Source organism: Triticum urartu, chromosome 7 (assembly GCF_003073215.2).
Source record: "Triticum urartu cultivar G1812 chromosome 7, Tu2.1, whole genome shotgun sequence".
NCBI classification, from domain to species: domain Eukaryota; kingdom Viridiplantae; phylum Streptophyta; class Magnoliopsida; order Poales; family Poaceae; genus Triticum; species Triticum urartu.
In genome coordinates, this window is record NC_053028.1 from 246,512,912 (window position 1) to 246,585,000 (window position 72,089).

The window sequence follows — 72,089 nt, forward strand, 5'->3', positions numbered from 1 at the left end:
TAATATGCAAATCAAATTCTTGTAGAAGGAGAACCCATCTAATAAGTCTAGGTTTAGCATCTTTATTTTCCATAAGATATTTAATAGCAACATGATCAGTGTGAATAGTTACTTTAGAATCAACAATATAAGGTCTGAACTTATCACAAGAAAATACAACTGCTAAGAAATCCTTTTCAGTAGTAGCATAATTTCTCTGGGCATTGTCTAGAGTTTTACTAGCATATTGAATAACATTTAATTTTATATCAACTCTTTGTCCTAGAACAGCACCTACAACATAGTCACTAGCATCACACATGATTTCAAAGGGTAAATTTCAATCAGGTGGCTGAACAATAGGTGCAGAAATCAAGGCTTTCTTAAGTATTTCAAATGCTTCTACACAATCATCATCAAAGACAAAAGGAATATCTTTTTGTAATAGGTTAGTCAAAGTCCGGGAAATTTTTGAGAAGTCCTTAATGAACCTCCTATAAAAACCGGCATGACCAAGGAAACTTCGTATACCTTTGATGTCCTTGGGACACGACATCTTTTCAATAGCATAAACTTTAACTTTGTCAACTTCAATATCTCTTTCAGAAATTTTATGCCCCGAGAAAATACCTTCATTAACCACAAAGTGGCACTTCTCCCAATTCAAGACAAGGTTAGTTTCTTCACATCTCTGCAAAACTCGATCAAGCTTGCTCAAGCAATCATCAAAAGAGGATCCATAAACAGAGAAATCATCCATGAAAACTTCACAAATATTTTCACAAAAGTCAGAGAATATAGCCATCATGCATCTTTGAAAGGTAGCAGGTGCATTACATAAACCAAAAGGCATACGTCTATAAGCAAAGGTACCGAAAGGGCAAGTAAAAGTAGTCTTTTCTTGATCATCAGCTGACACAGATATTTGAGGGAAACCAAAGTAACCATCTAGAAAGCAAAAATGTGTATGTTTGGATAATCTTTCTAGCATTTGATCAATGAAAGGCAAAGGGTAATGATCTTTTTTAGTAGCTTTATTTAATTTGTGGAAATCAATCACCATCCTATAACCTGTAATAATTCTTTGTGGAATCAATTCATCTTTATCATTAGGAACGACAGTAATACCTCCCTTCTTAGGGACACAATGGACCGGACTTACCCACTGACTATCAACAATGTGATAAATTATACCTGCTTCAAGGAGCTTTAATATTTCCTTTCTTACCACTTATTTCATCTTAGGATTTAGCCATCGTTGGTGATCAATAACTGGTTTGGTGTCTTTCTCCAAATTTATTTTGTGTTGACATAGAGTGGGACTAATGCCCTTAAGATCATCAAGAGTATATCCAATAGCAGCATGGTGCTTCTTCAGAGTTTTCAATAATTTCTCTTCTTCATGCTCTGAAAGGTTAGCACTAATAATAACAGGATATATCTTCTTTTCATCAAGATAAGCATATTTAAGAGTATCAAGCAACGGTTTAAGCTCAAACACGGGATCACCCTTGGGTGGAGGAGGATCCCCTAGGATTTCAACAGGCAAGTTGTGTTTCAGAATAGGTCCCTGTTTAAAGAATACTTCATCTATTTCCCTTCTTTCATTCATATACGTATCATTTTCATGGTCTAGCAAATATTGTTCTAAAGGATCACTAGGAGGCACGGCAATAGAAGCAAGACCAATAATTTCATCTTTACTAGGCAATTCCTCATCACAGGGTTGTCTACTAAATTTAGAAAAATTAAACTCATGAGACATATCACCCAAACCAATAGTAACAACATCCTTTTCGCAGTCTATCCTAGCATTAACCGTGTTCAAGAAGGGTCTACCAAATATAATGGGACAAAAGCTATCTTGTGGGGAACCAAGAACAAGAAATTAGCAGGATATTTAACCTTCCCACACAAGACTTCAACATCTCTAACAATCCCAACCAGTGAAATAGTATCTCTATTGGCAAGTTTAATGGTAACATCGATATCTTCTATCTCGGCAGGTGCAATATCATGCATAATTTCTTCATATAAGGAATGAGGCATTGCACTTGCACTAGCACCCATATCACATAAGCCATGATAACAATGATCTCCTATTTTAATGGAAATAATAGGCATGCCTACAACAGGTCTATGTTTATTTCTAGCATCAGGTCTAGCAATTCTAGCAGCTTCATTGCAGAAGTAAATAACATGCCCATCAATATTATCGGCCAAGAGATCTTTAACCACAGCAATTTTAGGTTCAACTTTAACTTGCTCGGGGGGTTTGTGTGTCCTAATATTACTTTTGTTGACTACAGTTGAAGCTTTAGGATGATCCTTTATTCTAACAGGTAAAGGTGGCTTCTCAATATAAGCAGCAGGAACAACAGGATCATCATAAGTGATAGTCTTTTCTTCAACTTTAATAGGAGAAACTAATTTTATCTTAGTGGGAGGATTATATTTAAACCACTTATCCTTTGGGAGATCAACATGAGTTGCAAAGGATTCACAAAAAGAAGCTACTATCTCAGAGTCAAGTCCATATTTAGAGCTAAATTCACAGAAAACATTGGTATCCATAAAAGATTTAACACAATCAAACTTAGGTGTTATACCTGACTCCTTACCTTCGTCGAGGTCCCAATCTTCAGAGTTGCGTTTAATTCTTTCCAATAAATCCCATTTGATTCAATAGTCTTCATCATAAAAGATCCAGTACAAGAAGTATCGAGCATGGAGCGATTATTGAGAGGAAGCCGAGCATAAAATTTTTGAATAATCATTTCTCTTGAGAGATCATGATTGGGGCATGAATATAACATTGACTTAAGCCTCCCCCAATCTTGAGCGATGCTTTCTCCTTCGCGAGGCCCAAAATTATATATATAATTATGATCACGATGAACAAGATGCATAGGATAAAACTTCTGATGAAATTCCAATTTCAATCGTTTGTAGTTCCATGATCCCATATCATCACATAGCCTATACCATGTCAATGCCTCTCCCTTCAAAGATAAAGGGAAGACCTTATTCTTGATAACATCATCGGGCATACCTGCAAGCTTAAATAATCCACAAACTTCACCCACATAGATTAAGTGTAAATCGGGATGCAATGTTCCATCTCCTGCAAAAGGATTAGCTAGCAGTTTCTCTATCATACCCGAAGGAATTTCAAAGTAAACATTTTCAGTAGGTTCAGTAGGTTGAGGAGCAACTCTTTGCTCTACTGGTCGGGGTGAAGATATCCCGAACAAGCCTCTCAAAGGATTATGTTCCATAGTAACAAGTGACAGTAAATTTCAGCACACTATATAAAATTTTCCTTACCAAATTCCACCTACCAAAGGCGCTTCACTCCCCGGCAACGGCGCCAAAAAAGAGTCTTAATGACCCAAATGTAGGGGATCTATTGTAGCCTTTTCGATAAGTAAGAGTGTCGAACCCAACGAGGAGCAGAAGGAAATGATAAGCAGTTTTTAGTAAGGTATTCTCTGCAAGCACTGAAATTATCGGTAACAGATAGTTTTGTGATAAGGGAATTTGTAACTAGTAGCAAGTAATAAAAGTAAATAAGGTGCATCAAGATGGCCCAATCCTTTTTGTAGCAAAGGACAAGCCTGGACAACCTCTTATATGAAGGAAAGCGCTCTCGAGGATACATGAGAATTATCGTCAAGCTAGTTTTCATCACGTTCATATGATTCGTGTTTGGTACTTTGATAATTTGATATGTGGGTGGACCGGTGCTTGGGTACTGTCCTTATTTGGACAAGAATCCGACTTATGATTAACCCCCGTTGCAAGCATCTGCAACTACAACAGAAGTATTAAGGTAAACCTAACCATAGCATGAAACATATGGATCCAAATCAGCCCCTTACGAAGCAATGCATAAACTAGGGTTTAAGCTTCTGTCACTCTAGAAACCCATCATCTACTTATTACTTCCCAATGCCTCCCTCTAGGCTCAAACAATGGTGAAGTGTCATGTAGTCGACGTTCACATGACACCACTAGAGGGATGACAACATACATCTCATCAAAATATCGAACGAATACCAAATTCACATGACTACTTATAGCAAGACTTCTCCCATGTCCTCAGGAACAAACGTAACTACTCACAAAGCATATTCATGTTCATAATCAGAGGGGTATTAATATGCATAATGGATCTAAACATATGATCTTCCACCAAGTAAACCAACTAGCATCAACTACAAGGAGTAATCAACACTACTAGCAACCCACATGTACCAATCCGAGGTTTGGATACAAAGATTGGATACAAGAGATGAACTAGGGTTTGAGATGAGATGGTGCTGGTGAAGATGTTGATGGAGATTGCCCCCCTCCCGATGAGAGGATCGTTGGTGATGACGATGGTGATGATTTCCCCCTCCCAGAGGGAAGTTTCCCCGGCAGAACAGCTCTGCCGGAGCCCTAGATTGGTTCCGCCAAGGTTCCGCCTCGTGGCGGCGGAGTTTCTTCCCGAAAGCTTGCTTATGATTTTTCCTCGGACGAAAGACTTCATATAGCAGAAGATGGGCATCGGAGGCCTACCAAGGGGCCCACGAGGCAGGGGGCGCGCCTAGGGGGGTAGGGCGCGCCCCCCACCCTCGTGCCCAGGGTGTGGGCCCCCTCTGGTGGATTCTTTCGCCAGTATTTTTTATTAATTCCAAAAATAACTTCCGTGAAGTTTCAGGACTTTTGGAGCTGTGTAGAATAGGTCTCTAATATTTGCTCCTTTTCCAGCCCAGAATTCCAACTGTCGGCATTCTCCCTCTTCATGTAAACCTTGTAAAATAAGAGAGAATAGGCATAAGTACTGTGACATAACGTGTAATGACAGCCCATAATGCAATAAATATTGATATAAAAGCATGATGCAAAATGGACGTATCAGTCAGGAAACTTAACCATCTTTGGTTAACGAGCTAGTCTAGTAGAGGCATACTAGGGACACTTTGTTTTGTCTATGTATTCACACATGTATCAAGTTTTCGGTTAATACAATTCTAGGATGAATAATAAACATTTATCATGATATAAGGAAATATAAAATAACAACTTTATTATTGCCTCTAGGGCATATTTCCTTCAAAGGCGTGTTCCATGACGTCGGCGAGGGGCAGTGCGGAGGCCTGGCGAGTGACGAGCCTGTGCTCGCCGGGCCGACGGTCGCTACCGAGAAACTCGTCGGACGGCAAATCCCAAGAATGAGGAGGGTGTGCGCTTTGTTGAAGATGTCCTCCTTCTCGTCGACATCAGCCATGCGTCGCACTGCCTGCAACGCAGCGCGCTCGGTGGCGAACTTGGCCGCGGCATTCTTGCCCTTGGTGGCTTCCCTCTGGTTCCTCCTCTTGGCCGTTTCCGCGTCCAACTTTGCGAGCTCAGTCAACGTGAGTTCCGACTGCGGCTTCTTTGCACCCTTGGCCTTCTTGTTCTTCACCTTTCCGGGTGGGTGGACGACCTAGCTGCTGGAATTCGGCGGGGCATCGGCCATGGGCGGGAGGCTGGTGGGCGGGACTGGTGGAAATATGCCCTAGAGGCAATAATAAAATGGTTATTATTATATTTCCTAAATCATGATAATGGTTTATTATTCATGCTAGAATTGTATTGACCGGAAACTTAAATACATGTGTGGATACATAAACAAATACCGTGTCCCTAGTAAGCCTCTACTAGACTAGCTCGTTGATCAAAGATGGTTAAGGTTTCCTAACCATAGACATGTGTTGTCATTTTATAACCGAATCACATCATTAGGATAATGATGTGATGGACAAGACCCATCCGTTAGCTTAGCATATTGATCGTTCAGTTTATTGCTATTGCTTTCTGAATGACAAATTCATATTCCTTTGACTATGAGATCATGCAACTCCTAGATACCGGAGGAATACCTTGTGTGCTATCAAAAGTCACAACGTAACTGGGTGATCATAAAGATTCTCTACAGGTATCTCCGAATGTGTCTGTTGATTTGGCATGGATCGAGATTAGGATTTGTCACTCCGAATATTGGAGAGGTATCTCTGGGCCCTCTCGGTAATACACATCATAAGAAGCCTTGCAAGCAAAGTGACTAATGAGTTAGTTGTAGGATGATGTATTATGGAACAAGTAAAGAGACTTGCCGATACCAAGATTGAACTAGGTATGAAGATACCGACGATCGAATCTCGGGCAAGTAACATACCGATGGACGAAGGGAATTACGTATGTTGTCATAACGGTTCGACAGATAAAGATCTTCGTAGAATATGTAGGAGCCAATGTGGGCATCCATGTTCCGCTATTGGTTATTGACCGAAGAGGTGTCTTGGTCATGTCTACATAATTCTCGAACCCGTAGGGTTCGCACGCTTAACGTTCGTTGATGATATAATGTTATATGAGTTATATGATTTGGTGACTGAATGTAGTTCGGAGTCCCGGATGAGATCACGAACATGACGAGGAGTCTCAAGATGGTCGAGAGGTAAAGATTGATATATAGGACGATGGTATTCAGACACCAGAAGTCGGAATGCATTGGGTAGCCATCGAGTCACCGGAAGGGGTTCCGGGGGGGGGGGGTGTCATCCAACGCTTGCGCTCAAACTTTATTTGGTCTAACAATGCACACATAGCAATAGGAAACCATCATGGTCAAACCCTTCTCGTTGTTGGGTCAAAGGGATAGATTGTGTGGGGCCCCCTCATTATCGGTAAAGGATAATATATATATACCTTGGGGAGCCCACAGATATGTGCAGCGTCTATAAACCGGACAAGGGAGACATGCTCGATCAGAACACCCTACCACCTATACCCTCCATGTGACCTGAAAAGGTTTATATAATCGCCATGACAGGTCACTATAGAGTCAATCATTCTTTTATTTTTTAGAGCAAAAAATAACCAATAAAAACATTGTTCACAAATGAGCAAAACAAAGATCCCAAGGTTTATATAATCGCCATGACAGACCACTATAGTGCTATTTATCTCTTTATCTCTATAATGACCGTGTCATACCATAGAAATGAAGCTTGAGATATGCAACTTCCCACTGGGTCACCCATCCTTGGACTACTCCAGCCGGAGCACGTTTAACTTCTGCGTTCTATTCGACTAGGCTAGCCGATGGGAAGTCACACCTTGCTGATAGGAATTGCCTCCTTGCCTTTAAGGCATTTCACGCGGGTCACCCTATGGGACCTACTTATTCCTATCACACATATTTGTGCTTTTAGAAACTATGTGCGATTTTTACATGGCCGGTGTGTTGCCGCCTAGCCTTCAATGAGCACTAACACTGGTAGCGGGAAAACGATGGGAGAAGAGGTGGGAACCGATGAGAGGAGTGGTGGTAAACAGTAGCCTGTTTGGATACATAACAACATTAATATAGAAAACTTAGTAGAGAAGGAAGCATGAGCTAGGACGATGCATGCGCATAGTGCTTACCCGTGTACTGCATGTGCTGTCGAAAGGGCTGAGGATTGTCGTTCGATCTGGGAGCATCCAACGGTGCAGACGTATGATCCGTGGGGTTTGGGCTCTGGCCAATCTGAACGCACGACTCAGATCGCGCACGCAGCAGGGGGGAGGGGGCATCGGCCACGGTTTGGTAGGCACATGGCTTTCGTGAGTGAATCGTGTGCTATTTCAAAACATTTCGTGAGAAGAATCTCGGTTTTTAAATCCCCATAAATCCAAAACTCACCCGAAAATCATGAAACTTGGCATGGTGTCACGACATGGCACATATATGTTGAGGATTTTTTTGCCCATTTTGGCGCAAGTTTTATTAGAAGCCTCTTACAAACCGGAGCTTCTCTCAAAGAAGCCTCGTGGTTCTGATAGGGAAACATGTCCCCCTCGTGGGCGCAACGATAATCATTGCCTCGTTTCGCCTTGTATTTTCTTCTACGGGCAACATGGAACGACAGGATATCCGTGCTGAAATTTGAACTTACTCGGGTTTTTTTGGCCTTTTTATACACGAATTGAGTTTCCTAGGCATTTAATGTCCATAATTCAAATCTGAACTGCAAATACATGCTCCAGTTCACCAAAATGGCTAGAAAAATTATACATGTGTCCTTGGGTGCATGTTTAGGTCCCATGCCAGGAATGGGAACAAATTACAACCGTACTGGCGTCCTGACTCGTCCTCAAACATTTGTAATCTTGGTTTTTAAATACCCATAAATCCAAAACTCACCAAAAAGTCATGAAAGTTTGCATGGTGTCACGTCATAGCACATATATGTTGTGGTAAAAACATTGTCCAATTTGGGCCATGCTTTATTATAAACCTCTACAAAGCGAAGCTTCTCTCAAAGAAGCCTTGTGGTTCCCGTAGGGAAACATGTTCCTCTTGTGGGCGAAATGTAATCACTGGCTCTTTTCACCTAGTATTTTCTTCTATGGGCAACATGGAACGACCGGATATCTGTCCTGAAATTTAAACTTATTCAGGGTTTGTTTGGCTTTTTTATACACTAATTGAGTTTCCGAGGCATTTAATGTCCATAATTCAAATTTAAACTACAAATACATGCTCCAATTCACCAAAATGTCTAGAAAAATTGTACATGTGACCTTGGGTGCATGCTTAGGTCCCATGCCAGGAATGTGAATGAACTACAACCGCACCGGCGTCCTGGCTCATCCTCAAACATTTTTAATCTCGGTTTTTAAATCCCCATACATCCAAAACTCACCAGAAAGTCATGAAAGGTGGCATGGTGTCACGTCATGGCACATATATGTCGTGGTAAAAACATTGTCCAATTTGGGACAAACTTTATTACAAACCGAAGCTTGTCGCAAGAACCTCGTGGTTTCAATAGGGAAACGTGTCCCCTTGTGGGCGAATCGATAATTGCTCCCTCTTTGTAACACCCCAGATATGATTTACCCAATTTGGAATCCAACTCTTGCCGTTTCCGGCCTTAAGTTATTTTATTTTCTCGGGTTCGGGTTCTTTGTCTCCTTGTGTTGTTATCGTTGTCATGCATCTCATATCATGTCATCATGTGCATTGCATTTGCATACGTGTTCATCTCATGCATTCGAGCTTTTTCCCCGTTGTCCGTTTTGCATTCCGGCGCTTCGTTCTCCTCCGGTGGCCATTTCTACCTTTCTTTCGTGTTTGGGGTTTAAACATTTCCGGATTGGACCGAGACTTGCCAAGCGGCCTTGGTTTACTACCGGTAGACCGCCTGTCAAGTTTCGTACCATTTGGACTTCGTTTGATGCTCCAACGGTTAACCGAGGGACCGAAAAGGCCTCGTGTGTGTTGCAGCCCAGCACCCCTCCAATTTGGCCCAAAACCCACCAAAACCCTCTCCATCATCTAGAGTGTTTGATCACGATCGCGTGGCCGAAAACCGCACCTCATTTGGACTCTCCTAGCTCCCTCTATGCCTATTTAAAGACACCCCCGAAAATCTCCTTCTCCTTCCCCCGAAACCCTAAAAATTGCCTCGCGCCGTGCCGGACATGTCCGTATCCGGCCGGACACTTCACGCCGCCGCCCCGGTCCACTAGCTGCGCGCCACGTGTCGCCTCGCCGCCGCCACCCGTCGCGGCCTGGAGAGCCCGCGTCCGGCCCCCGGGCCCGTTGCCCTCCGCGCCTGCCCTTCCCCGCCCGAGCCGGCAGTCTCCTTCGACGCCGGATCGCCGCGCCGGCCTCCCGTCCGGTGAGCTCCGCCACCGGAGCCGCACCGCCGCCGCCGCGCCTCCCCAGCCTCGTCGCCGGCCGCGCCCACACCGCCCCCCGCCTCCCCGTCGTGCTCCGGCGAGCTTCCTCCCCGCCGGTGAACAGTACTCCGGCGAGCCGCATCGGGAACCGTGCAGATCTCAGATCTAGATTCAAACTCGGGTTGACTTTCTCCCGAAACCCTAGTTCATGTTGCCCTGTTCATCGTGCTATAACTTTGCATCCGTAGCTCCATTTTGGGCATATAGCATATCAATTTGTTCGTCTCAGAGAGCACATCATTTCATTCCATTGCATCATTTTCATTTGAGTTCATATTGATGCCCGAAATGCTATTAGAAGAGTGCTACTTGAGATAATTGTCAGATCTGCTACTGCATTTAGATATTTGTCATTTTTGCCATGATTATTGTGTGCATGATATGCCCCTGAGTTCTACATATGTTTTGTTAAGGGTTTTGCCATCTTTCCAGAGGTGCAACCCATGTATTTTTGTGATGTGTGTGATGAGTAGCACATGCTTGCAAAGTGAGGCACTTGGTAATGATGATTTCAGGGACTTAGCATTTCCACTAAGTCCTTGACCTGTTTATCTCATATGGCCATATGTTCATGTTGTTTCCTAGTGATCCGTGCCTCTTTCGAGGATGATCAGTAAGGATGTTTTGTTAATCTTGTAGTGCTCTATCCATCCATCTCTTTGTTTTCAATTATGGAGAACCCTATCTTGAGTCAATCGAGCTCTACTTTTTCTACTTCGTGAATCTAGGCAGATTGTCTACTTGTTAGCGATTTTGCCGAGGATGTTGTAGTTGATCCGTGCATGCTATGCTATTGTTCTTGCCATGTCTAGCTTACATTTTGTGTATTCTTGATGGGTGTATGCTTAGTTTGTCTTGACTTTCTCTGTAGTGAGTGCATCGAGCTCGTAAACATGCCTACTTGATATCTGTTGCAACATGCTCCAGTTTGCACCAAGTCTGAGAACTGATTATGTTTTTGCCATGTTCACATGCTTGCAATTGTATTTTCTGATCCCTTTTGGCTCAAGGTCACTAAGGGACTTTTGTTAAGCTCTTTGAGTAGCTCCATGCCATGCTTTACTTTGCCATGTTCAGGTGCTGTAGTATGTAATTTTGTTGCTCCGAAGAGTGCTATCTGATCTGAAATTTCAAACAAGTGTTAATTTCACTAAGTCTGAGATCTGTTTACCATATGCATTTTTTCCATGCTTGTTCGAACCTATTAATGGATGAATTGGCCGTGGCTCAGTGCTAGACTTTTGTTAAGCATCATTAATGCATCCCTGCCATGTATTTTGATGCCATGTTTGAATGCTGTAGCATGTTCATCTCATTGCATTTTTATGGCTACTTGCTGTAAATCGCAGACCGGTGTCATATTTGAATTGCTTGCCATTTCCAAACCGTAACTCAGATTCCGGCGTTCTTTATATCGTTTTCAAGCGATTTCATCTCATCTTTCCATTGGAACACTTGGAATTCCAAGTTGAGGCCAGGTTCATGCATCCCTTGTCAAATCTTGCATATGCATCCCGCATCGCATCCCGCATAGCATACCATGTTTGCATCATATTGTTTGATCCTTGCACGTGGTTGATTGTCCCTTGTTGCTTGTTTGTCTTGTTTGGGTAGAGCCGGGAGACAAGTTCGCTAACGAGGAGCCCGTTGAGTTTGCTTTCGAGGATCTAGTCAACTCTGACAACTTTGCAAGCAAGATGATCATACCCTCGAAATCACTACTATCTTTGCTTTGGTAGATGCTCGCTCTTTTGCTATGCCAATGCTACGATGCCTACCACTTGCTTTCAAGCCTTCCAAATTGCCATGTCAACCTCTAACCCACCATGTCCTAGCAAACCGTTGATTGGCTATGTTAACGCTTTGCTTAGCCCCTCTTATAGGGTTGCTAGTTGCAGGTGAAGCTTGGAGACCGTTCCTTGTTGGAACATTATTTACTTGTTGGGATATCATTATATTATCTTGTCATCTTAATGCATCTATATATTTGGTAAAGGGTGGAAGGCTCGGCCTCTCGCCTAGTGTTTTGTTCCACTCTTGCCGCCCTAGTTTCCGTCATATCGGTGTTATGTTCCCGGATTTTGCGTTCCTTACGCGGTTGGGTTATAATGGGAACCCCTTGATAGTTCGCCTTGATTAAAGCTTTTCCAGCAATGCCCAACCTTGGTCTTACCATTTGCCACCTAGCCTCTTTTTCCCTTGGGTTTCCGGAGCCCGAGGGTCATCTTATTTTAAACCCCCCCCCCCGGGCCAGTGCTCCTCTGAGTGTTGGTCCAACCGAGCGATGTCCGGGGCTACCAGGGGCAACTCTGGGCTGGCCTACCCGACGTCTGGCTCATCTGAGTGTGCCCTAAGAACGAGATATGTGCAGCTCCTATCGGGATTTGTCGGCACATTCGGGCGGTGTTGCTGGTCTTGTTTTAACCTGTCGAAGTGTCTTGAAGAACCGAGATACCGAGTCTGATCGGAACGTCTCGGGAGGAGGTCTATTCCTTCGTTGACCGTGAGAGCTTGTCGTGGGCTAAGTTGGGACTCCCCTGCAGGGATTTGAACTTTCGAAAGCCGTGCTCGCGGTTATGGGCAGATGGGAATTTGTTAATGTCCGGTTGTAGATAACTTGAACCTTAAATTAATTAAAATGAATCAACTGAGTGTGTTACCGTGATGGCCTCTTCTCGGCGGAGTCCGGGAAGTGGACACGGTGTTGGAGTAATGTTTGCGCGGGTTTCCCTCTAGTTTCTCGCTCGCGCTTTGCCTCCTCTTCTCACTCTCTTTTGCGAACAGGATAGCCACCATGTTTGCTAGCCGCTTGCTGCAGCTCCACATATTTACCTTGCCTTACCTATAAGCTTAAATAGTCTTGATCGCGAGGGTGCGAGATTGCTGAGTCCATGTGGCTCACAGATTACTATTACACCAGATGCAGGGCCTGATGATTCCGCTCCAGGTGACGCGCTTGAGCTCAAGTGGGAGTTCGACGAGGACTCTCAACGTTACTATGTTTCCTTTCCTGATGATCAGTAGTGGTGCCCAGTTGGGGGTGATCGGGACCGTGTCGCATGTTGGGTTATCTTTTATTTTGGCGCCGTAGTCGGGCCATGAGTGTTTGAATGATGTAATGTTATTTATGTACTTGATTGACGTGGCGAGTGTAAGCCAACTATGTTATCTCCCCTTTTATTATATATATATTACATGGGATGTTGTGAAGATTGCCTAACTTGTGACATATGCCTTCAATGCGATTATGCCTCTAAGTCATGCCTCGTCACGTGGGAGATATAGTCGCATCGAGGGTGTTACACTCTTCTAGCCTTGTATTTTCTTCTACACGCAACATGGAACAACGGGAGATTCGCGCTGAACTTTCAAATTATTCAGGGTTCGTTTGACCTTTTTTATTCATTAATTAAGTTTTCTACGTATTTAATGTCCATAATTCAAATCCGAACTACAAATACATGCTCCGATGCACCAAAATGGCTAGAAACAACGTACATGTGTCCTTGAGGTGCATGCTTATGTTGGGGAACGTAGTAATTTCAAAATTTTCCTACGCACATGCAAGATCATGGTGATGCATAGCAACGAGAGGGGAGAGTGTTGTCTACGTACCCTCGTAGACCGGAAGCGGAAGCGTTAACAACGCGGTTGATGTAGTCGTACGTCTTCACGGCCCGACCGATCAAGCACCGAAACTACGGCACCTCCAAGTTCTAGCACACGTTCAGCTCGATGACGATCCCCGGACTCCGATCCAGCAAAGTGTCGGGGAAGAGTTCCGTCAGCACGACGGCATGGTGACGATCTTGATGTTCTACCGTTGCAGGGCTTCGCCTAAGCACCGCTAAAATATTATCGAGGATTATGGTGGAGGGGGGCACCGCACACGGCTAAGAGATCAATGATCAATTGTTGTGTCCATGGGGTGCCCCCCTGCCCTCGTATATAAAGGAGTGGAGGAGGGGGCCGGCCAAGGAGGGTGGCGCACCCTAGGGGGGAGTCCAACTACCACAGGGAGTAGGACTCCCCTTTTTCCTATTAGGAGTAGGAGAGGGAAGGAAGAGGAAGGAGGGAGGAAGGAAAGGGGGGCCGGCCCCCCTCCCAATTCGGATTGGGCTTGGGGGGCGCGCCCCCTCCCTTGCTCCTTTCTCCTCCTTTCCACCAAGGCCCAATAAGGCCCATATACCTCCCGGGGGGTTCCGATAACCTCCCGGTGATCCGGTATTGTCCCAATCTCACCCGGAACCTTTCCGGTGTCCAAATATAGTCGTCCAATATATCGATCTTTATGTCTCGACCATTTCGAGACTCCTTGTCAAGTCCGTGATCACATCCGGGACTCCGAACAACCTTCAGGACATCAAAATATATAAACTCATAATGAAACTTTCATCATAACGTTAAGCATGCGGACCCTACGGGTTCGAGAACAATGTAGACATGACCGAGACACGTCTCCGGTCAATAACCAATAGCGGAACCTGGATGCTCATATTGGCTCCTACATATTCTACGAAGATCTTTATCGGTCAGACCGCATAACAACATACGTTGTTCCCTTTGTCATCGGTATGTTACTTGCCCGAGATTCGATCGTCGGTATCTCAATACCTAGTTCAATCTCGTTACCGGCAAGTCTCTTTACTCGTTCCGTAATACATCATCCTGCAACTAACTCATTAGTTGCAATGCTTGCAAGGCTTAAGTGATGTGCATTACCGAGAGGGCCCAGAGATACCTCTTCGACAATCGGAGTGACAAATCCTAATCTCGAAATACGCCAACCCAACAAGTACCTTCGGAGACACCTGTAGAGCACCTTTATAATCACCCAGTTACGTTGTGACTTTTGGTGGCACACAAAGTGTTCCTCCGGTAAACGGGAGTTGCATAATCTCATAGTCATAGGAACATGTATAAGTCATGAAGAAAGCAATAGCAACAAACTAAACGATCAAGTGCTATGCTAACGGAATGGGTCAAGTCAATCACATCATTCTCCTAATGATGTGATCCCGTTAATCAAATGACAACTCATGTCTATGGTTAGGAAACATAACCATCTTTGATCAACGAGCTAGTAAAGTAGAGGCATACTAGTGACACTCTGTTTGTCTATGTATTCACACATGTATTATGTTTCCGGTTAATACAATTCTAGCATGAATAATAAACATTTATCATGATATAAGGAAATAAATAATAGCTTTATTATTGCCTCTAGGGCATATTTCCTTCAGCTTAGGTCTCATGGAACGAATGAGAATGAATTCAACCGTCTCGGCGTCCTGGCTTGGCCACAAACATTGCGAATCTCGGTTTTTTAAATCTCTATAAATCCAAAACTCACTAGAAAATCATGAAACTTGGCATGGTGTCACTACATGGCACATATATGTCATGGAAAATAATTATCTAATTTGGGCCAAGCTATATTATAAGCCTCTTACAAACCGAAGCTTCTTGCAACCGTCATGGTTCCGGTAGGGAAACATGCCCCTCTTGTCGGTGAAACGATAATCGATGCCTCTTCTCGCCTTGAACTTTGTTTTCTACTGGCAACAAGAATAACAGGAGTGTCATGCTGAAATCTGAAACTATTCAGGGTTCGTTTGGCCATTGTATATATTCATTAAGTTTTCTAGGCATTTAATGTAGTCCATAATCCAAATTTGAACTACAAGCACATGCTCCAGTGAAGCAAAATGGGTGGGAAATCATAATGTGTCATTTGGTGCATGTTTAGGTCTCATTTAAGGAATGTGAATGAATTGCGAACTTCTCATCGTCCTAAAACATTTAGAATCTCGGTTTTTAAATTTCAGTAAATCGAAAACTCACCCAAAAACATGAAACTTGGCATTGTTTCATGACATGGCACATATATGCCGTGGTAAAAAATTGTCCAGTTTGAGACAAGGCGCACACATTAATAGCCAAAGAAATCCGTTTGAAACAAATAGATGACACATTAATATCGCAAACGGTTGTATTATATGAATCGCGTGTTCCGTAACCATTTAAGTGCGGCCACTACCTCTGCCAAAATTTAACCATACTCGGTGGCGTGCGTGCAACTGTTTGATTAGACGGGACGAGCGCGAGAAGTCCGCCATGCAGGCTCGACGGGACACGTGCGAACAGTCCGCCGCGCAGGCTCGACAGGACGCGTGCATCCTGTCCACCTCGCAGGCTTGACGGGACACGTGCGAGCAGCAAGGCACCCATGCTCACCGGGAATTGAGCTCTTTGACCTTCATCCACCAGTCGCCCACCTTGCTCACAACTTCTCCATTAATGGGTTAATTAAAGCACCTGGACGGAGGGTGTTTGCTTGTGATCCCATTGCGGCATTTGCTTTGTTCGTGTTTTCAACTCGTATTCCGGCCTAATTTAAATTGCCACATAGGGCAACGGATAATACGATGACAAATAAAATGGCAATGGATAATACGACGACAAATTTACAATGGCACGGATAATAATTGTCTTACATATTTTGGATAATTTAAAATGCCACATGCGGCAAGCCCGGAAGGCACAGGGGCAAGAGAAGAAGGAAATCACAGACAATGATCTGGATCGCTACTGTCTCTACTCGTCGATGGATCTCCGAGCGACGACATCCTCCAGCTCCTTCTTCAATTACTCATGACTTTGCTTGAAAGCAGCCACAGATTCCTCACTCCTTCTCGCGCTCGACCCAGAGCTTCCTTAGTCACCCATCAGTTCCTCGACGATCGCTGTCAGCGTCATCCCCGAGGCACTGCTCTGCTCATGTAGCATCTTCCAGCCGGTGGCCTCCTCCTCCTTCTCGGCGAGCGCTTTGAGGAGCTTTGCATTGTCACACATGAGTTGCTCGATGAGGCTAGTCGCCTTGTCAACCAAGGCATCGCTGATCTCGAGTAGCTTCATCAAGCCGTCGACCAACTCATGTTGCTTAATGAGGCCAGCGAGAATGTTGTCATCGCCGGCCAAGGACTTCAGCAACACCAGCTCGTCGCGATCGTCGACGCGACGAGTGTGCTTGTGAGAGCCCTCGCGTGCCCGTGCGAGCTCGTTCGAGGGCTCCGCGGCGCGCCGGGACATCTCTGCTATGGCTGCCGCTTCGCGGTGGGACCTCTCTAGTGCTTCTGCAGCCTTGGTCTTTGCCACCTAGTTATATGTCCACCCGAAACTCCTCCTGCCGGTCATGACGGAACGACTTGACAGGAAAGACCAGTTTTGTGGGTGATGAGGAGAGGAACTGTGAAGTAATTTTCGAATGGGTAGTTTTTATAGCCCAGTGCTAAGTGTGAACACATATTAGTTTTATAGGTGTGAACAGATTTGCAATTACTTATTGCGTTGTAATCTGCAATGTGACGAGAAACAAGGTCAAAATTTATTGATGGTTCTGGGGCTACAAAGCCCGTTTCTGTTGTTCTGGCTCATCGCAAATAGTTCTTTTGGATCAACCGTATGCCACACATCGGAAGCCTAAAACGTGGGCCCACATTCTCGGATGTACGTGTATGTGTCTGTCCACTATCACACACAGTCAAGATATCACCATCGTGTCCTATGGATGCGTCGTCGCGCCTCCCACGGGGTGCCAGAAGGTTGACCACGTGGTTGCTTGCCGTTGAGGCGGCCGCGGCGCGCTCTGCTCGCGTCCATCAATGCGTTTTGCTCGCCATTGAGGCGGCCACGACGCACTCTGCTTTGGCGTCTCTGCGCGTGCTCTGCTCGCCGTTGAGGCAAATTTACAATGGCAACGGTTAATAATTGTTTTACATATTTAGGATAATTTAAAATACCACATGCGGCAAGGCCCAAAACACTCACGACCTACATATGCATACAATTATAATAAAATATAGACTAAAAGGCTGAGCTAGCGGCCTTCCGACGATGGTCTTCTCGGACTCCATGATCAGCATAGCACCCTTGCGGCCGTTCATTCCAAGTGTCCTGGCCTGCCTCCGCCTACGAAGCTGCTGGAGCTGGGGGGCTCTTGGGGTTGTTGGGCCTCTTCCAGAAGAGCTTGACAGCGTGCAATCGCGCCCATGATATCTCCATGGAACCGCTCCATTTCCATGTCTCTGGCCTGGTAGCAAATTCGGTCCATCACTTGCATCCTCAAGATATCACGTTGGCGATGTTCTACTTCATCGGGGATGTCAACTCCGTCAAGAATGCGCTCGAGCCTGGCCCCCACATCATTGGGATCGAGGTTGACACGGCCGCTGCGGGCAATGATGAAGTCGTAGGCTGCCTATGTCTTGACTGAATCACAGAGGTCCTCTGCCAATTCCTTGCGGGGCATCAGGCTCTTGATGAGCACTGGTGACGGAGGCTCTTCGGGTGGGTCGTCGATCATGCCGCCGAGCAGCTCTAGATCTTTTGCATGGTAGATGGCAAACTGCTCATCACACCTCCTCTGCAATATGTCGATTGTGCGCCCAAGCACAGTCACACCGATATCGCTACCGATGGGCCATGGTGCCTGCACCGGCTGATGAAGCTCTTGCCCCGCGACCTTCTCCAGCTCGTTCTCCTCGCCGAAGATGTAATGCAAGTAGGGGTCGACGTCGAAGCTTTGGTCGCTGTCTGGCATGCTTGGAATAACTAATGGTAGATGGGTGAGGACTATATCTACGCAGAGTGTCGCGACGGTGCGTTGCCGCCTTGGCTTATATGCAGTAAGCCATTAGCTGGTGGCGCGAAAACGATGAGGGAAGAGGCATGGATTTTACAATTCACCCATGTGGAGCGCAGGAAGCATTCGCTGGAGCGCGGGAAGACTAAGTGGAGCACACACACAACCCGAATACCGTATGCGGTGCCACGTGTTATTTATCATACACGTGTTAACATAAGGAAACGTATGTGTAACTTACTAATCATCGCACGTGAGTACTCACAGACGTATCATATGCGATACTCCTAGCCACCGCAAGCAACTAGTTTGCATTTTTCAAAGTTTTTTGTACGAACAGAATTGCACACGAACTAACTATAGTAACCGTCTATGCAATAATTTCTCATCGCAAATAGTTCATCCGAGTGGGCTGTTTGCTGTGAATCACACACATCTTGTTTACACGAATCTTTTGTGTTCTTTTGGCTCATCGCAAATGTCGCATATCGCACACATCTTGTTAAGTTGAACCCTTTTTGTTCTCTTCCCTAACCGAAAACAGTTCATCCGAGTGAACCGTATGCCGTATATCACACACACCTTGATCTGGCTGACTGTTTCTGTTGCATTCCCTAATAGCACACAATTCATCGGAGCGAACTGTATGCCGTATATTGCACACACATTGATATGGCTGCCTGTTTCTGTTGTTTTGCCTCATCACAAATAGTTCTTCTGGATCAACCGTATGCCCCGCATCGCACACGTAACTAAAATCTGAATCATATTTGATGTCTCCGCCATCGCAAACATTTTGCATCTTTTTGACGGGTTTTTTTTACATCCTCATTTGCAATTAATGCACCGCGCACAGTTTTCTCAAAGGGTCTCTGATCATAGTGTCACGTTAGCAGCATCCTACAGTAGTGTGTCCTGCAGCGATAGAAGATAAATGGATTGCACTACGGGCTAACGTGGCTTAGATCTGCGTTGGTATTTCCCAAAGAGAAAGGGATGATGCAGCACAACCACTGTAGGTATTTCCTTCAGTTATGAAACCAATGTTATCTATCTAGTAGGAGAACCAAGCAACACTATGTAAACGGTACCTGCACACAAAGAACAAATCCTCGCAACCAACGCGAAAGAGGGGTTGTCAATCCCTCCACGGTAAAAGGATAGATTAAATTATACGAGTTTGGATAAATAGATATGAATAAAACACGAAATAAAATAAGTATAAAAAAGTGCAGCAACGTATTTTTGGATTTTTGGAATAATAGATCTGAAAATAATATGATAAAAGATAGACCCCGGGACCGTATATCTCACTAGTGGCTTCTCTCGAGAAAATAGCATATAGTGGGTAAACAAATTATTGTTGGGCAATTGATAGAAGAACAAATAATTATGATGATATCCAAGGCAATGATCGTGTATGTAGGCATCACGTCCAAGAATTAGTAGACCGAAACGATTCTACATCTACTACTGTCACTCCACACATCGACCGTTATCCAACATGCATCTAGTATATTGAGTTCATGGAGAAACGGAGTAATGCAATAAGAACGATGACATGATGTAGACAAGATCTATTCATGTAGGAATAGACCTCATATTTTTATCCATAATAGCAACGATACATGCGTGCCTCGCTACCCTTTCTGTCACTGGGTGAGGACACCGCAAGATCGAACCCATCACAAAGTACCTCTTACCATTGCAAGAAAAATCAATCTAGTTGGCCTAACTAAACCAAAGATTCAGAGAAGAAATACGTGGCTATAACAATCATGCATATAAGAGATCAAAGAAAACTCAAATAATATTCATGGATAGATCTGATCATAAACTCGAACTTCCTCGGATCCCAACAAACACACCGCAAAAATTCATTACATCAAATAGATCTCCAAGAACATCGAGGAGAACATTGTATTGAGAATCAAAAAGAGAGAAGAAACCATCTAGATACTGCATATGGACTAGTAGGTCTATGGTGAACTACTCACACATCATCGGAGGAGCACCAATGAGGATGATGAACCCCTCCGTGATCGTATTTCCCTCCTGGGAGTGCCGGAATAGGGCTCTAGATTGAATCTCATGGTTCTGGAACTTGCGGCGGCTGGAATTGTGTTTCGTCGACTCCCCTTGGGTTTCTTGAATATCTGAGAATTTATGGAGAGAAGAGGTAGTGGAGGAGACCTCCATGGGCCCCACCACCCATCAGGGCACGCAGGGGCCTCTGGCATGCTCTGGTGGGTGGTGGGGCCCATGGGCCTCCCCCAGGTGCTTCCTTGGCTCCCAAGTTGTCTTTTGGTCCCAAAAAATCTCCAAAAAGTTTCATGACATTTGAACTCCGTTTGGTACTAATATTCTGCGAAGTAAAAAAACAAGCAAAAAACAACAACTGACATTGGGCACTGTGTCAATAGGTTAGTCCAAAAAAATGATATAAAGTTGCTATAAAATAATTATAAAACATCCAAGAATGATAATATAACAACATGGAACAATAAAAAATTATAGATACGTTGGAGACGTATCAGCATCCCCAAGCTTAATTCCTGCTCGTCCTCGAGTAGGTAAATGATAAAAGCAGACTTTTAATGTGGAATGTTGCCTAACATGTTCATCACATATTCTTTTCTTTTGTAGCATGGACATTTCGACTTTTTGATGGTTCAAAGCAATAGTCTATATTTGACATGAAGACTTCAATACTCAAGCATATCAACAAGCAACCATGTCTTTCAAAATATCGACAGTAAAGAAAGCTATCCCTAGCCCATCATGCTCAATCATTGATCCATTCATGAAAGATGAAACGCACTCGAATATTAGATACATCCAATGCACACGTATGATCATAGTGCTCCCTAGTTGGTGCTTTATAAGAGAAGATGTTCAGATTCCTTTGTGCGTGTTGGAGTGTCGTATCGTTCAGTGAGGACCGAGGACAGTAACTCAGGTGCTGGTGAAGTGGAGTGGGGTGACTAAAGCCATGGCTACCTGGGAAGATTTGGCACTCCTCAAGCAAACATTTTCGTGTGCGCCGGCTTGGGGGCAAGCCATTTTTTGTCAGGGGGGTTGTTAGTAGTACTGACGCAGCAACAGGTGATGGTGAATAGGACACACTGATAAGAGAAGAAGTGGCACAGGAAGATGGGCCGCACCCTCGGCCAAAGCGAAGAGTTACTGGGTCGGCACGGGTCCACGACAACGAGTGGACCGCGTGAATCTTCAACGGATATAAAAGGAAGCAGATCGAGGACAACATCGACAGGTTGGAAGGATAGGCGGCTTCGGCCGAGAGGCGGGGATAGGATAGAGAGCGAGTGGCTGGTTTGAATTCCGGCTTATAATCTCTGAATTCTGGTTGAAACTCCTTGAATGATAGCTTGATCTAGTTCGAGTACTCACACAAGTATTCACAGTTTTTACATACCTGATCATGAAAATATTACGAGAATGTTACCCGTCGACAGTCAGTCAGAAGGGATTTCGCAGTAACCCCCGCCTTCCCATCTCCCTTCGATATCGTTTGCACAAATCCTGACACAGAATCCTAGCCACGTCAAATTCACAAACTTGTTCTCTATAAGAGAAACGCCAACTAACCATATAGTCAAAGTAGTGGAGCTAGCCCACTACTCAGCGGCACACCCCTTTGCCCAGGGTCACCTGGGCTCAAATCTCAATCCTCCCTTTCACCCTTTTTTTTCACCAGATGGCATTTTCTCCAGGAAAAATGCTATGTTACATGGCGTTTTTATTTATTTAATAGATGATATTTTTATATTAAGAGTGGCATTTTTGTCTTAAGAGATGGCATTTCTAATTTTTAAGAGATGGCACTATTATTATTAAGAGATGGCATTTTGATTTTTTAAGAGATGGTAATTTTAATATTAAGAGGTGACATTTATTATTATTAAAATATGAATTTTTTAAGAGATGGCAATTTTAATATTAAGATTGGGGGAGCCCGCACCCTCCACACAGGTTGAACGAGATAAGACGAAGTGTGGCCTTCAAATTGAGCCTTGTAGGCCGAGGAAGCAGAGTACATCCCAACCTTAATGAAATTCCAAATAATCGAGTCTTTCACCATCCGTTGGAAAAGTGTTTTGGAATTCTTAAGATGTAAAAGTTAGGTATTTTTACATCTACATCTTCTATTGAAGATACTCTAAGCAGTAAATATGCACGAATTATTTGAAACCCTTTTTTTTTCACCAGATGGCATTTTCTCCAGGAAAAATGCTATGTTACATGGCATTTTTATTTATTTAATAGATGATATTTTTATATTAAGAGTGGCATTTTTGTCTTAAGAGATGGCATTTCTAATTTTTAAGAGATGGCACTATTATTATTAAGAGATGTCATTTTGATTTTTTAAGAGATGGTAATTTTAATATTAAGAGGTGACATTTATTATTATTAAAATACGAATTTTTTAAGAGATGGCAATTTTAATATTAAGATTGGGGGAGCCTGCACCCTCCACACGGGTTGAACGAGATAAGACGAAGTGTGGCCTTCAAATTGAGCCTTGTAGGCCGAGGAAGCAGAGTACATCCCAACCTTAATGAAATTCCAAATAATCGAGTCTTTCACCATCCGTTGGAAAAGTGTTTTGGAATTCTTAAGATGTAAAAGTTAGGTATTTTTACATCTACATCTTCTATTGAAGATACTCTAAGCAGTAAATATGCACGAATTATTTGAAACCCTTTTTTTTTTCACCAGATGGCATTTTCTCCAGGAAAAATGCTATGTTACATGGCATTTTTATTTATTTAATAGATGATATTTTTATATTAAGAGTGGCATTTTTGTCTTAAGAGATGGCATTTCTAATTTTTAAGAGATGGCACTATTATTATTAAGAGATGGCATTTTGATTTTTTAAGAGATGGTAATTTTAATATTAAGAGGTGACATTTATTATTATTAAATACGAATTTTTTAAGAGATGGCAATTTTAATATTAAGATTGGGGGAGCCTGCACCCTCCCACACGGGTTGAACGAGATAAGACGAAGTGTGGCCTTCAAATTGAGCCTTGTAGGCCGAGGAAGCAGAGTACATCCCAACCTTAATGAAATTCCAAATAATCGAGTCTTTCACCATCCGTTGGAAAAGTGTTTTGGAATTCTTAAGATGTAAAAGTTAGGTATTTTTACATCTACATCTTCTATTGAAGATACTCTAAGCAGTAAATATGCACGAATTATTTGAAACCCTTTTTTTTTTCACCAGATGGCATTTTCTCCAGGAAAAATGCTATGTTACATGGCATTTTTATTTATTTAATAGATGATATTTTTATATTAAGAGTGGCATTTTTGTCTTAAGAGATGGCATTTCTAATTTTTAAGAGATGGCACTATTATTATTAAGAGATGGCATTTTGATTTTTTAAGAGATGGTAATTTTAATATTAAGAGGTGACATTTATTATTATTAAAATATGAATTTTTTAAGAGATGGCAATTTTAATATTAAGATTGGGGGAGCCCGCACCCTCGCACACGGGTTGAACGAGATAAGACGAAGTGTGGCCTTCAAATTGAGCCTTGTAGGCCGAGGAAGCAGAGTACATCCCAACCTTAATGAAATTCCAAATAATCGAGTCTTTCACCATCCGTTGGAAAAGTGTTTTGGAATTCTTAAGATGTAAAAGTTAGGTATTTTTACATCTACATCTTCTATTGAAGATACTCTAAGCAGTAAATATGCACGAATTATTTGAAACCCTTTTCCGCATAGAGAAGCTAGATTCAAGATGATCTTCCACCGAACTTGAGCATCTCCGGGATAGACACCAGATAAACACCGATCTTCGTTTCGGAAACGCGGAAAATATTGACATGGAGACGCAGATCCCAAATCATGCACATGGCGATCCATTATTTCTTGTTAGCAGTGAAGAGGTCTGCCCACGAAGTCCTGGCTCGGGTCGATCGAGCCTGTTGACCTCGGACGCGTGTAGATTCGCAACCTAGTCGAATGGACCACGCCCGTCGATTCGCACCAGTCCACTAGCAATCAGGCTTGATTGGGGCTTTACTCGATTTTCCTAAAAGTGATGAGCACACACATTAGTAGCATGGAGGCACTAGGACAGGTATCAATCACAATCTGCATGCACAATCTGCCCTTGCTCCCGGGCAAAGCCCAAATCATCGTGCTGAAACTGAGAGATCTCCCCCACGTTCTCCTCCGCCTCCCTACCCGTTCCCGCGCGTGGCGGTGGCACCAGGAGGTTCGCTGCCGCACGCCAGGAATATACAGCAGCTGCAACAGGGCATTGTCAACCGATGTTTCCGAGCCAAATTTTTCCGCACCGCGACGCACCGCACCCGGGTTTCCCGAAGAAGGCGGGGCGCCGGCCGACTTCCCATGCGTTCCACGGAGCGCTCCCGGTCGCTGTCCACCCCTCTTTTCCTCTCCGGGCCCGTCACGTCGGCGCGCGCCGCTGCCGTCCGAGACGACAAAACTGGGAGCAGATAAGCACACCTCTCATGAATCATGATCAGTAATTCCCTCAAACCCCAACAGGAGAGGGGAGAGCTCCTTTCCATCAGCACACTAGACTAGACTAGATTCCCGGCCACGGGCACACATTGCTGATTGGCTCGAGTCTTGACCGTCTCAGGGTGATGCCTCACATGTCATGTAGGATCGGATAACAGAAAAAATAGGTTTGGATGGGGAAGCGAGATCCTCTTCAGGAGGCGGGTGCTTAGAGAAAAAAAGTGTGGTCCGATACATAAAGTTGGAAAAGTTGAAGTGGAAAGGAAGGATGCATGTGTAATGAGAGCCACTTTCTATTCTTTGATGAGGCCCACTAGTAATAGCTTGCATTGGGAAAAAAATAAACACATATAGCTCAAATTACTTTTTATCATGAGACATTTGTATCCATACGTCACCATTATACATGCCCTTAACGTGGAAACATTCCATCGAGACAGGCCGGGATAAGCATGACAGAGGTGCGACGTGGACGAATGGGCGATGCTGGAAGGTTAGCTTAACCAACTAAATGGAATGGATCAGGCCGGACCTTGTGAGTGACGCCTGCACTGCACTAAGGCACTAGCCCGGGCAAAAGGCACCGATAATGCAGCCGCCAGCAGCAAAGCACCCGTATTCGCGCCCAAACAGTGATGTGATGAGACGCTGGAAAGACGGTCGCTAACAAACTGGCCGGGTTGGTGCGGCGAGCCATCCGTCCGGCTCCATCAACCAGCTTTGCCATACGAGCTCCTGCGAGCGAGCGAGCGGCAAATTTGACAAATTTAATCTATGAACGAAATCAAATCACAGAATGAACTGTTCGTAAAATTATTTCACGCCGCTGACCTTTTTGTGTGACGCCCGACACGAAAGCGTCACACTACATTATGCAACGCCTCACAGATAGGCGCTACACGTCTGGCCAACGTTGCACCTCAAACTGCCTAAAAATTGCTAAGTCATTGTGCAGAGCCTACGAGCTAGGCGCTGCACTGTATAGTGTGGCGCCTAGCTCTCAGGCGCTGCACTAGTGGTTGCACTATAAAATGAAGCAACCACTAGTGCAACGCCTAGAAGCTAGGCGCTACACTGTATAGTGTGACGCTTAGCTCTCAGGCGCTGCACGCTGACTTAGTAATTTTCGGATCACATGGGTGCGACGCTGGCCAGGCGTGTAACGCCTATCTGCGAGGCGTTGCACAGTGTAGTGTGACGCCTTCGTGTCGGACGTCACACAAAAAGGTCAGCTGCGTAAAATAGTTGCACGGGACAGTTTATTCTGTGATTTAATTTCGTTCATAGGTCGAATTTATCAATTTTGCCCGAACGAGCCAGCGTCCCGCACCCAACCTCGTACCCGGGCTGGGTTGGGGACGAGCCGCTGAGCGGCTCGTCGAACCGGCCCGGGCGTATAGCATCCACAGACAGGTGCTCGCGACCGACGCAAACGCAACGCTCTTCCGTGTGCCCCGTCATCGCAGAGGACGAAAGGGAAGGTTCTCTGGCCTAGCGCACTAGCCCAGGCAATTCCGTCCGTCAATTGGGTCCGCATCATTGAACCAACGCCGAGCTTTGACGGATCACCCGCGATGAATGAGCGCTCGTCTTCGAGCAAGTAGTAGGAGTACAATTCTTTTATTTTCAGGACAGTTTTGTTCGATTATTGCGGACCGAATTGAGGAATGCATGCGGCGGCAAATCACACTCTAAAAATGCGCTGACATCTCATGACATCGTGCATCACTCAACAAGCAGATATATGAATATGAAATGCACTCCACGAAAGTGAAGAGTGAGTTAAATGTGTTCATGCCTGAGAGCTGCATAGCGGAGTGGAGTGGAGCGGGGCAGATTTTTTTTTGAAGGGAAAAAATATGGAGCGGGGCAGATTAATTAATCAATTGGAACTCCCGATGGAGGGCATCTCGAGATCTCCAAACACTGCGTGCTTGCTAGCTGGACAACAAGGCTGGTACTAGTACTACTAGTATACTGGCAGAAAGTAATTCCGCCAGTGATAGATTAATCTCGAGTCAAACCCAAGTAATCTTGTTTAACCTGCCACCACCCAGACCCGGGCACCCACCCTGATTGATTGGTTACCAACACGGAGCAAGAAATCGGAATTGCGAACTGAAATGAGGAAACAGAAGTAGAAATGTGCAATTCAGAAGAAGTGATAGTGGTCTCTGACAAGCTGTAACAACATTCGACGATGGTGATTTCGAGCCGAACATGCTGTTATCTCCTTTTTTCCGGGTTTTACAGAAAATGTGCAGAGGCCAGAGGGATCTATCTATGTGTGGATCCTATCTCAGCTGCAGTAGCTCCTTTTCCCGGCGAGGTGGCCGGCGGCGAGCTGAGAGGCGGTCAGATGGGGAGACCGGCGGCGCGGTCTCAGAAGATGTCGAGGACGTCGAGGATGGCGGCGTTGCAGAGCGGGCAGCGGCCGCGGCCGGCGAGGAGCTCGCGGGCGCAGGCGCGGCAGAAGGTGTGGCCGCACGGGATGAAGGCCGCGCCCTTGGCCCGCGCCATGCACACGCAGCAGCAGCCGGCGCCTCGCCCCGGCTCCGGCAGCTCCGCGTCGTCCTCCGGCACCAGCGCGTCCTGTGACGACGGCTCCGACGCGGCGACCGCCGGGTCCTGCTCCTGCTCCTGCTGTGCCGTCGCGCCGGCGCTCCACTGCCTCTCCGTCTGCTCCAGCAGCGCCATGAGGGACACCCGCTCCCCCTGCTCCTCCTCTTCCTCCGCCGCCTGATCCGTCGGCGGCTGAGGCGGCGACGCCTCCGGAGGTGTCACCGGCGCGGCCACGGGTCTAGTCAACGCGGGGCCCGGGGCCGGCAGGGACACCGCGCGGCGGACGAACGGGTCGCCGACGCCCGTTGCGGAGACCACGGCGTGCGAGGCGGGGGGAGCCGGCTGGTCGTCGCGGATGATGTCGAGCAGCGTCCGCGCGGCGGCGGCAGCGACGGCGGCGCTGGAGGAGGGCGGCGAGGAGGAGGCCCGGCGGTCGGCCTGCATGGCGGAGGCGAGGGTGACCGCGGCGGCGCGGCGGCCGTCGTCCTCGTCGCGCAGCTTGAGGAGGTCGCGGAGGTTGCAGGAGCCCGGCTGCCCCGGCGGCGCGGCGGCGGGCGGGCCCACGGTGGCCAGCTGGTCCGCCAGCGTCACGCTGCGCCGCAGCACCCTCCCCTCCATCTCGGCCGGTGTCTGGTCTGGGCAAAGGCAGTCGCCCGAGGTGGAAGAAGAGGACAAGGCGGGGAAAGGAAAGGAAAGGGAAGGGAAGCGCCTATTATTCTTCGGTCTAGCCAGCAGCGGCAGGGCGTCGGGGGTTAATGAAGGAAGGGCGTGGCGCGCGTGAGAGCGTGTATCGTATCGGCGAAGGGAGCGGGGTCTGTGGATCTTGACGATTTCGGGGCGGAATCGCGGGGGGTTTCGGCTCGCGCCCGGTTGAGCACCGCGTCCTCGGTTTAGTCTGGAAGGGAGTAAATAAAGGCGGGGGGAGGGAGGGGGGAGTGGACTGGACGCATGATGACTGCAGTGCAGCAGCGGGGAGCGAGGCGGGGCGTGGGATCTGTCGGAGCCACGCTTGCGTGCCGTGCCGAGAAGGCGAGATCCATGGTTTTGACGAGAATTGGTTCGATTTGAGCGATCTGGTCCAGTTTCTCAGGAATCTGGCTCCAATCGCTAGCTACTCTGAGCCAACTCCACCGCGCGACCCTATCTTATTCGCCCCTATCCGTTTGGAGTAAAAGGGACAAACGAGACGGCCCAGCGCGCGGGCGCAAACGGACAAATGTCCGGATTCCGTCCGCTTTCGACCCATCCCCGGCCTAAACTTGCGCTCGGTTTGGGGTGAAACGAACGCGCGCGGACGGCCTCGACGCACGCCTTTGTCCCCCCGTGGCCCGCCTGTCAGGGACACTAGCAGTCCCTCCGCTCCCAACGCTTCACCCTCTCTCCCCGCCCCGCCTCGCCGCCGGCGCCGCCGCTATTCTCCGGCCGCCTCCTCACCGCGCAACCCCCCGCCGTCCGTACCAAACCACGTCTCGACATGGCGGCCACCACGCCCGCGCTTCCGCCGTAGTTTTGGTCGTCGATCGGAGGAGGTTTGGCCCTCGTCGTCCTTGCCGGTGGCAGAGGGGACACGACTGCCGGTGACGTACCACGGCGGCCGAGGCAGATTCCGACGAGAGCTCCAGAGCGGCCTGTAGCCGGCCGGCAACCACCCTGCTGCGTCGAGGTGATCATCGCGGCCTCTTCGCCACCACGAGCGCAAGGTGTTCGACTTTTTGCCAACAAAGGTATGGACAATGAAGACGAGTTTTTCTACCATCACTTCCTTTGTTCATCGGACGATTCGTCGTCGGATGATGACGATCTTGTGGTGGTTGCACTGGTCGTTCACGACCATATTCAACGGCAGCTTCCTCGGTACAGGAGGTCAGTCCCTGGCCGTGCTCCCAACCTGAACCGCAACACAGAGAGAGGCCACGCCCTGCTCTATGCAGATTACTTTGCCAACACCCCGCTCTTCAGGCCGGATAAATTTCGTTTTCGTATGGCCAGGCATGTGTTCAATCGTATCCGAGAGGGAGTGGTTGCTCATGACCCATATTTCGAGTGCAAGACGGATGCCCTTGGCAAGCTTGGATTCTCCTCCTACCAGAAATGCACCGCGGCCATCCGCATGCTTGCATATGGAATTCCAGGCGATCTGGTGGATGAGTATGTGCGTATGAGTGAGACAGCATGTCTGATGTCAATGTACAAGTTTTGCCAGGCTGTGATCGAGGTCTTTGGCCCAGAGTACTTGAGGCAGCCAACTGCCGCTGATACAGAGAGATTGTTGGCGACCAACGCAGCTAGAGGCTTTCCAGGTATGCTTTGGCAGCATAGATTGTATGCATTGGGAGTGGAAGAACTGTCCATTTGCTTGGCAGGGCCAGTACAAGGGGCATGTTAACGGGTGCACTGTCATATTAGAAGCGGTGGCATCACAAGATCTTTGGATATGGCATTCTTTCTTCGGCATGGCAGGTTCTCACAATGATATCAACGTGCTACAGCGTTCTCCAGTCTTCGCGAGGCTTGCAGAAGGCCACTCCCCACCTGTCAACTTTGAGATCAACGGCCATCATTACAACAAGGGATACTATCTAGCAGATGGTATATATCCTCAGTGGTCAACTTTTGTGAAGACAATCTCAAAACCTCAAGGTGAGAAGAGAAAGAGATTTGCCCAAATGCAAGAGAGTGTTAGAAAGGATGTGAAACGTGCTTTTGGTGTGCTTCAATCTCGGTGGGGTATCGTTCGAAACCCTGCACTGTCATGGGATGAAAGGAAGCTTTGGGAGATGATGACTGCTTGTGTGATCATGCACAATATGATCGTCGAGGACGAGCGTGATGAGAGTATCTTCGACCAAGGATTTGATTATCAAGGTGAAAATATTGAGCCCCTGCACCAAGACCCGGCCACATTTGAACAATTTGCCCAATTCCACCGTGAGATGCATGATTGGCACACTCATGTGAATCTTCAAAATGACTTGGTTGAGCACGTGTGGGATCACGTTGGTAACCAATAGATGTATTTGTCCATTTTATGTTCAGTCAAGACAATTTCAATTGGATTGTAAAAACTATTTTAATTTTCAGACAAATATTTGGGTTCGAAACTAGTTTTAATACAAATTTGGGTAATTCTTGGCCCTGACGGACAGGATGGGGCAAAAGGATGCGGCCGCGTGCTGGGCACACGACCACCGCATCTCAGGACAGACCCGGATACGACCCCAAATTCCTATCCAAAGGAACAAAAACAGAACAAAACGGACGTCCGTTTAAAGTCGCGCGGTGGAGTTGGCCTGACGTCGCCATCTGTGCGGTACGCCGGTGCGCCGACCGACTTGCGATGTTTCTCCCTAGTCACGGCTCGTCACTCTGTTTCGATCGGGTGGAGGAACAAAGGACGGTCAAAAAGGGTTAAAAAGCACATTTTCTACCCCTTGGAAGCTCCACCATATATAGCGACACTGTCGCTGGCGCTGCGGGGTGAGGAAAGTTCCAAGTCGCCATCTATCCCAGCCAACACATGCAACCTTCGCTTGCATTCCAATCTCCCTCCCTCCCTACCATCGGTGGCAGACTCGCAGTAGCATCTGCGGCCCAGAAGCAACCAAAGCAGCCCACACTCTCTACCGGAGCCACCAGCACAAACAAAGCTGCTCAACACTGCGCAGTTCAACACCTAAACACCGACACGTGACAGGAACCAACTGTTGAGTACCACCGCGGGTTTATTTTTATTTTTTTAAGCGAAATCAGCTTCAGCCTACCAGTTCAGTAAAAGGCAGCAAGTTCTCAGAGCATGCTCCCGATACAGAAAAAACAAGTTCAGAACCCTACTTGCTTATTTTCAGAGGTGTATTTAATTGCAGAATGCAAAAAATATCCAGTGTCTTCCTACGTGTATTCAATCTCGTTTCTAACAAAAAATATTCACTGTCGAACCTATCCCATGTCGTTCCGACAAGAATGACTATACTTTCATGGACAGAGAAAAATGGTTCTCTCCAGCTGACCACGCTACAAGTTGCAACCAATGCAAAATCCTGCAACTGCAATGACCCAGCCCGCCAAAATCAACAAAATTGGACTTGAAGACAGACTCTATGTAAGCAGCACGGTACACTTGGCCATCTAAACAATGCTTGCTAATCTCACCTTTCTGCTTCTTTTGTCAGCGCCCTTCTAATTGCTTAGTTGGGTAGAATGCCGGACATGCATCAGTCCATCCTCTCGTAGAAAAGCATGGAAGCCTCGCGGCTGAGAACTTTTTCTAGGGAGACTTCCTTGATGTCGAGATCGCTTGCACGAACCCACGAGGAAGAACCACTGCTCTGATGGTTGTGACCCGCCCCCCGCACATAAGCAATGTAGTGCCCTCTATTTATTTGATGCCCTTCGTGCTCAATGACACCAACTAGACGGTAGCTGCAGTTATCTTTGTCCTCAGAACTGAAGGCAAGACAAAATCAAAATAGTTAACTCATATGTAAGGATTTCAGTTAGCAAGAAACTGATGATTAGCTCGAGTACCAACAATGGCCTGTCTTTCTTGAAAACAACAAAATGCATACTCTATCAGATAAACAGACAGCACTTAAGCGACTGATTCGAATACCAAGAAATTAAGGCCACTGCAAGATGTATACCCATCTAACTTTGAAAATACTAATCCAGAACTATAATAACTTCGACAAAAAAAAAAGTTGGTCAAGGTTAGGCATAACCACCAAAAAGACCAGAAAATGTCACCATAATAACTTTTCATGATATGATAAGTTTAGAACATGACCATAACTTCGCCAGTGATACACTGCTATGTTGAATAGAATTTGTGGCAGACAGCCAGTATAGCTGATACATATTCAAATATAATTATATCATTATACAAAAACTAGTTTCAATCAATGTACATGGTTCTGGTCCAAATGAGTCTGAGTGAACACTAAAATTCAGTTGATACTCAAATCGCAAAATGCATGGTACATGGTCCAAACTAGTTTCACTCAAATTGTCACCATATTTCCTTTTTCCTATGCAACAAAAATAGGATAGCTTTTCGCAAATACTCCCTCTGTAAACTAATGTAAGATCTTTTAGATCACTACTTTAGTGATCTAAAATATCTTATATTAGTTTACAGAGGGAGTAACAAATAAATAAATAGGATAGCTGTTACCTATTGGCATTTACAAGAGTTGGAGCCCACAAGCACTGAAATAGATGTGATTGCAAGACTACATGGTTAAATGGGCAAGTTGTGTTCAAAGGCACAAATTAACACTGTATGCATTGGAAATGCAGTTTAGACTGATGCAGCTTCAGGGTATGTTCGGATTGTGACCAAAGTCTACCCGATTAATTTTCTGGCATGAAAAAAAAGCCTGGACTTGTCTGATGGTTGCCAACCTTTTTGGAATGCCCACGCTTTTTTGCCCACTCTAGTTTATTTTTCTAGCCAATTTTGGCCAACTCATGGGCAAGCAAAACCTCAACCAAAATTTTGGCTGGCCAACCTTTCAGTAGGGCAACCTTGGGCATAAACCAAACATGCCCTTAGATTGTCTTGCTGATTTGGTAACTATAAGACTGGTTGTTTGCTCACATTTCTTTAATCTAAATCATGTTACTCTTCCAGTGAGAAACAAGAGTGAAGATATCCTAACCTAACTCTGCTAAGGAAAATTAAGATGATCATGCCAGGAAAATTCCCACTATGCGTGCCAATCATTCATTTGCACAATCTTAAGAGCCTGTTTATTTCAGATATCTACCGATCAAGATTAAAAAAAACTAATGTGCACATAGTACACAATATTCCATACACAACGAGAACATCATGAAAAATGTACTGTCTGAATGATCCTTTGATCTACAATGCCAGCGTCTTTTAAATCTCTTTCTTTTTTCTTTCAAAGAGAAGGCATTCTATGGCAAGTAGGAAGAAACTATGAAACAAAGTAGTTATTTGCTTACTTAAAGATCAGAAACTTATCAGAATTGACATAGAAGAAAGGTATTACATATGGCTGTGTAGAAGTGTGAGAAGTCGGTACCTGGGGTCCATGAATGGTCCAAGATGAAGAATCTCCTTAAAGCTCACATGCACTCTCAGTTTAGAAAGATCATTGCTGTATCTCTTGAATGGAATGATTAATACAGCTGGTAGCTTGTTAATCAACTGTGTTTGAATTGCACAACTGTTGACATCTTTCTGCTCATTTTGGTTTTCCTCCATTTGTTGGGCAATATGATAATCCAGCATTGCCTGCTTCGCACAACCCTGATTTTGAGTGCTGGTATCCGGACTATCCTGGGCACTGAGCAGGTCAGTCTGTTTATCAGCTGGAAGCCCAGCTTCTTGTACACCTTGATCAATTTCAGCTTTTTCACTGGCTGTGCTGCAAGAGGCGGAGTCCTTTTCACCACAGCTCGTCCCTGAAGTAATTGCTTCAGTAGTTATGTTTCCAGAGAGTATAACTTGATGATGTACATCTGAACGGTATGGTTGCCTACTTGGAGATTCTACGGACAAGCTATTACAGTCACTAGATCGCTCACTTGGGCATGTTTTCCTGTCTGACAGCTCAGTCTGATCTCCATCAACAGTCGTATTTATATTGGTGCTTGCCATGATCTGTTCAGCAACCTTGGAACAGTTCTCACAACGTTCCTTCACTCGACGCGCAAACAGTTCCAGGCAGTCCTCAATTGACACAAGAGAGTTCATATGTCCGGCCTCATCATGAACAATATCACTGCTCTGAGCTTCCTCCTTTTCTTTGGTAGTAACTTTTACTGAGTAAGTCGTCTCCTTATCTTCTGGATTACGAGAATCTATTGTTGCTTCCTCCATTCCTTCAGTGTCATCAAATAAGTCAGGAATGAAATCCAAAATTTCTATTGGCACCTCATTGATCTCTTGTGGGACATCATTCTTCCGAGTCTGCATATGACCGTGTACAACATCCTTCACTTCGCTAGAATCTGCAGATTCAAACATACAGGGCTTAGTATTAGCAAGACCATGCAACCAGAAGCCCTCACTCATCCTTTGCATAGAATCTTTATTGTCCACACTTTAAGCTGTTTATCTTTTTCGACAGTATCCAAACACGCTTAAGTTAACCAACCATTTGGAGTAACACCAACTGTATGATGGTAAGGACTAAAGACCCTGGGCTTCCCATGGCAGTTTGAATTACTACACTACGGTGAACACCTTTGCCATGTTAAGACTGCTGAAATGTCGGATTTTATGTAGCCACCCCAAAGGTTATCCTGCTATTTCTTCTATCCATGTGTAAAACGTCCATAACAATTACCATCATAACAATTGTGCACACTTTAAGCTGTTTATTTTTTTCCGACGGTATCCAAACACACTTAAGTTGACCAACCATTTGGAGTAACACCTACTGTATGATGGTAAGGACCCTGGTCTTCCCATGGCAGTTTCAGTTTGAACTACTACGCTACGGTGAACACCTTTGCCATGTTAAGACTGCTGAAACATCCTGTCGGATTTTATGTAGCCACCCAAAAAGATTTTCCTGCTATTTCTTTTATCCATGTGTAAAACGTCCATAACAGTTCTCTGCTTAGCTAGTAATGAAGTCCCATTCCAAAAAGTACCATTTGCTTGTTTTCAGAGAAATAGCAAATAATACTAGTAGATCACACAATTCTGCATGTTCCTGCATTCTTTCCTCAAAAGTTGTATGATCTCAGAGGTTCACCATTGCCTTTTAAGTTGAGTACAGGAGTGCATACACTTACCAACTTGCAATGGCCTGGGGGTTTTCTCCATTGCCCCATCTCCCAATCCTGAACCCGGAATAGGAGAAGTACTGCCTTCAGCAATTGTTTGAATCTTATTATCTTCATCAGTCTTGTCAGTTTGAGATCCGTGGCTTTTGTTCCTTGGTGGTGATGCAACGCTTCTGGCTGGAGGATCCTTCTCTGGAAGTGACAAATAGAGTTCACTGAAATCAACGGGTTTAGGATCACTAGGCGGGCACCTTTGGCAGGATGTGGTCTCAAACAGCTGACCCCCGAAAAGAGAAACGTGAAATGTAGGAAACACTTCACCCCCTTGTAAGACATGACTACCGTTTTCCTCCTCCACCTCCGCATCCACAGCATTGATTAAAGACAGAAGGAACTCATGGCTGTCTTCCATCTTCCAGGGCTCAAACCGATTCGGATAACGGTCACGCATAGCTGTCAGTATCATGCATGGGTCCAGCATGCCTCTGGCATCAGTCGAAATGCGTGTCTCTACGAACAACTGCTGCAGGTGCAGACCAATGCTCCCCAAATGAGCATCCTGACTTCGAATCTCTGTCCTCAGCTTACCAAGCGCAAGGAGGCACTGCAGCGTTGCATTCATGTAGCATGTTTCTCCATGGTTCGGCATCCCTCTGATAACGTGGCCATCACCATTAGCATACCCAGACGCAACATCGTCCATTGCAATTGTGGGCACCCTTTGGCACTCATCCTTTGCAATGCCGGACACCGATCCCCAGCCATCCTTTGCAACGCTATCCCCCGGCATCTGCTGATCCTTTTCGTTTCTGGCCGCCACTGCATAGTCATCTTCGCTCCAGTCACTGAGCCTCATAGGGCGTTCACACAAGAAGCAGTATCCCAAATTCGGTTCATCGCACCACTGAGCAACCCAATGCTGGTGCTCGCCGGCGTGCCAGCGGGCGTGTCCCTGCGGATCATCCCTGTCCACCAGCCACCCAGAGCAGAAGAAATAGGCGCAGTCTATGCACTTCATCATCCCTTGGTCGTCCTCACTGGCTCCCTCCCAGGTCGTCTTGCAATTACGACGCTGGCACTTCCGAGGCTCCTTGAGGACCTGGTTTGCGACCTTGAGATCATGTACCACCATATCCAGGTCGAAGAGTATGTGGTCGCACCGCCCGCTGTCGTCCATACTGTCGCTGCTGGTCCCCGCCTCCGCTTCCCCGGACGATGGCCACTCGCCGCTCGAATCCGTCGGAGACGCAGGCGCGTCGCTGCATCCAGGACCAGCCAGCGGGTCCAGGCGCGGGGATTTCTGCGGGCTGTCGGACGCCTCCTCCGCCCTCTCCCTCTTCTCCTCTACCATCACGCCTGTCGCCTGGAAACTGAGTAAGAAACAACAAGAATGAGTCAAGTGAATTCTGAACCCCCAAACCAGAACCGTACGGACAAGAGATTGAACCAAGGACGAGAAACAAACAGACGGAATTTGCTGAAGCCAAAACCCTGAAGAATCGCAGCTAGCATCAAGAGTTAGCAGCGCCTTGAAATTTGCTGAAGCAAAAACTCTGAAGAATCGGAGAACGAGAAAAAACTCCACGAACAAGTCGAAGAAATCCAACATTCCGCTAGCGAGCAACAAGAGTTAGCAGCGCCATGAACTTTCCTGAAGCGAAAAAACCTGAAGAATCGGAGAACGAAAAAAAAAACTCCACCAACAAGTCGAGAAGAAATCCAACATTCCGGTAGCGAGCGTCAACCATCAAGAGCTTCGCAACTTAATTACGGCGGAAAAGCAACCGAGAACGCCAGCGAGGCGGAGGACAAGGGAAACCTCCCCCGTCAACACACGACGAATCCGAGCATTGCGGCGGAGAAACACACAAGAGCGGCGCCGCGGATCCGATTCGAGGACCGAGACAAACCCACAAGTCCACCAACACCACGGGAGGATCAAGCAAGCAAGCAAGCACGCGCGCACCCAGCGACGCGGCGGAGCGGGGTTCCGGGGGGGAGGCGAGGCTTACCAGGAGACGGCGAGGGAGAGGGCCTCGGAGGAAGAACCCGAGGAGCCGGAGGAGGCGTCCGCGACGAGGCCGAGCGAGGGTGGAGGAGGAGGGAGGTGGGGAGGAGCGGGAGGCGGTTTCGCTGGTCGGGGACGGTGGCGCCGGGGCGGGTTTGTTGGGCTGGCTGAGGAAATGTTGCGGCCGCGTGCCGGGTTTGGACTTTGGACCCCTTGAGGCCTTGTTTGGTCAGGAGGGTTTTCAAGCCCCAAAGGGGTTTGGGGATTTTGGGAGATTTGGTGAATCCCTCCTCTTCACCAAATCCCCTCAAATCCCCCCCAAACCTCTCTCCCGTCCTAATCCTTTTCCTCATCTATAGTATTAAGTGTTTGGCATTTTGGGAATTTTGCTTCAGTTTTCTTCCATCATATATAAATGACTTATGACTCTTATATCCTATTCCATCCGTCCGGAAATACTTGTCATCAAAATAAATAAAATGATATGTATCTAAACGTATTTTAGTTTTAGATACATCCTCTTTTATCCATTTTGATGACAAGTATTTTCGGATGGAGGGAGTATAATTTTACTCCATCACAGCACACGTGTGGAATAAATTACTATAATTCTCAATCTTTACTAGTACAACATGAACAACCATATAGTGCATCAACTAGTACTGGAAGCAAACAAAAAATCTTTTAATGCTCAAAGGACAGACTCCATCCCAAGCCTCATTGTCATATAAACAAAGAACATCAAAGGCTAGCAAGCATCAGGATGTAACACCATCACCCATTTTCTTAACAACAACGCAATCATTTTTGATGACTTTGGATCAAATAAAACAATAATATATTATCTGGGCTAAAGAAAGAGAATCGTGACAGCATTTCACAACAGTTCCTCATATCAGTTCACGACAGAAGTTCATAAATTTTGATCATTTCGCTCGCCTTTACTTTGCACTCTTGGGAGCGAACTTCCTCCTTGGCTGAAAATAAGATTTAATCATCATTTTTTGTTGAACCAAAAAGTATAAAATCATGAGCTTGCAGTGGATGTAATAAGTAATAATACAACAAATTTTAGCTGAACAAAAATATATAAAGCCCCAGCTAGCTTATTACTACTGGATACAGAATAGTCCATAGCTAGCTCATGTAAAAGTCCACCTAGCTACCTCCAGTGAAGCAAACATAGTACAATGCAGTGTGACATGTACAAAACTGTAGAGAGAAAGAAGAAATTTCTATATAGACCGAATACTTGTTCTCTACATACCGAAAATACTTATTCCATAACACATATGTTATACTTATACATTAATACGCACATGGGTCGACCAGTTCCAAAATATGGTTTCAATCGCATTGCTCACAACTAAATTTATGTGGCCAACATACTAGAAGATGAAAAGTTGTAACTTCTATTTCATACCAACAATTCACAATCCCACAACTACATATGAGAACCATGATGCTTCGCAGGGAACGGGGGAGGGGGGGGGATATGTCATGGAGTCTGTTTCTTATACTAACAATTCACATGGAACTTCTTTTACCTCTATTTAACAAGAAGATGGGAAAAACTTCGATTGACTTCCTCTATCGCAGTTTCGGTATGTGCAACACTAGCAGCCTGTGATGGCTCAGCAGTGGATGTCAAGTTATAACGGCCCTCAACAATGTGCACTGCAACAAGAATGCAATTATCAACCAATTAACTATAACTTTGTAACTAATTAATATGTATGGATGCAGTTGAACTAACCATCATAAAGATCTCCTAATAAGTTGAAGAGAGGAAAATGTTTGGACTTGAATTTATTGATCCTTGAACCAAATGACTGCAAAAAAACAAGGTGGGGGGGGGGTAGAAGTTAAACAACTACAAGTAGAGAGTTAATAAAACAATATAACTAGTCCAATACTGAAATTAGGAGGAAAACACTTACAATCGTCAACTCATCCCAAAGATGTCCATCAGCTTGTATCATGCACCTAATTTCATCCCAATCAACTCCACTTTTGTTTACGTGCCTCCTTTAGCATTTTATAGTCTCTCTTCAATTCCTTTTCCTTCTCTTGAACTTGGGACTTTGAGAATTTGACATAACTATGTCTAGCATGGAATATTCCAACCATTAGATTCCAAATTTCACCATTCCATCCGTTTCGCCCTCGGTGATAAGTAGTATTATGCTGAAGAAGTATCTCCACCAAAGCCTTTTCAAGTTCTAGATTCCATTGGGCTCTGGATTTCAGATCTAAGGACATAGAAGAAGGATTACAGTTCTAAATTTGATTGAAAACAACCAGTTTTTGTTGGGGAACGTAGCATAAATTCAAAATTTTCCTACGTGTCACCAAGATCTATCTATGGAGTCATCTAGCAACGAGGGAGGAGTGGATCTACATACCCTTGTAGATCGCGTGCGGAAGCGTTCAAGATAACGGGGTTGATGGAGTCGTACTCGTCGTGATCCAAATCACCGATGATCCTAGCGCCGAACGGACGACACCTCCGCGTTCAACACACGTACGGAGCAGCGACGTCTCCTCCTTCTTGATCCAGCAAGGGGAAAGGAGAGGTTGATGGAGATCCAGCAGCACAACGGCGTGGTGGTGGAAGTAGCGGGATTCCAACAGGGCTTCGCCAAGCGCTGCGGGAGGAGGGAGATGTGTCATGGGAGGGAGAGGGAGGCGCCAGGGCTTAGGTGTTGCTGCCCTCCTTTTCTCCCACTATATATAGGGCCAAGGGAGAGGGGGGGGGGGGCGCAGCCTTTGGCCCTTCCTCCAAGGAAGGGTGCGGCCAAGGGAGGAGTCCCTCCTCCCCAAGGCACCTCGGAGGTGCCTTCCCCCTTTAGGACTCTTCCTTTCCCTCTTCTCTTGGCGCATGGGCCTCTTGCGGCTGGTGCCCTTGGCCCATATACGCCAAGGCGCACCCCCTACAGCCCATGTGCCCCCCCGGGGCAGGTGGCCCCATCCGGTGGACCCCCGGGACCCTTCCGGTGGTCCCGGTACAATACCGGTGACCCCGAAACTTGTCCCGATGGCCGAAATAGCACTTCCTATATATAATTCTTTACCTCCGGACCATTTCGGAACTCCTCGTGACGTTCGGGATCTCATCCGGGACTCCGAACAACTTTAGGGTTACCGCATACTAATATCTCTATAACCCTAGCATCACCTAACCTTAAGTGTGTAGACCCTACGGGTTCGGGAGACATGCAGACATGACCGAGATGACTCTCCGGTCAATAACCAACAGCGGGATCTGGATACCCATGTTGGCTCCCACATGTTCCACGATGATCTCATCGGATGAACCACGATGTCAAGGACTTAATCAATCCCGTATACAATTCCCTTTGTCTATCGGTATGACACTTGCCCGAGATTCGATCGTCGGTATCCCGATACCTTGTTCAATCTCGTTACCGGCAAGTCTCTTTACTCGTTCCGTAACACATCATCCCGTGATCAACTCCTTGATCACATTGTGCACATTATGATGATGTCCTACCGAGTGGGCCCAGAGACACCTCTCCGTTTACATGGAGTGACAAATCACAGTCTCGATTCGTGCCAACCCAACAGACACTTTCGGAGATACCTGTAGTGTACCTTTATAGCCACCCAGTTACGTTGTGACGTTTGGCACACCCAAAGCACTCCTACGGTATCTGGGAGTTGCACAATCTCATGGTCTAAGGAAATGATACTTGACATTAGAAAAGCTTTAGCATACGAACTACATGATCTTGTGCTAGGCTTAGGATTGGGTCTTGTCCATCACATCATTCTCCTAATGATGTGATCCCGTTATCAACGACATCCAATGTCCATGGTTAGGAAACCATAACCATCTATTGATCAACGAGCTAGTCAACTAGAGGCTTACTAGGGACAAGGTGTTGTCTATGTATCCACACATGTATCTGAGTTTCCTAATCAATACAATTCTAGCATGGATAATAAACGATTATCATGAACAAGGAAATATAATAATAATCAATTTATTATTGCCTCTAGGGCATATTTCCAACAGTCTCCCACTTGCACTAGAGTCAATAATCCAGTTCACATCGCTATGTGACTAACACTCAAGGTCACATCCCCATGTGACTAACACCCAAAGAGTTTACTAGAGTCAATAATCTAGTTCACATTACCATGTGATTAACACTCGATGAGTTCTGGGTTTGATCATGTTATGCTTGTGAGAGATGTTATAGTCAACGGGTCTGAATCTTTCAGATCCGTATGTACTTCGCAAATCTCTATGTCATCTTGTAGATGCAGCTACTACGCTATATTTGGAGCCATTTCAAATAACTGTTCTACTATACGAATCCAGTTTACTACTCAGAATAATTTGGATTAGTGTCAAAGTTTGCATCGGTGTAACCCTTTACGACGAACTCTTTTACCACCTCCATAATCGAGAAAATTCCTTAGTCCACTAGTTACTAAGTATAACTTTGACCGCTGTCCTGTGATCCATTCTTAGATCACTCTTGTACCCCTTGACTGACTCATGGCAAGGCACATTTCAGGTGCGGTACACAGCATAGCATACTGTAGAGCCTATGTCTTAAGCATAGGGGACGACCTTCGTCCTTTCTCTCTATTCTGCCGTGGTCGAGCTTTAAGTCTTAACTTCATACCTTACAACTCAGGCAAGAACTCCTTCTTTGACTGATCCATCTTGAACACCTTCAAGATCATGTCAAGGTATGTGCTCATTTGAAAGTACCATTAAGCGTTTTGATCTATCCTTATAGATCTTGATGCTCAATGTTCAAGTAGCTTAATCCAGGCTTTCCATTGAAAAACACTTTTCAAATAACTCTGCATGCTTTCCAGAAATTCTACATCATTTCCGATCAACAATATGTTAACAACATATACTCATCAGAAATTCTATAGTGCTCCCACTCACTTCTTTGGAAATACAAGTTTCTCATAAACTTTGTATAAACCCAAAACCTTTGATCATCAAAGCGTACATTCCAACTCCGAGATGCTTACTCCAGTCCTTAGAAGGATTGCTGGAGCTTTGCATACTTATTAGCATCTTTCAGGATTGACAAGACCTTCCGGTTGTATCACATACAACCTTTCCTCAAGAAAATCGTCGAGGAAATAATGTTTTGACATCCTATCTGCAAGATTTCATAAATAATGCAGTAATCGCTAATATAATTCCAACAGACTCTTAGCATCGCTATGAGTGAGAAAGTCTCATCATAGTCAACTCCTTGAACTTGTCGGAAAAAATCTTAACGACAAGTCGAGCTTTGTTAATGGTGATACTTACCATCATTGTCCGTCTTCCTTTCAAAATCCATATGTACCTAACAGCCTTACGACCATCAAGTAGTTCTTCCAAAGTCTACACTTTGTTTTCATATATGGATCCTCTCTTGGATTATATGGCCTCAAGCCATTTATCGGAATCCAGGCCCACCACCGCTTCTCCATAGCTCGTAGGTTCATTGTTGTCTAGCAACATGACTTCCAAGACAGGATTACGTACCACTCTGAAGTAGTACGCATCCTTGTCATCCCACGAGGTTTGGTAGTGACTTGATCTGAAGTTTCATGATCACTATCATAAGCTTCCACTTCAATTGGTGTAGGTGCCACAGGAACAACTCCCTGTGCCCTGTCACACACTAGTTGAAGAGACGGTTCAATAACCTCATCAAGTCTCCACCATCCTCCCCTCAATTCTTTCGAGAGAAACTTTTCCTCGAGAAAGGACCCGATTCTAGAAACAATCCCTTATTGCTTTCGAATCTGAGACAGGAGGTATACCCAACTGTTTTGGGTGTCCTATGAAGATGCATTTATCCGCTTTGGGTTCGAGCTTATCAGCCTGAAACTTTTTCACATAAGCGTCGCAGCCCCAAACTTTTAAGAAATGACAGCTTAGGTTTCTCTAAACCATAGTTCATACGGTGTCATCTCATTGGAATTACGTGGTGCCCTATTTAAAGTGAATGTGGTTGTCTTTAATGCCTAACCCATAAACTACCGTGGTAATTCGATAAGAGACATCATGGTATGTATCATATCCAATAGGGTGCAGTTATGATGTTCGGACACACCATCACACTATGGTGTTCCAGGCTGTATTAGTTGTGAAATAATTTTCACAATGTCTCAATTCTGTGCCAAACTCGTAATTCAGATATTCATCTCTATGATCATATCATAGATCTTTTATCCTCTTGTCACGACGATCTTTCAACTTCACCCTGAAATTACTTGAACCTTTCAATAATTCAGATTCGTGATTTATCAAGTAAATATACTCAACATCTACTCAAATCATCTGTGAAGTAAGAACATAATGATATCCACTACATGCCTCAGCACTCATTGGATTGCACACATCAAAATGTATTACTTCCAACAAGTTGCTTTCTAGTTCCATTTTACTGAAAACGAGGCTTTCAGTCATCTTGCCCATGTGGTATGATTTGCATGTCTCAAGTGATTCAAAATCAAGTGAGTCCAAACGGTCCATTTGCATGGAGTTTCTTCATGCATATACACCAATAGACATGGTTCGCATGTCTCAAACTTTTCAAAAACGAGTGAGCCCAAAGATCCATCAACATGGAGCTTCTTCATGCGTTTTATACCGATATGACTTAAGTGGCAGTGCCACAAGTAGGTGGTACTATCATTACTATCTTACATCTTTTGGCATGAACATGTGTATCACTACGATCGAGATTCAATAAACCATTCATTTTAGGTGTAAGACCATTGAAGGTATTATTCAAATAAACAGAGTAACCGTTATTCTCCTTAAATGAATAACCGTATTGCGATAGACATAATCCAATCATGTCTATGCTCAACGCAAACACCAATCTCGATGGTAGAGGGAGCGTGCGATGCTTGATCATATCAACATTGGAAACACTTCCAACACATATCGTCAGCTCACCTTTAGCTAGTCTCCGTTTATTCCGTAGCTTTTATTTCGAGTTACTAACACTTAGCAACCGAACCGGTATCTAATACCCTGGTGCTACTAGGAGTACTAGTAAAGTACACATCAACACAATGTATATCAAATATACTTCTATCGACCTTGCCAGCCTTCTCATCTACCAAGTATCTAGGGTAATTCTGCTCCAGTGGCTGTTCCCCTTATTACAGAAGCACTTAGTCTCGGGTTTGGTTTCAACCTTGGGTTTCTTCACTAGAGCAGCAGATGAATTGCCGTTTCATGAAGTATCCCTTCGTGCCCTTGCCCTTCTTGAAACTAGTGGTTTCACCAACCATCAACAATTGATGCTCCTTCTTGATCTCTACTTTTGTGGTGTCAAACATCGCGAATATCTCAAGGATCATCATATATGTCCCTGATATATTATAGTTCATCACGAAGCTCAAGCAGCTTGGTGGTAATGACTTCGGAGAACCATCACTATTTCATCTGGAAGATCAACTCCCACTCGATTCAAGCGATTGTTGTACTCAGACAATCTGAGCACAAGTTCAACAATTGAGCTTTTCTCCCTTAGTTTGCAGGCTAAGAAAATCGTCGGAGGTCTTATACCTCTTGACGTGGGCACGAGCCCGAAATCCTAATTTCAGCCCTCAAAACATCTCATATGTTTCGCGACGTTTCAAAATGTCTTTGGTGCCTCAACTCTAAACCGTTTAACTGAACTATCACGTAGTTATCAAAACATGTATGTCAGATGTTCGCAACATCCATAGACGACGTTCGAGGTTCAGCACACTGAGCGGTGCATTAAGGACATAAGCCTTCTATGAAGCAATGAGGACAATCCTCAGTTTACGGACCTAGTCCGCATAATTACTACTATCAACTTTCAACTAAATTTTCTCTAGGAACATATCTAAACAGTAGAACTGAAGCGCGAGCTACGACATAATTTGCGAAGACCTTTTGACTATGTTCAGGATAATTAAGTTCATCTTATGAACTCCCACTCAGATAGACATCCCTCTAGTCATCTAAGTGATTACATGATCCAAGTCAACTAGGCCGTGTCCGATCATCACGTGAGACGGACTAGTCATCATCGGTGAAAATCTTCATGTTGATCGTATCTACCATATGACTCATGCTCGACCTTTCGGTCTCTTGTGTTCCGAGTCCATGTCTGTACATGCTAGGCTCGTCAAGTTAACCTAAGTGTTTCGCGTGTGTAAATCTGGCTTACACCCGTTGTATGTGAACGTAAGAATCTATCACACCCGATCATCACGTGGTGCTTCGAAACGACGAACTTTCGCAACGGTGCACAGTTAGGGGGAACACCTTCTTGAAATTTTAGTGAGGGATCATCTTATTTACTACCGTCGTTCTAAGCAAATAAGATGTATAAACATGATAAACATCACATGCAATCAAATAGTGACATGATATGGCCAATATCATATTGCTCCTTTTGATCTTCATCTTCGGGGCTCCATGATCATCATCATCACCGGCATGACACCATGATCTCCATCATCGTGTCTTCATGAAGTTGTCTCGCCAACTATTACTTCTACTTCTACAGCTAACGGTTAGCAATAAAGTAAAGTAATTACATGACGTTTATGTTGACACGCAGGTCATAAATAAATTAAGACAACTCCTATGGCTCCTGCCGGTTGTCATACTCATCGACATGCAAGTCGTGATTCCTATTACAAGAACATGATCAATATCATATATCACATATCATTCATCACATTCTTCTTGGCCATATCACATCACATAGCATACCCTGCAAAAACAAGTTAGACGTCCTCTAATTGTTGTTTGCATGTTTTACGTGGCTGCTATGGGTTTCTAGCAAGAACGTTTCTTACCTACGCAAAAACCACAATGTGATATGCCAATTGCTATTTACCCTTCATAAGGACCCTTTTCATCGAATCCGATCCGACTAAAGTGGGAGAGACAAACACCCGCTAGCCACCTTATGCAACTAGTGCATGTCAGTCGGTGGAACCAGTCTCACGTAAGAGTACGTGTAAGGTCGGTCCGGGCCGCTTCATCCCACAATGCCACCGAATCAAGATTGGACTAGTAACGGTAAGCATATTGAACAAAATCAACGCCCACAACTACTTTGTGTTCTACTCGTGCATAGAAACTACGCATAGACCTAGCTCATGATGCCACTGTTGGGGAACGTAGCATAAATTCAAAATTTTCCTACGTGTCACCAAGATCTATCTATGGAGTCATCTAGCAACAAGGGAGGAGTGTATCTACATACCCTTGTAGATCGCGCGCGGAAGCGTTCAAGAGAACGGGGTTGATGGAGTCGTACTCGTCGTGATCCAAATCACCGATGATCCTAGCGCCGAACGGACGGCACCTCCGCGTTCAACACACGTACGGAGCAGCGACGTCTCCTCCTTCTTGATCCAGCAAGGGGAAAGGAGAGGTTGATGGAGATCCAGCAGCACAACGGCGTGGTGGTGGAAGTAGCGGGATTCCAACAGGGCTTCGCCAAGCGCTGCGGGAGGAGGGAGATGTGTCATGGGAGGGAGAGGGAGGCGCCAGGGCTTAGGTGTTGCTGCCCTCCCTTTCCCCCACTATATATAGGGCCAAGGGAGAGGGGGGGCGCAGCCTTTGGCCCTTCCTCCAAGGAAGGGTGCGGCCAAGGGAGGAGTCCCTCCTCCCCAAGGCACCTCGGAGGTGCCTTCCCCCTTTAGGACTCTTCCTTTCCCTCTTCTCTTGGCGCATGGGCCTCTTGCGGCTGGTGCCCTTGGCCCATATAGGCCAAGGCGCACCCCCTACAGCCCATGTGCCCCCCCAGGGCAGGTGGCCCCACCCGGTGGACCCCCGGGACCCTTCCGGTGGTCCCGGTACAATACCGGTGACCCCGAAACTTGTCCCGATGGCCGAAATAGCACTTCCTATATATAATTCTTTACCTCCGGACCATTCCGGAACTCCTCGTGACGTCCGGGATCTCATCCGGGACTCCGAACCACTTTAGGGTTACCGCATACTAATATCTCTATAACCCTAGCGTCACCGAACCTTAAGTGTGTAGACCCTACGGGTTCGGGAGACATGCAGACATGACCGAGATGACTCTCCGGTCAATAACCAACAGCGGGATCTGGATACCCATGTTGGCTCCCACATGTTCCACGATGATCTCATTGGATGAACCACGATGTCAAGGACTTAATCAATCCCGTATACAATTCCCTTTGTCTATCGGTATGACACTTGCCCGAGATTCGATCGTCGGTATCCCGATACCTTGTTCAATCTCGTTACCGGCAAGTCTCTTTACTCGTTCCGTAACACATCATCCCGTGATAAACTCCTTGATCACATTGTGCACATTATGATGATGTCCTACCGAGTGGGCCCAGAGATACCTCTCCGTTTACACGGAGTGACAAATCCCAGTCTCGATTCGTGCCAACCCAACAGACACTTTCGGAGATACCTGTAGTGTACCTTTATAGCCACCCAGTTACGTTGTGACGTTTGGCACACCCAAAGCACTCCTACGGTATCCGGGAGTTGCACAATCTCATGGTCTAAGGAAATGATACTTGACATTAGAAAAGCTTTAGCATACGAACTACATGATCTTGTGCTAGGCTTAGGATTGGGTCTTTGTCCATCACATCATTCTCCTAATGATGTGATCCCGTTATCAATGACATCCAATGTCCATGGTCAGGAAACCGTAACCATCTATTGATCAACGAGCTAGTCAACTAGAGGCTTACTAGGGACATGGTGTTGTCTATGTATCCACACATGTATCTGAGTTTCCTATCAATACAATTCTAGCATGGATAATAAACGATTATCATGAACAAGGAAATATAATAATAATCAATTTATTATTGCCTCTAGGGCATATTTCCAACAGTTTTTCCCATACAAAAAGAAGAAAGACAAGCAAAAGATAACGTATTGTTGCTCAGTATACAAGTTTACATATAAGCATGCAACTGTGATCTCAATAGACAAGTTATAAAACTCAAAAGCCAAAGTCTGACAGATAGATGAAACATATAAATACTACATACTACTTCTCTATGATCCGCAATTTTGTGCAACCAAATATCTAATATATGGACTGTCTTGAACTAATAAAGAGACATTGTAACAATAGGATATGAGAATACCATTTGGAGAATCCCTTTTGGCAATCTTTCGCGAATCCAGTTTTGCTCCAAGTGCAATTTTCCTTCCCCTTGCAGCTTGCACCAAGTTAAATTTGCTACTTGCATCCACATATATTTTTCCTAATGGACATCGAGGTTATATGAATCAAGAGACATGAATCAACGAAGTGACAATGCAAAGGAAGCAAGATTAAACAGAGGTAAAAGAAGTGATGTATATCAGGGAAATGCTACTGATCTTAACACATGTTCTTCGGGCTTATGAGGCTACTTGCTACTTGCGTCCATATATAACTATTTTACTAGTTTGTACTATACCCTAATTAGTTCAGTCCCTTGTCAACTTAATTATGTCAGCAATAAATAGTATGCCAACTAATAAAATTTCCTGTATCAAGTTACTACTAATGATGTGTACATCCCATCCACGATTGAGTTCAGAACTAAACAACATGGTCATCTGGATTGATTTTGTAAACATGTTCATCTGAAAAAGCATACTTAACCGAATCAGAACAAAGACAAGTTTCAATATTATGCAAAAGCAAGAGGTATAGAACTACCATCCTATTTCTGCAGGACACGAAAAAGAAAAAATAATCTTGTGCTTCCCATGATCCCTTGATACGATGTATTGTTCCTGCTGATATGTAGAGTCTAGATTCTGAAACTGAATCCTGTTTGGTTCATTCTATAAGGATTGAGAGCCAAGCATCAATTCAAGATGTCAATCTCTATCTATCAGCATGAACAAAGTTAACTACCATCCTGGTTCCAACACCAAGATCAATCAAGACTGAAATTATAGCAAGTGATGTTTCCATTGCTAACTACAAAGGGAACACGAGACAATAATGCTGGTGGTGCTGGAAAGGGGAGAGCGGTGATGGCTCTCAGGTGAATCTAGTGTTGGGTACATTATAAGATATTACATGGGCAGACTTGTTAGAGTTGAGGGCGTAAAACTCCATGCGTGTGCGAGTATCAAAGAGCGGTGATACACGCATGGAGTTTTACGCCCTCAACTCTAACAAGTCTGCCCATGTAATCTCTTATAATGTACCTCAGCACCAGATTCACCCGAATTGGCTACAAACACAACATCCATGTTTACTTCCAGCCATCTCACTGAAGGTCTAGTCCAACTAGACTTTCCTGCAAGGCTTGGTCCAAATTTGTTCAACACTGGCACATGGCACTTCCAGGGAGTAGTCGCATCAACCAGCTTCTTTCCCTTATCATTAGTGGCGAGGCATTCACCCAAAAAAGTCACAATGTAGTTTTGCAGGAATCTAACCGAATCTATAATGGAGTGCTTCCCTTGGTTGTGGACCACATCATTTCAAAGGAACCAAGCACGCAAGAACACTAGAAGCACCAAACCTTGTTGCCATGATTTGATTTTTGCAAGGAGGATTAGAAGCCAATCAAGCCCGTTGTAATTGAAAACCCTTTCCTCCAGAAGATCCCACACCCTCGCATCTGATCATGTAAGGCCCGGGCTTTGGTACACTCCACTACAACATGAAAATTGTTCTCATTTGCCATACCACATATATTGCACGCACCATCTATATCCAGATTCCTTTTGCATTTGTTCTGCTTTGTAGCAAGATTATCAGAGGCCAACCTCCAACCAAAGGACCGGACCTTGTTTGGGATATCTGCATTCCACACCAACTTCCACATATTCCTGCCCCCTTAGGAGCATTGCTACTTCGGGTCTGGTTGGCATTACAGTGCTTCAAATTATATGCCAGCTTGTAGGCACTACAGACAGAGAAATGCCCGGACGATTCATAGTGCCAAGCTGGAGCATGCTCCATCTCATGTATAGGGATCTTTAACTTTAAGATCACCTCCGCATCATTTGGCCAAAACACCTCTCTCACCAACTCCTCATTCCATTCCTTACTCTCAGGTAAGAAGAGATCACACACTCTGCGAGTCCTGGACTGTTTCCTGTTGCCAATGATTTTTAGGGATGGTTCTATAGGAATCCAATTATCCCTCCAAATACAGATGGAATTTCCATTTCCAATCCTCCAGATTACTCCTTTCCTCAATAGCTCAAAACCAAATTTGATTCCCCTCCACACTTGTGATGCTTCACCAGAGAACACTGTATCAATGACATTGTCGTTAGGGTAGCACCTTGCTTCGAAGAGGCGGGCACATAAACTCTCTGGCGGCTGGATTAATCTCCAAGCCCGTCGCGCTAAGAGAGCCTGGTTGAAGCAACAAGTGTCGCGAAAACCTATTCCCCCTGGGTTTTAGGTTTGATCAAGCATTATCAAGAGGCCCAATGAACCCTCCTCTGTCCTTGTTCCTCCCCCCTAGAAGAATTGCCTAATGACTTTCATATAATCTTCGTGGAAACTCATCGGCATCTTGAACGCATTCATCGTGTAAGTGGGAGGCACCTGAGCAACGGATTTTGTGAGAACCTCTTTTCTAGCCATGGCTATATATTTTTCATTCCAGTCCAAGAGTCTTTTGCTGAACCTATCGTTAATAGGCTAAAACTTCTCAGCCTTCATCCGCCCTTCTGGCATGGGGAGCCCTAGGTATTTCTCCTTGAAAGTACAATTTTGGACACAAAGAACTTCCTTCACTTCTTCCAACTTGGTTACAGGGCACTCATAATTGAAAAGGAGGGAACATTTCTCATGGATAGCCAGTTGGCCTGTGCTCCTAACAAACTCCTGAATTGCCATTTTTACCACAGAAGGTTGCTGGCCATTTTCTTTGAAAATAGGGTAATATCATCAGCCAAAAATAAGTGAGATATCCCAGAGGCAGAATGAGCAAACTTTAGTTCTCCGAGTTCACCCTTATTTACCTCATTCTTTGGTAATCTGGAAAGACCATCAGCGACAAAGAGCAACAGGTAGGGAGAAAGAGGACTACCCTAACGTAAACCTATGGAAGGGGAGAACTCCTCGGAAAGCTCCCCATTCACTTTTATAGCATAACGGACAGAAATGACACACGCCATGACCCAACTCACCCATACGGGGTTGGAACCCAACTTAGTGTGCACACCCTTTAAATACTTCTAGTCCACACGATCATAAGCTTTTGAAAGGTCCATCTTGAATGCGCAGAAAGAGTCACTTGCACTAGTGGAGAAAAGCCTAGCTATGGCGTGCCAAAAACTGCCTTGCTGGCATAAACACATGACGCCACTAATATGGCGCCATTGCTAAAAAATAGTGGTGGCGTTGGAGGACACGTCAGCAGTATCCTACATCGTGTTGACGTATCACCAGTCCAATGCCGGCAGTAAGTTCATCTTAACGCTGGCATGCCTACTTGTCCAACACCAGCAAATGGTTTTTTGGCAATAAAAAATTGCTCATCAACACTAGCTACTTACTTAATAGATACTAATGGACACAATATACTCATCAACACTAGGTACTTACTTAATAGATAATCATTACAGAAGAGGCTCATGAACTCAACAAGTTGATATTAAACTTCACAAAAGTTGCTCACTCAAGTACTCTAGTTACTCGATCATCATCAACTAATAAGATAAAGTAGCTATCTACTTAAAAACTAATCTTCATCAAGGAGTATTCCTAGCTGGCGAAGCTTCTTTCTATCCCCATGCCCTTCTCTTCTTAAATGATCTATGTCCATCTTCAGGTCAATCCTCTCAGCCCTGAGGAGTCTCCTCTCCTCCTTCAGTTTATCCTGATCCTCGATGAGCTTATCCCTCTCGTCCCTAAGATGATTAGTCTCCTTAATGAGCCAAATAGTCTCCTTGTGTAGCTCTTTAATCTCCACCTTTAGCTCGTCATTTTCCCCTTGCACGCTCTTGCTGACATACTCATAAGTGTCCAAGAATTCATTGTTGGCCATGACCACACCGCACACCAACTCGTTGTTGCCTCTAGAATTGGCCATGACCTACAAACACATCGCGTATTCGATCAAGATAATATGCAATTTCATATCACGAATATTGACACCAATTTAAAGTAGTTCAAATATTGCAATGTATAGAACTAATTAAACTAGATAGCATGTGGTGACCTACAATAGCAAATTGCATAGCAAACTAGATATGTTGGTTATAGAGGATCAATCGATAGAAAAGCTCGACAAGTGCCAGACTTTTAACTTCCAATGCTATTTTCTATTTCTTATGGAACCAGATGATAATTATAACAAATTATCAGCCTAAAAAATTTGGACTTGAGGATTTGCCCTGATTTCTTTAGTGCACATTTCTAAGGAAACTATGTACCAAAAATCCCATTCTACACATACACATTCTATCCATTCTACTAAATATATCATTTTCTACTAAACTAGCTCAGATCTGCCACCGGAGGGAGACGCGCATTTACCATATCCATTGATATATAAACCAATCATCTACTCCATCTATCAAAAGTAATTTTCTAGACCAGATCCGCCACCGGAGGGAGACACGCTTGGGGAGGGGAATAAGATTCGTGAGGGGAAGAGGGGAGATCTCACCTCCTTTGCCGGAGTTGGCGGAGGCCGCGCAGTTCCAGCGGCGAAGAGCGGCGTGGTCGGTCGGCGGTGGCAGCGCTGGTCGAGAAGGTGGGACGAAGAAGAAAAGGGTGTTTGATGTGAGTGTGAATCTGACTTACTGGTTTTTTACTGGACATAGCACTTTTTGCTGGCGTAGGCCTAATGGGCCATGCCATAGAAAACGGTAGCACACATAAAAAAACTCAGAAAATATCTATGTCATGCAAGAAATAATGTACGCCGGCAGTATGGTAGTAGCAATGTCATACCAAATTGTTCAGCACCATCACTATTTGAAAAAATAGTCCTGGCGTTTGTTAAAAATGGAGCGCCACCAGTGGAAGTTATGGCTAGCACTTTTTCCACTAGTGTTGAGTTTCTCCCCCTTTGGATGACATGGAAGCATTCAAACGTGATAAGAGTGTTATCACTAATGAGCCTTCTTGGGATGAAAGCGCTTTGTTCAATGCCAATAAGGTCGTCTAGGAGCGGTCTCAAGCGGCTCACAATGCACTTCGACACCACTTTGTAAATAACATTGCATAAAGAGATTGATCGAAGATCTTTTAACTCCACCGCTTGGTTAGTCTTGGGAATGATAACAATAGTAGTAGTATTCAACTCACTCGGCATGGCACCATCTGTAAAGAATTGCTTAACACTCCCAACCACCTCTTCTTTTAGAACATCCTAGTTTCGCTGGTAAAAACACACGGAGAAACTGTTCGGCCCCGGGGATTTTAGCGGACCAATCTGGAAAAAGGCATCGCTGATCCCTTTTCCCGTAATCTCTTCCATTAATTTATCGTTCATCTCATTTGTAACCAAAGTCTCAATATGATTCAGCAAACCCGCAGGGTTGACATTTGAGTCTTTAATACATCTCCAATGTATCTATAATATTTTATTGTTCCATGCTGTTATATTATGAATCTTGGATGTTTTATAATCATTTTATATCATTTTTGGTACTAACCTATTGACATAGTGCCAAGTGCCAGTTGTTTTTTTTTTGCATGTTTTTACATCGCGGAAAATCAATACCAAACGGAGTCCAAATGCAGCGAAACTTTACAGAGATTTTTTATGGACCAGAAGACACCCAATGGGCCAAGGCAGCGCCTAGGGGGTCCTCCGAGGGCAGCACAACCCACCAGGGCGCGCCTGGAGGCCCAGGCGCGCCGTGGTAGGTTGTGCCCACCTCGGGTGCCCCCGGACCGCCTCTTTGCTCTATAAATACCCCAATATTCCAGAAACCCTAGGGGAGTCGACGAAAAATCAATTCCAGCCACCGTATAGTCCAAAACCACCAGATCCAATCTAGACACCATCACAGAGGGGTTCACCACTTCCATTGGTGCCTCTCCGATGATGCGTGAGTAGTTCTTTGTAGACCTTCGGGTCCGTAGTTAGTAGCTAGATGGCTTCCTCTCTCTCGTTTGATTTTCAATACAATGGTCTCTTAGAGATCCATATGATGTAACTCTTTTTGCGGTGTGTTTGTTGGGATCGGATGAACTTTGAGTTTATGATCAGATCTATCTTTTTATATCCATGGAAGTTATTTGAGTTTCTTTGATCTCTTATATGCATGATTGCTTCTAGCCTCGTATTTCTTCTCCGATATTTGGGTTTTGTTTGGCCAACTTGATCTATTTATCTTGCAATGGGAAGAGGTGCTTTGTAGTGGGTTCGATCTTACGGTACTTGATCCCAGTGACAGAAGGGGAACCGACACGTATGTGTAAGTGCATCTAGTGCCCCTTAGTGATTTTGGTGTATTGAAGACTTATAGGTTAAGGGACTAATGCATTTGTAAGTGTACATAGGTCTATAAGTCTATGAGGAGTTTGATATTTACAGGAAAAGTCGACCCCTAAAAATGAATATCTTCGACTAAAGATTTTGGTATTTCTGAAGACTTTCATGAAGACTTTGAAAGTGAAGAAATTGGTGTGTCCGTGAAGACTTGATATTCATGCAACGAAGATGAAGGTTGAAGACTTTCGTTTTCATAGTTTTGTTTTTCTCTTTCTTGAGTCATAGGAAACACCGTACTGTTAAAGGGGGTCGAGGAAATACTAAGGAAAAATTTCCATGTGATGCTCAACTCAAAATCCTACACCTACCAATCCCTTCGAGTGAAGCCATTGGAAATCTCATACAGTTCAATAAATTTCTTCAGTGACAAAGACGGCGTTCTTCTGGTCTCTAAGGAATTTGTCCTGACTGAGGAGTTAGGAATTCGCCAGTGTGGATTGCCTACACAGTGAGGAACATGATAGCCCTGAGGATTTTACTACTCAAAATTCCGACCGTTGCTGTGCTATGCGCCAGCTGTCCCAAAATATCTATCCACCTAACGGTCATATCATTGAAGGGCATTTATGTCTTATCATGTCAGGCTGCTCCCTAGGCTATAAATAGCCGCCCCCTACAACCACTAGCTGGTTGGCTGCTCCGAGAGAAACTGACACTTGTCATTTGAGAGCAACCCATCCTCCGAGGACTTTGAGCGAAAATCATCTAGTGAGGAAAAACCAAAAACTCAAAACCCAAACACCTACAAACCCCAAGTGATTGAGCATCACTGAAGAAATTGATCCTGAGTGGATCCAACGCTTGTTACCTTTGAAGACTGTGCTTCTTCCAGACGGTTAGGCGTCATGGTCTAGAGCATCCAAGAGGAATTGTGGATCGCCGAGTGACCAAGTTTGTGAAGGTTTGGAAGTCGCCTGAAGACTTACCACGAGTGATTGGATGAGGTCTGTGTGACCTTAGTTCAAGGAGAATACGGTGAGGACTGGGTGTCCTGAGCTGCGTGTTTAGGACTGGGTGTCCGGGACTGTGTGTCCTCGAGTTTAAATACTCAGCCGCTCCAACCAGATGTACAACTGAGAAATCAGTTGGAACTGGTCTACCAAATCATTGTCTTCACCAAGCTTACCGGTTCTATTTCCTCAACTCTTTCATATCCTCATAACTATGTTGTGTGTTTGTTCATATCTGTGTTTGAAGACTTTGGCTGAAGACTTCCTCAATTTCCTCAGTTCAATTTCTTTAGTCTGTTTGTCTTCATCCTGTGTTATCCTGTGATTACGCTTCCTATACTCTGCGCCTGTCTTCATTTCATCATGATGACTATGCTTGTATTCTGTTATGTTTACTTTTGAGTACTTATTCCGCGGCTAGTAGTTCTTCGCTAAGGAATTTCCTCACCGGCAAATTACTTAGTGAAGAATTTCATAAAAATCGCCTATTCACCCCCCTCTAGTCGATATAACGCACTTTCAATTGGTATCAGAGCAAGGTACTCCCTTGTTCTGTGTGATTTTGGTTTAACCGCCTGGAGTTTTAGTTATGTCGACTGCAGGTATGACGAAGGTGACATGCCCCATCTTTGACGGTCACGAGTATCCCAAGTGGAAGGCCATGATGAAGAAATGCCTCATGGCGATGAACAGTGAGTTGTGGACCGTCACTGAGATTGGCCTGACTGATCTGTGCAAGATGGCGGATGCTGATGACATTCGCAAGTATACTCTTCTCAACCTCACGGCGAAGGATGTCATCTGCTCCAGTCTGTCACAAAATTAGTTCAGGAATATCATGCATGTCGATCATGCGAAGCTCATCTGGGACCGTCTCTCTGAGGTCTATGAAGGTCATCGAACCTATCATGATCCTTGGTTTGAGGACTTCAAGGAATCTCTCAAAACAATGACATTCGAACCAGAATCATCATCTTCTGCATCATGCCTTATGGCAAAAGATGCTGAGGTAACTGAATGCTACCTATCCGAGTCCAGTGATGATGAATCTGGTGATGAATTTGGACCCAGCTATGTCAAACTTGCTTCCCTTGCTACTAAACAACAAAGAGCTTTGGAAAAAGCTCACTATATGCTAAACAAGAGCGATGATATGTTGGGTGAAGAAATGGATCGCACTGAAACTTTGACTGAAAATCTTCAGAGACTTCAGTCCAAGCTTGACAAACTTCAAAGTCATCATAACACTCTCTTATCGGATCATGAGAAGCTTTCTTATGAATTTCTTCAAAGAAAGCAAGATCTTGAGAAGCTAAGAGTGAGTTATGAGGATCTTCAGAAGGAGCGCGATTCATTACTTGCTCAACAAATCAGCGCTTCTCAGGAAGAATTTGTTCCTCCATGCTTGAAGTGCATTGAACGTGAATATGCTAATTCTTCACCTAAATGTTCAAATGCTGCTAATGTTTCAAATTCTTCACATGCCTCTGCTATCACTAATTCCTCATCTGAGGACATTGCTAGTATCACTGACGATGCAGGGCTGAAGGAATTGTACATGACAGGCATGTACAAAAGCCTCAAAGGGCATCAGGCTCTTTGTGATGTGCTTAAAAAGCAGATCCTCAACAGGAACCCTAGGAAAGAGGGTATCGCCTTTGAGAGAAAACTCAATGCTGATGGTACATATTGGAAGCCTGAGCAGTACCCCAAAACTACATGGGTTGCTGCAAAGGGACCTCCAGTTGATCCATCTAGCTTATCTGGATTTGCATGTGAATCTCCTCATTTTGATGATGAGTCAATTGACTCCAACTATAAACTGTTCAAAAATCAGAATGGTGAAGTATTTGCTAGATATGTTGGCACTAACTGCAGGAATGGCTCCCCTATGAAGAAAATCTGGGTTCCCAAAAGATGCCTTGAAAATCTTCAGGTGACTGTCATCATGACGCCACCTGTGAAGAATAGGAACCCCAGATCAAATTCTTCATATGGACCAAATTCCTCATATGGATCAAAGTCCTCATATGAACATCATCGTGCTAACCCGTCTGTTTCGCAGGGAAGATCTAAGGATTATGGATATGTGCATTATTCTTCAAATCATTATGTCCATAAGTCCTCGAAGAATTTCTCTACATACTCTTATGCTTACTCTAACCCCTCTTATGTGAAACGAAATGGACTGGCTTCTATGCCATCCTTCTCGTATGGAGCTCGCAGAATGATGAACTCTTTGCCACCTCTTCAGATGTGGGTGGTGAAGAAAAAGAACTAATCTCTTCTGCAGGGTCAGGTCTCCAGACGCACGTAATCGTCTGAAGAATTTGCTGGAGATCTGAGCATGCCTGATAGGACGCAGGCTAATCATGAAGAAATGAACTTTCATTTCTCACGTCCTCATATTGCTTTATCAGTTCTTTTACTTGATGAAATTGATCTGATGAATTGATGTCATATTCTTCACTGATGAAGTATATGAGTTTGTAAGCTGCACTAATTCATCTGCAGGATGATCAACCCAAAGCCACTGAGTGGGTCCTCGATAGTGGATGTACAAACCACATGACTAGTGACAAGAATCTATTGGTGGATGCTCCATTATCTCCGTCGCATCTGAAGCATGCCATCTTTGCTGACAAAGGCAAAAGTCAGGTATTGGGTCTAGGTAAGGTTGCGATTACAAAGGATCGACACATGGACAAAGTCATGCTTGTTGAGTCCTTAGGATACAACCTTATGTCTGTCTCAATGCTTTGTGATCTTGATATGGTTGTTGTCTTTGGCAAGTACCGTTGTGTTGTGGTTATGGAAGCTGACAATTCCAAAGTCTTCGAAGGCTTTAGGAGAGGAGACCTGTATATTGTTGATTTCTCTACAGGACCACAACCAGCCGTGTGCTTACTTGCAAAAGCTTCAGAAGGCTAGCTCTGGCATCAACGACTTGGTCATGCAGGCATGAGGAATTTGCACACGCTTGCGAAGAAGAAGCATGTCATTGGCATCGAGAATGTCAAATTCCTCAAGGATCACCTATGCGGAGCCTGTGAAGCTGGGAAGATGACCAAGGCCAAGCATCCAGCGAAGACTATCATGACCACCACTCACCCATTTGAATTGCTTCACATGGATCTCTTTGGTCCTAATCATTATTCTGCTATTTCAAATGAAGCATCTCAATATGGCTTTGTTATTGTTGATGATTATTCTCGCTACACATGGGTACACCTTGTTACTTACAAACATGAAGTGCAGGAAGTCTTCAAACGATTTTCCTCGAGGGCTTCAACCAACTTTGGTGTGAAGATCAAGCACATCAGAAGTGACAATGGCACTGAGTTTAAGAATTCTGGTCTCGATGACTATCTTGATGAACTTGGTATTACTCATTAGTTATCTGCTCCTTACACTCCTCAGTAGAATGGCGCCGTGGAGCGCAAGAACAGGACTCTTGCTGAGATGGCTCGCACTATGCTTGATGAATACAAAACGCCTCGTCATTTATGGACTGAGGCAATTGATACTGCGTGCCACATCATCAACAGAGTATATCTTCACAAATTCTTCAAAAAGACTGCCTATGAACTCCTCACTGATAAGAAACCCAATGTAAGTTATTTCAAAGTCTTCGGTGCTAAATGTTGGATTAGAGATCCTCATCACAACTCAAAATTTGCACCGAAAGCACATGAATGTTTTATGCTTGGTTACAAAAAGGACTCGCACACCTACAGAGTCTTCAACAACGTTCTTCACAAAGTTGTTGAAACTGTAGATGTGCGGTTCGATGAAACTAATGGCTCGCAAAGAGAGCACCTACCTACTGTGATAGATGAACCAGCACCTGAGGAAACTATCAAGTTCAAGGCTACTGAGGATGTCATTCCTACTGAAGAATCTGCTGAAGAATTCATTCCAGAACATGAAGAACGTCGAGCTAATGCACCTGAAGAAAATGCTGAAGAAAATGGTGCTGAAGAAAACGCTGATCAAATTCTTCAATGGCAACCAGCTCATCCTCGCATTGCAAAAGAAGTGCAAGTTGAAAAGATCATCAATGACATCAAAGCGCCAGGTCCTCTCACACGCTCAAAAGCTTCACATTTGTCTAACTTTTGTGGGCAGTATGCTTTTGTCTCTATTACAGAGCCCACTAAGCTAGATGAAGCTTTTTTGGAGCCAGAGTGGATTCAGGCCATGCAAGAAGAATTACATCAGTTCGAGCTCAACAATGTCTGGGAACTGGTCAAATGTCCAGATCCTCGCAAGCACAATATCATCGGCACAAAGTGGATCTACTGCAACAAGCAAGATGAAAATGGCCTTGTGGTGAGGAATAAGGCACGGCTTGTAGCTCAAGGCTACACACAGGTTGAAGGAATTGATTTCGATGAAACTTTTGCACCTGTTGCTAGACTTGAGGCTATTCGCATATTACTTGCTTATGCTAACCATCATGATATCACTTTATATCAAATGGATGTGAAAAGTGCATTCCTCAATGGTAAGCTTGAGGAAGAAGTATATGTTGCTCAACCCCCAGGTTTTGAAGATCCAAAGAATCCTGACAAAGTCTTCAGACTCAACAAGGCCCTCTATGGCCTCAAGCAGGCCCCACGGGCTTGGTATGATACCTTGAAGGAACTCCTCATGAAGAAAGGCTTCAAACCCAGTTCACTCGATCCTACTCTTTTCACTAAATCTTATGATGGTGAATTGTTTGTGTGCCAAATATATGTTGATGATATTATCTTTGGTTGTACTGACCAACGTTATAGTGATGAATTTGCCTATATGATGAGTGAAGAATATCAAATGTCTAGGATGGGAGAGTTGGAATTCTTCTTAGGTCTTCAAATTCGTCAACAACACAATGGCATATCCATCTCTCAGGAGAAATACCTCAAGGATGTACTGAGGAAATTCGTCATGCAAGATTGCAAAGGCGTCACAATTCCTATGCCCACAAATGGCCATCTGTGCACTGATGAAAATGGTATTGACTTCGATCATAAGGTATACCGCTCCATGATAGGTTCCTTATTGTACTTATGTGCATCTAGGCTAGATATAATGCTTAGTGTTTGCATGTGTGCCCGATTTCAAGCTACACCGAAGGAATCACACCATAAGGCTGTGAAGCATATTCTTCGATATCTAGCTCACACACAAACACTTGGATTATGGTACCCCAAGGGCTCGGCTTTTGATCTTGTTGGATATTCTGACTCTGATTATGCTGGTGATCGTGTGGATCGCAAGTCAACATCTGGTACATGTCATTTCCTTGGACGATCTTTGGTCTGTTGGTCCTCGAAGAAACAGAACTGCGTATCACTATCTACTGCTGAAGCTGAGTACATTGCCGCTGGTTCTTGCTGTGCCCAATTGCTATAGATGAAGCAAACTCTCAAGGACTACGGCGTCAACATGAAGAATGTGCCTCTCCTCTGTGACAATGAGAGTGCCATCAAGATTGCTCACAACCCAGTTCAGCACTCGAAGACAAAGCACATTCAGATTCGTCATCATTTTCTTCGTGATCATGTGTTGAAGGGCGACATTTCTAGTGAGCATGTGAAGACTGAAGAATAGCTAGCCGATATCTTCACAAAGCCCTTGGATGAGAAGAGATTTATCAAGTTGCGGTGTGAGCTAAATATCCTAGAATCTTCGAATGTTCTTTGAAAAGGACACTCATCCTAACACTTATGTAAAATTGATGACTTAGATGTGCAACACATGAAGAAACGTTTTTCTTCAATCAATGAAGAATGACACTCTTAGTGTGAAGAAATTAATGAAGAATTTGATTCTCAGAACCCTACGATAATTGTACGCGGTGTCTGAAATCATCATTCTTATACGGTGGGTCACGCCACCACCAAAAGTTGAAATTCCTCAAATTATTCATATTCTTCAACTTTGCATAGTCACGCCACCACCAAAAGTTTATGTCCTCTACAACATTCACTTATTACTATTTCTTCAAGTTGGTTTTCTGCTAAGTGAATGTGATCGGACCCTTCCCCTCTATGCTATACTCAACCCAATCTGTTCACAAATTCTTCATGTGCGTTGTCGGTGTCAAAACCGGCGGATCTCGGGTAGGGGGTCCCGAACTGTGCGTCTAGGCCGGATGGTAACAGGAGGCAAGGGACACGAAGTTTTACCCAGGTTCGAGCCCTCTCGATGGAGGTAAAACCCTATGTCCTGCTTGATTAATATTGATGATATGGGTAGTACAAGAGTAGATCTACCACGAGATCAGAGAGGCTAAACCCTAGAAGCTAGCCTACGGTATGATTGTTGTTGTGTATGTTGTCCTACGGACTAAAACCCTCCGGTTTATATAGACACCGGAGAGGGCTAGGGTTACACAAAGTCGGTTACAATGGTAGGATATCTACATATCCGTATCGCCAAGCTTGCCTTCCACGCCAAGGAAAGTCCCTTCCGGACATGGGACAAAGTCTTCAATCTTGTATCTTCATAGCCCAGGAGTCCGGCCAAAGGTATAGTCCGGCCATCCGGACACCCCCTAATCCAGGACTCCCTCAGTAGCCCCCGAACCAGGCTTCAATGACGATGAGTCCAATGCGCAGATTGTCTTCGACATTGCAAGGCGGGTTCTCCTCCAAATTCCGTGCACCTGTTGAATAAAGTCCGGTTTCTTGTAGATGTTGCGCTCCTTGGCTTCTACGCCCAATAATGGCCGCTGCCCACGTGTCAAACGAATATGAAAAGTCTGAGTGTTTTTACATTCACACCCCTAGCCACGTAAACAAGCTGACCTATTTAAGGGGACAAGGATTTAGATCCAATCCACATCTTCCCCCCTTCGCGAGTGTTCATCAGAGCGCATCCGACAAAGGTCCATTCCACCATGGCCAGCTGTCGCGACTCCTCCTCTCGCCCTTCCAACCCTCAGTCTGGATATTGGGAGAGATGCTCCATGCCGCATAGCGAGCTAGTGACGCTCCAGACCAAGGGATGTCTCCCCCCGGCCTATATGGTCCCGGTTCGAGCCGGCCTTACCATCTATAATGGCGGAGAGCAAGCGGAGAGTGCCCCTAATCCCTCCAAAGGAGAGCGGGTGTGCCTCATCCCTTATTTAATAAGGGGGCTCGGATTTCCAATCCATCCATTTCTCCGGGGCTCCTGGAGTTCTATGGCCTCCAGCTACACAATCTCATGCATGCCTCCGTATTGCATATCGCGGGCTTCGTAGCCCTCTGCGAGCTGTTTTTGGGTATCGAGGCTCATTTCGGGCTATGGAAAAGGTTATTCTGCCTTGTGCCCCGCTCTAAGGAGGGGTCAATGTATCAAGTGGTCGGAGCCGAAGTGTGGCGCATCGCCGGGACCGGATATCTGTCTGGAACCCCAAAGAAGGCATCCGAAGACTGGCCCTCGGAATGGTTTTATATAGAAGACGTCCCGCTACCGGATCCTGTCCGGATCAGCCTCCCTGAATTCGACAGTGCTCCCTTAAAGAAGCGCCTAAGCTGGCATCCACGGAGCCCTCAGAGGGAAAGTGACAAGGACATCATTTACCTGATGGGCCGAATAAGATTGATAGCCCATTCCGAACTAACCATGATCGGGGTTATGGCCGAATGCATTATGCGGGGGGTGCAACTGCTTCAGTATAGAAGCCACCCCATGTGGGACTTCAACGGGGAGGACGACGCCACCCGCTACGGCCGTAAGGGGTCGGATTCAGCTGCCGCTCTACTAAAGATCTTGTCCACTTTGTATAAGGGAGAAGAGGAGGAATTTCTCCGCGTCAACCCCCAGGGTGGATTCTCTATGCACAATCCCCCAAGCTGGGTAAGCGGTCGTATTTACTTGCCCATCCGTTTTGTATTCCCATTGTTAAATATTCAGTCTAACGACTTCAACGCAGGAACTGCGCTGGGCTGTTAAGGAAATAAGCAGCCCTCCTCCACAACCCGAGGACCCAGGATGGTCCCTCGACCCGGCCTCTCAAGAGGATCCGGACATATCTGTGGAGCTGATTGATGGAGTGTTCCATCAATTGAGCAAGGACAACGCCTTGGTGGCCATTACGGCCGATTACCTAGGGCTAATCCCGGCCTCCCAGGTAACTGAGATCGAAGTCCCAGTACCCCGAATAGGTGTCCTCCCTCTCGTGTTTTCAGTTTCCTGATTACAACCGAACTTTGCAGGGGAGGTTTTTAAGGCGGAAGGCCGAACCTGCGGAGACAAGCCAACGAGGGGCCGCAGGGTCTCGTGGGCAGAAAAGAAGTGCAGTCCGGACCGAGGCGTCAGCGCAAAGGTATGGCGCGCCCCCTTATCCCAGGTGTTATACCTTCGAGGCACATTGACACTCGTGCTCTCTTCAGGACAAAGAGACCTCGCCGGACTATATCCGGAGAGGCTGCCAATCACGCCTCCACCAGCCAGGCTCCAAAGCCTGGTCCGGAGGCGGAGGCGAATGCAAGGCGCGCGCCAGACGCTCCTCCGATGGAGGATGTGGATGGGTTGTCTGCCACCAACTCTGAGGTGGAGAGTGCCATGAACCACAGGCGTCGCCGGACAATTCTTCACGACGCTTGTTTCTCCCAAGGGGCGTTAGATGCCTTCAACTCGGGAGATGCGTACCTCCGTGCCGCTCAAAATGGTCTAGCCAGAGCCACGAAGCAATATGTAAAAGACATACGGGTAAGAAAATTTTGGTAATTATATATATATATATACCAGTAGCCCCCGAGACTTGAAACAGTTAGGATAACTGATTTAAGGATCATTTGTTATGCAGGTTCTTACAGAAAAGAATTCCCTACTGTCCAAGGAGCTGGAAGAGTGCAAAGCCCAACTTGAGGCCACTAGCCGTGGCAGGGGAGCCCAAGGAGACCCCCTCTGGTAATATACACTTCGAAAGATAAGTATTTTGCGAAGCACGACATGGGTGCGAATCTGACAAATGAAATTGCAGATGGCGCCGGATTGAATCCGGAAAGGCAACACCTCCTACGCCAGCTAAAGGCTGGTGAGAAGGTGCTGACAAAGGTGAGGCGGGAGAAGAACGATCTCCAAGATGCCAACACCAAGCTGGGCGTCGAGCTGAAAGACGTTCGTGCCCAGCTGTCAGACTCCGTGAAGGAGAATCAGCGGCTTCGGCGCGGCATATTTAGTAAGTGCTTGAACGAACCTTTGAAAGAAAGTTCGGCGGGGAAGTCGACTAACAGAGCAATGTCTGTAGGTGTGCTAACAGGTCGTCCTGTAGAGGAGATGCCCGATTCTACAGGTGACCTTCTTCCCGAGCTCTCGCAACTGCTCGATCGAGTTCGGCAAGCGATGCAAGGCGTCGCCCAGGCCCTGTGGCCATCCGTCTCCATGCCCGAAGGTCTTGGAGAGCTTGCGGAGAAGCTAAAGGGAGCACGACGGCGCTTCCGATTATGGAAGATATCGGCCTGCCGTCAAGGTGCTAGGGAGGCCTGGGCCATGGTGAAGACGCGGTACACAAAGGCTGACCCCAACCACATGGTCGAGGTCGGTCCTATAGGGCCCGATGGGAAGGAGATCCCTGTAAGCTTAGTATACGGCCAAGTAGAGTTGGCCGCAAAGTATTCCCAGCAGGACTGTAAATTAGACAACATGTTAGATGGTATTGAAGAGGAATACAATCAGTCAAAATGACTATGTAATTTAATTGACACTTATAATGCCTTCTAGCCGGATTGTAGATCATTTGTCATGGCCGACCTTTTCGCTTTAGCCTCAGGACCTGACGGTCCGGAGTGTGTCCAAATTCCCATGCGGTTATATAGGAACCGGGGAATGCATGGAGACCAGGCGTAGGGGTCATTAGTGCGTGAACAGACAAGTGCCCGACTAGTTATGTTATATTACATGGTTAGTAAGAAACATCTTCCAGGGAGAATAGTTCCGTTAGGGGTTCCTTTCCCTGGGAGGCATGCCCTAAGGTGCATGTCCATGCTGCAAAAAGAAACGCAGGAAAAACATCTGGGGGCGTATAGATAAAAAAAGATCATCTTTAGTTCACCGACCGAATATTCCCTTAAGAACGCTAGCTTTCGGCTTCACCCAGTCTGAGGTAGACGTCCGGCTGACCCGGCAGTAACAATCGTAGAGGTGCTCCCTTTACCAGCTAGCCGAACAATCGGGAACATAGGGGTAAGCACAGGAGCCAGACAACCCAGCTTGGCCAAAACTTAAGTCATATCGATGCATATAATGGTGAATAAAAGGTACATGCGGAAGTGTGACACATGTGTTGGGCATGAAGCCCGTATGAATAAGCTTCTGTTTAAAGAAGCCCCCAGGTTTAATGAGCGCGGATAGCGCGTCACTTTATGAGCCTTTAAAGGCTATAAGAGAGAGAGAGATAAGAAGAGAAATGTAAGATAGAAAATATATAAAAAATGGACAGAGGAAGGAGACGAACACAGAGTCCGGCGCTAGGCATAGAATCTTCGGAGACGGGCTGCGTTCCATGGGTTCGGCTCGAGTCGGTTATCCGATGCATCCCGCAGGCAGTACGCTCCACCAGTCAGGACTTGGTCAATTATGAAGAGACCTTCCCACTTGGGCTTGAGTTTGTCCTTTTTCTTGTCCGGTAGTCGTAGAACTAATTCGCCAACGTTGTAATTTTTGGCCCGTACTTCTCTGCTTTGGTATCTTCGAGCCTGCTGTTGATAGAATGCGGAACGGGCTTTTGCCACGTCACGCTCCTCCTCCAATGCGTCCAAGCTGTCCTGCCGATCGAGCTCGGCTTCTCTTTCTTCATACATGCGCACTCGAGGTGAGTCATGAATTATGTCGCAAGGCAAAACTGCCTCTGCGCCGTACACCATAAAGAATGGTGTGTATCCGGTGGTGCGATTCGGCATGGTCCGCAGCCCCCAGAGTACGAAGTCGAGCTCCTCTACCCAGTGCGTGTTAGATTCCTTGAGGGACCGCACTAATCTGGGTTTGATGCCGCTCATGATAAGACCATTTGCACGTTCGACCTGGCCGTTAGTTTGTGGGTGATAGACGGAAGCATAATCGAGCTTGATGCCCATGTTTTTGCACCAGAGTTTTACCTCATCGGCCATTGTTGAGGAAATCGTTAACTGGTAGCTGCTCGGTTGGCTGGTGAGTAGGGGATTAATAGGCTAATCGGCAAGTTAATCGGCCATTTAATCAATTAATCAGACGATTTATCGGTTTATCGGCTACTCGGTGACCCTACGAGTAGGGATTAATCGGCAAGTTAACTGGTTAATCGGACGAATTCTTGAACAGGGTCGTCGGCCGTGAAGTTCGTGCCGTTATCAGTGATGATGCTGTGGGGGACGCCGTAACGGTGTACAACCCCGGATATAAAGTCTATCACCGGTCCGGATTCGGCCGTCTTAATGGGCTTGGCTTCTATCCATTTGGTGAACTTATCCACCATGACCAGTAAATATTTTTGCTTGTGGGTTCCGCCTTTAAGGGGTCCAACCATGTCAAGCCCCCAGACCACGAAGGGCCAAGTAATGGGGATAGTTTGGAGGGCGGTGGGTGGCATATGGCTTTGGTTTGCAAAGAGCTGGCAACCGGTGCATCGTTGGACTAAGTCCTGAGCGTCTGCCCGTGCCGTCGGCCAATAAAAGCCTGTACGGAAGGCCTTGCTTACAAGGGACCGAGCTGCGGCGTGATGACCGCCGAGTCCGGCATGAATTTCAGCCAGGAGGTTCCGTCCCTCCTCTTCGGAGATGCACCTTTGAAGGACTCCGGTAGTGCTTTTCTTATAAAGCTCTCCCTCATGGACTCTGTAGGCTTTGGATCGCCGCACTATGCAGCGTGCCTCATTGTGGTCCTCGAGGAGTTCTTGCCTAGTAAGGTAGGCGAGGAATGGTTCTGTCCACGGGGCGATGACGGCCATTATTACGTGGGCTGAAGGTGTTATTTCATTGGCAGAGCCTCCGATTGTGTCAGAATGTTCGGTGTTGGGCAGTGCGGTTGGGTCCGGGCTGTTATTGTTCGGCTCCCCTTCCCATACTATGGATGGCTTGAACAACCTTTCCAAGAAGATGTTGGGGGGACTACATCTCATTTTGCGCCGATGCGTGCCAGGACATCTGCCGCCTGATTATTTTCCCGGGCTATATGGTGAAATTCAAGCCCCTCAAACCAAGCTGACATTTTTAGGACGGCGTTGCGGTAAGCTGCCATTTTTGGATCCTTGGCATTGAAGTCTCCATTTATTTGGGATATTGCGAGGTTCGAGTCCCCGCGCACCTCTAGGCGTTGAATGCCCATGGATACTGCCATCCGGAGACCATGTAAAAGGGCCTCATATTCGGCTGCATTGTTGGAGTCCGTGTACATAATCTGGAGTACGTATTGAACTGTGTCTCCTGTGGGGGACGTCAAAATGATGCCAGCCCCCAGTCCGGCCAACATCTTGGAGCCGTCGAAATGCATGATCCAATTTGAATATGTGCCGTACTCTTTAGGGAGTTTGGCCTCCGTCCATTCTGCGACGAAGTCAGCCAAGACTTGCGACTTGATGGCTCGCCGTGGATTATAAGTTATGTCGAACAGGAGGAGCTCAATGGCCCATTTTGCAATCCGGCCCGTTGCTTCACGGTTGTTTATAATATTGTTAAGTGGTACTTCCGAGGCTACTGTTATTGAACACTCTTGAAAGTAGTGTCGTAGCTTCCGGGATGCCATGAATACCGCGTACGCAATCTTTTGATAGTGCGGGTACCGTGATTTGCAGGGTGTGAGGACAGTGGACACATAATAGACCGGCTTTTGAAGGGGGAATTTTTGTCCGTCCGCTTCTCGTTCGACGACGAGCACTGCGCTTACAACCTGATGTGTTGCTGCAATGTATAATAGCATTGGTTCGCCAATGTTTGGCACGGCCAGGACTGGGTTTGTTGCCAGTATGGCTTTTATTTCGTCAAGTCCGGCCGTGGCTGCATCCGTCCATTTGAAGTGTTCGGTGCGCCAAAGGAGGCGGTAAAGGGGTAGGGCCTTTTCTCCCAAGCGGGAGATAAAGCGGCTTAGAGCCGCCACGCATCCGGTTAACTTTTGTATGTGTTTGAGGTCCTTTGGGATATCCAGTTGCGACAGAGCTCGGATCTTGGCTGGATTTGCTTCAATTCCTCTACCGGATACAATGAAGCCCAAGAGCTTTCCGGCTGGAACGCCGAAAACGCATTTTTCCGGGTTGAGCTTGATGTCGCATGTTCGGAGGTTATCAAATGTGAGCCTCAAGTCGTCTACTAGAGATTCGACATGTCTTGTTTTGATGACCACATCATCTACATATGCCTCCATTGTTTTGCCGATCTGGCTTGCCAGACATGTCTGAATCATGCGCTAATATGTTGCGCCGACGTTTTTGAGCCCGAAGGGCATCGTGTTGAAGCAGAATGGGCCGTATGGTGTGATAAATGCCGTTGCGGCTTGGTCTGGTTCTGCCATCTTGATTTGATGGTAGCCAGAATATGCGTCGAGGAAACACAACGAATCGTGTCCTGCGGTAGCGTCGATAATTTGATCGATGCGGGGGAGGGGGAAGGGATCCTTCGGGCAAGCCTTGTTAAGGTCTTTAAAATCAACACACATGCGCCAGGATTTGTCCTTCTTTGGTACCATCACCAGGTTTGCTAGCCAGTCCGGATGTTTTATATCTCTGATGAATCCGGCCTCCAATAGCTTTGCTAGCTCCTCTCCCATGGCCTGTCTCTTAGGTTCGGAAAAACGCCGAAGAGACTGTTTGACAGGTTTGATTCCTGTTTGGATATTTAAGCTGTGCTCGGCCAGCCTGCGTGGGATTCCTGGCATGTCTGAAGGGTGCCAGGTGAAAATGTCCCACTTCTCTCGTAGGAACTCTCGCAGTGCGGCGTCTACATCAGGGTTTAACTGTGCCCCGATGGAAGCTGTTTTATTGGGGTCCGTTGGATGGACTTGGAATTTGACTATTTCGTCCGCCGGTTTAAAGGAGGTGGACTTGGATCTTTTGTCGAGTACCACATCGTCCCTATTCACCGTAGAGCGCAGTGCAGTCAGTTCCTCAGCCGCTAGGGCTTCGGATAGTGCCTCGAGGGCCAGTGCGGCTGTCTTGTTTTCGGCGCGGAGTGCTATGTCCGGATCACTAGCGAGAGTGATGATCCCATTAGGCCCGGGCATCTTAAGCTCCATGTACCCGTAATGGGGTATTGCTTGGAAGATTGTAAACGCTTCCCGCCCTAGCAGATCGTGATAACCGCTGCTGAACAGAGCCACATGGAACGTGACCTCTTCAGACCTGTAATTATCCGGCGTGCCGAACACCACATCTAGTGTGATTTTTCCAGTACAACGCGCTTCCCGACTGGGGATTATTCCTCTAAAGGTTGTGCTGCTTCGCCCAATGTGGTTCCAGTCTATTTCCATTTTTTGAAGGGTTTCCTCATAAATGAGGTTCAATCCGCTGCCGCCGTCCATGAGTACCTTGGTAAGACGAAATCCGTCCACTATTGGACTGAGGACCAATGCGGCTGGTGCTCGGGCTGTTCAGAATTTAGGTTCATCACTGGCGTTAAAGGTAATAGCCGTGTCACTCCATGGGTTTATTGTTGCTACTTGGTAGACTTCGGCAAGGCTGCGGAGTGTCCTTTTTCGCATATTATTTGATGCGAAAGTCTCGAAGACTATTAACACCGTATTGGTGTCTCTGGGGTGGCTTTCTATGGCCTCCAGAATTAGGAGATTTTCGCCAATTTTGGCCACCTGCCGGAGTATCCAACATGCTCTGAGGCTGTGAGTTGGTGTGGCGTCCTCTGTACTGTGAATTTTACAGGGTCCATTAAGCCATCCTTCCAGTACTGTTCCATGCCCTGTAGAGGGTTTTTGCTTTTTAGTGCTTGACCCGGGTGTCTGGTGATGATGCACCCTTTTATTTTGGACTGGGTTTGTATTCAGGGCCGGATTGTCCCAAAATTTTATTTCGGTTTTCCAGGCACTTTCCATCGCACAGTACTTTCGTACAATGGACGCCAAGTCAGCGAAGTGTGTAATATCACGGCGACTTATGGCGTTGAGTATTCCCTTGTCCGTGCAATTATTGCAGAAGATTGAGATTGCGTCTTCCTCGCGACAGTCCCTTAGCCTATTCTTAACCAGGAGGAATCTGGCCCAGTAATGATGTATTGTTTCATCGGGTTCTTGGCTGATTTTGGATAGATCGCTTATGTTGGGGTGGGTGGGTGGAATTAAATCCGAAGCCTCAACCCATCTGAGGCCCAGAGGCCGAGGAATTTATGAACTCGAAAATTTGGATTCCTGGATGTTGTCCAATGAATCCAGCCCGTCGCCTGACTCTAAGTTCAGGTCTTGAGTGATATCCTCCCCTCCGCGGGTATCCGGCTTGGAGGGATCGGGAATCCGGACATAGCGAGTCCTTAAGATAGATGAAGGGTCGCTGCACTGTCCCTCTACCACGGCAACATGATGGGTGACTTGGGGAGAGTTAATCTCTCTCAGATCGGGTTTAGGCCCAATCTGGTCGTAATCCGTGGCGACTCCCAGGGCGGCGAAGCGATCCAGGAGCTCGTTCATGGAGGAGAGCTCCATTGGATCCAACTGCTCGGCGAGTTCTGAGCTGACATGAAGATTGTTTTCGATGGCTCGAGAGGTCATCATCGGCGCAGAAGCCGAACAGGCGGTCATAAGAAAACCACCTAGCCAGAGGGTTTGGCCGACAGCCAAAGCTCCCTTAGCAACGGTGCCGTCTTTAAAGATGGGGCGAGGCATCCTTCCTGATGGCGACGACACAGAGGAACTCTCAATGAAAGCACCAATGTCGGTGTCAAAACCGACGGATCTCGGGTAGGGGGTCCCGAACTGTGCGTCTAGGCCGGATGGTAACAAGAGGCAAGGGACATGAAGTTTTACCCAGGTTCGGGCCCTCTCGATGGAGGTAAAACCCTACGTCCTGCTTGATTAATATTGATGATATGGATAGTACAAGAGTAGATCTACCACGAGATCGGAGAGGCTAAACCCTAGAAGCTAGCCTACGGTATGATTGTTGTTGTGTATGTTGTCCTACGGACTAAAACCCTCCGGTTTATATAGACACCAGAGAGGGCTAGGGTTACACAAAGTCGGTTACAATGGTAGGAGATCTACATATCTGTATCGCCAAGCTTGCCTTCCACGCCAAGGAAAGTCCCTTCTGGACATGGGACGAAGTCTTCAATCTTGTATATTCATAGCCCAGGAGTTCGGCCAAAGGTATAGTCCGGCCATCCGGACACCCCCTAATCCAGGACTCCCTCATGCGTTCTAATTGAAACTCGTTCAAAATCTTCACTGTGTCCTTGTCAGCTGAAGAAATTGCGAACGGAACTTTAAAACCTATCTTATCTAAATTTTCGGCTTTGCCGGTCAA

The 72,089-nt window shown here is 45.7% G+C and overlaps 2 protein-coding genes across 2 annotated transcripts; both read right to left on the reverse strand.

The window, feature by feature from the left end:
* Nucleotides 1-26,932: 26,932 nt before the first annotated feature.
* LOC125520065 (formin-like protein 13) lies at nt 26,933-28,369 on the reverse strand. Its single transcript, XM_048684861.1, has one exon. It carries the CDS (start codon nt 28,097-28,099, stop codon nt 27,302-27,304), a length of 798 nt encoding a protein of 265 aa, XP_048540818.1. The 5' UTR covers nt 28,100-28,369; the 3' UTR covers nt 26,933-27,301.
* A 2,938-nt stretch (nt 28,370-31,307) lies between these two features.
* On the reverse strand, nt 31,308-37,603 carry LOC125518730 (ubiquitin carboxyl-terminal hydrolase 2-like). The gene is made up of 5 exons (XM_048683558.1): nt 37,575-37,603; nt 37,255-37,470; nt 35,252-36,612; nt 33,529-34,459; nt 31,308-31,924 (listed from the first exon to the last, which is right to left on the reverse strand). The coding sequence occupies exons 1-5, from the start codon at nt 37,601-37,603 to the stop codon at nt 31,693-31,695; spliced, it is 2,769 nt and encodes a 922-aa protein (XP_048539515.1). The 3' UTR covers nt 31,308-31,692.
* Nucleotides 37,604-72,089: the final 34,486 nt, after the last annotated feature.

What these genes read in the sequence shown, in the direction of transcription:
- LOC125518730 (XM_048683558.1), bottom strand. Translation starts at nt 37,603, where the DNA reads ATGAGGAAAAGGATTAGGACGGGAGAGAG. An exon ending in AGGATTAGGACGGGAGAGAG is followed by an intron (nt 37,471 to 37,574) that starts GTTTGGGGGGGA and finishes TGACCAAACAAG; the next exon opens with GCCTCAAGGGGTCCAAAGTC. An exon ending in CCCCAGGCCATTGCAAGTTG is followed by an intron (nt 34,460 to 35,251) that starts GTAAGTGTATGC and finishes TTGAATCTGCAG; the next exon opens with ATTCTAGCGAAGTGAAGGAT.
- LOC125520065 (XM_048684861.1), bottom strand. Translation starts at nt 28,099, where the DNA reads ATGGAGGGGAGGGTGCTGCGGCGCAGCGTGACGCTGGCGGACCAGCTG.